The following is a 72,089-nucleotide window of genomic DNA, read 5'->3' as shown; positions in this document are numbered from 1 at the left end:
CCGAAGACATTACATCACAAAGCCTAATCTAGGAATTTTGTCTTTTCCATTCATTGAAGGCAGCTTGTCTTCTCATTGCCATTACAGATGCAGCTCTTTCCCTAAAGATATTGAGAATTTGGTAGTGAATGTGCTTTTCTGGAATCACCAAATCTCTTATATCCATCAAGTCTTCATTGTGCAAGTAGGTCAAATCTGCATCTTTCTTGATTATAGCCAGAACTTTTCAATCAGAATTTTTTAGTACATAGTGACCAACGTTTTCTTTTTATTCTATTTCAGCAATGATACCATTCCTTTGCACTGTGTAGTTGGGTCGTGTCATTCTTCTTTCAAGATTTATGCATGTGTTCATATTTGACAGTGGATTCCTATCTCTGACATTCATCACAAAATCTCTCTCAGCAATGTCCATTCTTTTCAATTTTTCTGTCCTCTTTGACTTGTGTAGCTGAATCAATTTCCAACTTCTCTTTTGACTTAGGAATAGGAATCCCTTCTTAGCTTCATCCAGTAAGAACTTTGACAGATTATTCATCTGTCTTCCAGCCATCCTACTTCTGTTTCGGTAATCATACAAGTTAAGTCTGGTCATTCTTTCTAGTTGTTCTTGAGTGTATTCATAGAAGACACTCCTCACAACTATGTCACTCAACGATCGGCTTTCCATAATTACTTTCAACGACTCAGTAACAGAATCAAAGTAGAGTTCTCTTGGAAGATCCACATTGGATTGTGGTCTTGTTGTCCTTTCTAGCATAGATCTACTAGATTCACCTCTTTCCCCTTGTTGATACCTTCTTGAAATTGGTGGCCTGAATGAAATGGACTTCTTTGGTTTGCTAGGCCCCAAATTAAAAGTTTTTATGTAGATTGAAGTTACCATCTCAGGTGGGAGGTTGGCCAATTCAACAATATCTTGTCCTGCCAGGTCTCTCAGAAGAAGCATCATCTTTTCTATATCAGGATTGTTAGACAATCCTGCAGGTATAAATCTTCCATCTATAAAGCTTCTGGGGTTTTCCCCTTCTCTTAGAGCCTTCATCCATTCTGCCTTCTAAATGTAGAAAAGTTCTTTTAAATCTTCCTTTTCCAAGACATTGAAGTCTGCTTCACTCATTCCCCTTTGATTTATCATAATGTTCCTCAAAACATTTATCATTTCTTCATTTTCCCAAGGAATTATTCTTTCATCTTCAGGTTCAGAATTTGGTTCCTTTGGAATGGATGTTTCAACAGTGGGCACTTCTTCTGATTTTTCCTTTTCAGCCTGTTTCTTTTGTTTTTCCCTTAAAGTTTGTATTCTTCTCTTCTTTGCTTGAGGCTCATCAGTTGGTTCAGCCTGTTTGGTAGAGCTCTCAGTTTGGACTCTCTTCAATATTTCTTTTCTTTTCAATTTGTTGTACTGGTCCAATACTGATTCTCTGGATAGGTTCTCAACAATCTCAGGCTTCATACCTCTCTCCAGCAAATATACCTCCAAACTTTTTCTTCAAAGATTAAATCTTTTCAAGTTTCTCATTTTCTTTAACACATTTTTCAATCACCTTGTCTCTCTCTCACTGTTATAAAGATTTTGAAGTTGGTCAAAGTTGAAGTGAGACAGATTTTTCTCTGAATAGTTGTGCCTTCTGAGATATTCCCTGAATTTTTGACTTTCCTTGTTTTTCTCTTCCATCTTTTTCTTCAAGGCATCTCTCTCTTTATCTAGTCTCTTTTGTAACTGATCATCATCAAGATCAGCCAAAGATTCAAAACTTATCCCATATCTTCTCAGCTTTACAACCAATGGATTATTCTTTTTGGCTTCTCTCATACTCAACTCAATGTTTTCCCTCTGTTCATCAGTCATTACAACTTGTGGGGACATAACATTAGTAGCTTTGACATTTTTCCCTTGATCATTCTCAGGATCATCATTATCATCATCAAAATCCTCAGACTCATCCTCTCCTTCAGTTAAATCATTCATAGCATCAATCTTTGGTTCATCAGAGGGTGGATGATCTGGTTCACTTCTTATTGGCACATCAGGAACACCCTGAACCTTCTCACCTGGTTGCAAGGTTTGTAGTGGGACAGCCCTTAGAGGACTAACATCATCTTCCAGAGTTTCAACAAAGTACTTGTTCTTGTCATCCCACTTTCCTCTCTTGGCAGATCTTTAACGCTCAGTCTGCTCGGATGCCCTCTTTCTTCTCATGTAAGTCTTAGCAAACCTATTGACTTTCTCTGCAAGTTCTTCATGAAATTTTGAAAGTCTTTCTATTTTCTGTTCAAGTGTTTCATGAGGTTCAGTCACATTCACCCTTTCTGACCAGCTGTCAGTTGGGTTCTTCTTCAAATCTTCTCTCACCTGTTCAGTCCATTTCTTGGTAACCATTGAAGCAATGGACTCACCAATTTCTTCTTCAATCATTACATCAATATTCAAGTTGGTAGGTTCAGCAGTTTCTGAGGACTTTCTTTCTTGTTGATTCTGGGATTGAAACATGCTAACCACCATAGCCAGGGAATTGTCAGCTTCCTCAGCTCTGTTCATCATAATCAATGTTTCAATTGCTTCTTGATCAGCCACATCATCCATAATTTCTTTTGCAAGTTTGGCTTGTTTAATCAAGATTTCCTGTTCTTCCATTTCTTCAGGAGTTAGGGATTGAGCCAGTATCTCCCTATCCCTTGTTTATCTCAAGATATTCTCTTGTTCTCTTAGGGCATCAGCAGCAATAGCATCATCATTAAATAGTACATCCTTTTCAGGATATGCCTTGACAGGCTCTTCTTCAGTGACTTTTGCTTTTCCCTTATCAATTCTTCTCCTCACATCCTCTTCATCTTCAGACTGTACATAGTCATCAATCTCCTTCTCAAGTGCTTCTAACTCAGGGTCATACTCTACCCTCTTGGAGCTTTCAGGTTGTTCAGTTTGAGTGACAGGCTCCTCAGTAGCAGTATTCCCGTCATTTATCACTTCAGTTTCTACTCTAGTTTGAGTGTCAGTTAAGACATCAGTAGCTATATCAGTAGCAGCTACATTCTCCTCAACATTTGTCTTTTCAATCCCCTCTTCTGTCTCAGCATTTTCTTCATCACTCCAAGTAACATTCATTACTTCATCATTATAATCATAATCTTGTTCTCCTATATCTGACTGGTCACCTCCATACTCATCATCTTCAATTCTCCTCTCATCGTTATCCTCCTCACCATCATCATATGCATTTAGAATCAATTTTAGTCCATCAACAGTTTCCACAACTGTTACAGTTTCTTCAACATTCACACCAGGGACAGTTGGCCTATACTCATTCTCCCCCTGTTTTGGGGCAGCTGAGGTCTTCTCAACCTCCTGCACCAGGGCTTGAATTCTCAAGTTTGCTTGTATCAACTTCTCTAACAGCATTACATTTTCATTAGTCACCTCCTCATTTCTTCTTCTCAACTCGGCATTTTCTATCATTAAGTCCAGATTTCTTTGAAATGTGTCTGTATGTGAGGTTGTAGGTGGTGATGTAGAAAAAGGTTCAAACTCAGGTTGTTCTGTGGTGTGAGTTTGGAAAATGGATGGTGGTGGTGATTGTGTATGAGGTGGGCTTGAAATGAATGGATCAGTATGAATTGGGCTTGTTGTTGGTGGTGTTTGTGGTGATGGAGATGTATGTGTTGATGATGGTATAATTGGTTGGTCAATGTGTGGTGGTGTTGTAATAGGTTGTTCTATTTGCTCAAATTGCTCCCCCTGATCAGGTGCAACAATATCCATAGCCACTCCAGCTCCTTCTTCATCTCCATCTACATCATCATCTCCATCATCAGAGTCTCCATCATCATCACTCTCAACATCATCTCCTCCTTCCTCCTCTGAGCTTAACTCAGGCACTGGCATCACCTCCAAGTTATGATCTAATAGCCATGGCAAAATTTCAAATGGAACTTCAGAATTGAATCTGTTAGCAGCACCTAGATTCTTAATTCTCTTATAAGTGTCTGGATTTTGTAGCAAGTGGGTTATGCCAATAGTGGGTAGATCTTGCAATTCTCTGTTGAAGATTATCTGTAAGAACCTTGGGTATTGCAAAAACCTATCCCTCTCAGCCTTTTTCAAGTTTGAAACTAATCCCTCAAAGATCATCTTTGAGAAATTAAATGGCAAATCATAAATGATTCCAACAGCGGCATTTGCTAGATCACGACTCATCAAAGTCCATGATCCTTTTCTTGGAGCAAATCCCTGTAGTACATGATGAATCAGGAATCTGTACAACATAGGGAACTTTCCCTTTTGAAATTTCCCATCATGAACTGTTCCCTGATATCCCATTGTCAGTTCAAAGATCCTCATCAGGTGATCAGTGTTGAAATTAATATGATTATGATCATCATCATTCAATCGTAAACATCTTCTGATCATCCTTTCTGTCACATGTATCTCATGGCCAGCAACAGATGCTTCAATTCTTTTCCCATTGATATCTTCAACAAGTTCCGCAGATCTCCAGAAATCCAGTGAATGATTTCTATAGATGACAGGATTTTCAGTGAAGGCAAAACTGACATTTGACCGAGCCATCCATGTAATCATTCTTTCCATCGGCTCATTTTCAGGTGTGACTTGTAAAAGTGCACACAAATTGTGATTTTTCTCGAAGAAGTATTTGGGTTGTTCTTCTTCTGCCATATCTGAACATCACAATCAAACATATTCAAAGTGAAATTAGTCATAAAGTTCAGTACTTTAAATAATTTCAAGGTATAAAAATGAAGACGAACGAGAGAAAAATCGTCAAGAACCTGTTCTTCGAAAAATTTATAACCTAAACACATAAACAGAGTATTAGTAATCAAATACATACTCAAAGCCCATTATAGTCTAATCGTGATCGGAAAACACATTATTATTGCTTACCGAGTCGGAATTAGAGGGCTGATTCAAGTTAGGGTTTGGATTAAAGTTGAATGCGATAAGTCGGTTTAGGTTACTTTGCGAGTAAGCAGTTGCAGTGGAAGGAGAGAGAGGGAAAAGTTATGTTGAAAATTTTGCCTAACTCCCTCTTATATACCTTTTGAAAGTGGGTTTTAAATGCTTTTTGTCATTTAGTGAATTATTAGCTGTCACACAGTAACATTATCCACTTGATATATTAAAATATTTCTTTATACTTTTAGCAAACCTTACTCGAAAAATTTTAATATATCCAAAGTCTACTCGGTATACTTCCACTTACACAAAGCTTACCCGATTAAAATAAAAACATCAAACCTTGCTTGGTCAAGCTAAGTAATTTAAAGTCAAGACATTATGAAGAAAGCTTACCCGAAACACTAGATTTCTTGAGAAATTAATAACAAGGCATATAATCAAGTATGAAATATCAAATAAGCATCCTTACTAGGAATCAATTAAGATCCCCATATAAATTTCTTGAATTCAAATTTAAAAGACTTGGTCTAGCATAAATCCTAATTAAATAAGAATCATAATCAATCAAACATACTAAAAACATATTCAATCAAGTATACTTGGAAGCATAGTGTGCTCGAGCAACCTTTCTGATGTATAGTGTGCCCGAACAATATTCTTATGCAAAGTATACCCGAATAACCTTCCTATAGTACAAAGTTTTCCCGGAAAAGGACTTCTAACAGACAGTGTACTCGGAATGTCAAGTTTTGAAATTACCAAGTATATTGAGGTAACAGAAGTGTACCCGAAATATAAAGTGTGCCCGGAAAGCAAAGTTTTCCCGAAAACACTTGTAATTTCAAAGAAAACATAAACACAAATATCTCAGAGCATGCTAGGAATGCACATATTCAATCATCAGGTATGCTTGAGAACTAAACTAAACATTTTAGCATACTCAAGAAACATCAACATATCAAACCATACCCGATCATGTAAAACTTAAATAATAATATCTAAGTGTGCCCGGAAAGATTAACTAACATTTCCTAACAACATATTCACACAAATCACATAGCTTACTCGGTGTACTAATCCTAAGTTCACAAAGTTTGCTTGAACTAACAATCAGCATATAAAATGCAAAGCTTGCCCGAAACAAGAAATCCTTGTTAAAAGCTAGCTACAACACATAATCATCTCAAGACTTCAAGCTTGCTTGGGAAATTAGTACAAGAGTGTCCTCTACCCGAAAAGTGTAAACACTTCAAAGCATGCCCGAAAATCATAAACCTAGTCAAAAATGACTAAGCTTGCTCGAAAAGGTCACAAATCATCAAACCTTACCCGAAATAACATATTCAAACATATTCAACTGTTTTGTGCCTGGAAAGGTTATAAAACACCAAACCTTACCCGAACTTACATATTCAAAAATATTCAACTGTTTTGTGCCCGGAAAGGTTATAAAACACCAAACCTTACCCGAACTTACATATTTAACCTATTAAAGGCAAAATGCAACACTTTTTGACTTAAACCATTTGTCAAAATATATTTTTCATTACACATCATAGTTTAAGAGCAAATGGTGCATTTAGAGATCAAATTTCAGTTGTATTTCTCTTCAAAACAGTTTGTTCCATTTTCTGAAAAGATCTCAAGAATGGGATCATATTGACTAAGTAGCTTTCTCAGTACTTCATTCTCAGCATTATTATGACAACATAGATAGGTTAACAGCAGGTATAAACTTAGCATGAAGTTCATCTCTTTGGTGATACTTTTAAGGTTCAATTAGAAGCATAATGCATTAATGGTCAACACTATACTATGATGCCTCATATCTCTTCTCAAAGCTTATTTGGCTTTCTCTAGATCACCTCTAAATAAAATAATCAGTTAGCACATAGAGGTACACAACCAGGCACACGTCCTTAATAAGATTTCATCAGAGTTGATCATTCCCAGGGCTTTCAAAAGAAAGTTGAACCTGGTTCTATCAAGTGGTTTGGTGAATAGGTCAACCAAATTGTCACTTGTATCAACTCATTGCATTTCAATCAAACCTTTTTCACTGTAATCCCTGATTAAGTGATGTCTGGTTTCAATGGGCTTAGTTTTAGAATGTTGAACTGGATTCTTAACAGTAAAATATGCAGCAGTATTATCAATAAGAATAGGGGTGTTCAGAAAATTCAAACCATAGTCCAGCATCTGATTTTGAATCCATAGAACTTGTGCACAGCAGGCATATGCAGCAACATATTCAGCTTCTGCAGTAGAAATTGAGACTGTAGTCTGCTTTTTGCATTGCCATGACACTAGCCTTTCACCCAAAAATTGACATCCTCCTGAGGTTGACTTTCTACTCATGTTACATCCATCATAATCACTATCTGTATATGCAATCAGATCAAAAGATTGGTTCTTTGGATACCAAATTCCTAAGTCTGGTCTTCCCTTTAAATATCTGAATATTCTCTTAACAGCATTCATGTGGGAGACTTTTGGAATCATGTTCATCAACAGGCTCCCCCTTTTCATCTGCAATCAGATACATCAGAGATCCAATTTTGGCTCTATATTCATGTTCATCAACAGGCTCCCCCTTTTCATCTGCAATCATCTTTTCTTTGGTGTCCATTGGAGTTGAAGCAGTCTTGTATTCATGACAGTTGAACTTGTTCAAGATGTCCTGCACATATTTGTTTTGGTGAATAAGATCCCTTCAGCTTTCTGTTGAACTTGCAATCCAAGAAAGAAGTTCATTTCTCCCATAGAACTCATGCTGTATTTGGACTTCATTACCCCTTCAAACTCCATGCACATTTGTTCATTTGTAGATCCAAAGATGATGTTATCCATATACACTTGTAACAGAAGTAAGTCTGATCCCTTTATTTTGTAGAAGAGTGTCTTGTCAATGGCTCCTCTTGTAAAACCATTTTCAAGAAGATGATTTGACAGCTCATCATACCATGCTCAAGGAGCCTAATGCAATCCATAAAGGGCTTTGTTTAGCTTATACACCCTGTTGGGATACATTGGATCCTCAAACCTGGAGGTTGAGCTACATACACCTCTTCATCAATCTTTCCATTTAGAAATGCAGACTTAACATCAAGCTGGAACACTTTAATGTTCTTTGAGGCAGCATATGCAAAAAAAATCCTGATAGCTTCAAGTCTTGCAACTGGTGCAAAAACTTCCTCAAAGTCTATTCCTTCTTCTTGAAGACATCCCAGTGCTACAAGTCTAGCTTTATTCTTAATCACTAAACCCCTTTCATCCCTTTTGTTTCTAAAAACCCATTTGGTTCCAATTGCATATCTGTCAAATGGCTTATCAACAAGATCCCACACATGCAGGTCTCTAAATTGTGCCAATTCCTCTTGCATTGCTTCCACCCAACTATTATCTTTTAATGTTTGTGCTATGTTCTTTGGTTCTATTTGGGATAGAAAACAAGAGTAAAGACAAATGTTTGCAATTTCAGAATGACTTCTTGTAACTCTTTCATGCAAATCACCAATGATGTTTTCAGAAGGATGATTCTTTTCCACATAAGGAGTTTGAACAATCATATCTGTAGACATAGTTGTGTCAAGATTTGACTCATTGAGTTCTAGTTCTTCAATGATCAAATCAGTCTCTGCATCATGAAATTCTGGTGGTTCATCATTATGTTGTCCTGAAGTAGATGCACCATTGTTTTCTAAGTTTAATCTTTGAAATAGATCTTGAAATCTTGCTGTAGATGCAGCTTCTTCTCCACTTGCTTGGTTCCTTGTGTCATCCTCATTCTGAACTTGATCATTTTGTGCATCTTGATTGTCTTGATTGTTCTCAGTATGATCATGTTCAGGACTGTGAATATTTTCTTGATCTTGTTCACCAATGTCACATGAGAAACTCTTCACAAAAGTATACTCCTTTTCTTTTCTAGCAACCTTCTTCCATAATTCTTCTAATTCCAGTGGTTTCTTCTTTTTCTCTTCAATTTCACTGGTCTTATAGAATGAGTCATCAAAATCTTCAGGATAAATCTTGAAGGACCTTATTAGCTTTTCATGATCAAACAGCCAAGCTGCACCATCAATTGTATTGAATTGATTCTCATTAAAGATGATGTCAGATGATTCTATGACACTCAAATGGTCTTTCACATAAACTCTGTAGGCTTTTGAGTTTGTAGAATATCCAACAAAGAAACAATCCAGGGATTTTGTTTGAAACTTGTTCAAATAGTCCCTTGTGTTCAGAAGAAAACATTTGCATCCAAAGGGCTTGAAAAACTTAATGTAAGGCTTTCTGTTGTGAAATATTTCATATGGAGTTTTGTTATGCCTTTTGTTGACAAGTACCCTGTTCTGAACATAGTAGGCTGTATTTATGGCTTCAGCCCAAAAGGTAACAGGCAGATTAGCATCTGCTAACATGGTTCTTGCAGCTTCAATTAAAGTTCTATTTCTTCTTTCTGCAACACCATTTTGTTCAGGAGTTCTAGGAGCTGAGAATTGTTGTTGTATTACTTTTACTTCACAAAATTCTTGCATAACTCCATTCTTGAACTCAGTGCCATTGTCACTTCTCATCATCTTGACTTTCTTATTCAATTTGTTCTCAACCATTGTTACACAACCTTTAATCAACTCAGCAGTCTCATCCTTGGTACTTAGGAAATAAACCCAAGTGTATCTTGAATAGTCATCTATGATCACAAGACAATATCTTTTCTTCCCTATACTTGGCACACTCACAGGACCAAAGAGATCCATGTGAAGTAATTCAAGTACTTGATCAATTGAGTTGATGAGCTTTGGCTTATGAGTAGATTTGTGTTGCTTTCCTTTTTGGCATGAACTACAATGATCTTCCAATTTGAACTCTCTTGTAGGTAAGCCTATGACATGCTCACCTTTGACAATTCTATTCATGTTCTTTAAGTTCACATGACAAAGTTTCCTATGCCACAATTTTGATTCATTTTCAGTGGCTTTGGAAACATAACATGCACCTTCTCTTGAGATAGCTTCTTTCATATTAAATTCATACAAGTTACCATTTCTTGGTGCATCATCATAATCATTTCAGGTGGAATCACAAACTCAGGCTTCAAGATGAAACAGTGGGAGTCATCAAAACTGACTATGTATCCCTTATCACACATTTGTGATATACTCAGTAGATTGTATTGAAGACCTTCAACTGAAATACATTATCAAATGAGACTTTCTCATTTGTTAAGATTCCTTTTCCAACAATCTTTCCACCATTTTCATCACTCTCAAAAGCTACAGGACCTTCATACTTTTCTTCATAATTGACAAGAGACCTCTTGTCACAAGTCATGTGCCTAGAACAACCACTATCCATGTACCATATGTCATTCAGAGGAGTGGACTGTTCCTGCACATACAAAGAAAGTTTGATTAGTTGAGTGATGAAGTGCAAGTCTTATCAACTTGCAGCTCATCAGATTCAGTTTCAGACACAGCTTGGGAAGTGAGTATTGTTGGTTCAGGATCTTCATGAGTGAGTTCTAGATTGTCTGAATTGTCTGTTTCATAACCACACTCTCTTGGGGTTTTAACTAGTGAGGTTGAGTTCTGATACTCAGCTGAGTCAGAGGCATACTCCTTTATCACATATTCCTTCTTTTCAGAGTAGTCTCTCACATCAGGAACTTGCTCAACCTTTGTTTCTGTTTTAGGTTTCCAAAGAAAACCTTGTGGTTCATATCCATGCTTCGTCAGAAACTTTTCATCACCAGTGAGTTCAGTTGGTTTCTTTCTAGGATATGCATCTTTTCTTCTTGTTTTCTCACTGCTTGATGATCCTTGAGAACTATCAGAATTGACAGATTGAGTATCCCTTTTTGGGATTATTCTCAAGGGTTAAGAGCCCTTTTTAAAATTTTTCACATGCTTCACTGGAGATTTATCCCTTTTAACAGGTTTGTCCACATGTTTCTTGGCTTTCATTGAATGCCTTTGGCTCTCATTTTCCCGAACTTTCTCTTCACAAACCTTTCCCATACCCAAGTATTTTTCATACTTCATTTTATAGGCCACAAAGTCTTGGCCATACTTTGTTCCATCTGGGACATGAAATGGTTGAAACTTCAATCTTTCATTGCAGGAGTCTGTATGATGACCATACTCATCATACTTCTTGCATCAAACCTTTCCTTTGAATATTTCATGTTCTTTTGGTTTCTTGAACCTTTCACTTGGTCTTGGTGAATGACTCCAATTGTCTTTTTAGATTTTAAACTGTCAAAATCAATTGAGAAGGGAACAAATTCAGCTATCCTAATGTCACTTCTTTCTACTTTCCCTTTAACAAAGACAATTTTCCTTAAACTCAAAGGTTCCTCCTCTATGTTTTCCCTTTGTCTTGATTTTCTCTTTTCATATTCCTCCATTGTTTCTACTTCTCCAATGTCAAAGTCTTCAATGCTTTAGAAAATAGGGTAAACTGGAATAAAGTTTTCAACATTCACATATTCTTTTACCCTTTTCTTGCCTTTTTGCTTTAACTTTTCCAATAATTCTTTGCTTGGAGGTCTCACTGCATTGTAATTTACCTTCTTCTTCTCACATATATCAAAGGACACATGTTCTCTCTTTGTTCTTTCATTCTGTTTCTTCATTCTTGATGTGACAGGTGGATATTTTGGAAGTTTGTCAATGGATTCTGGCTTCTTGTATCTTCTTCCTCTTTCAGCAGCTTTGAGTTCCTCTTCAGTAATTTGATCACTCAAATCACTCAAGTCATCTTGATTCAAATCAATTGACTCAAGGTCATCTTCAGAGACTTGAACTCCAATTGACTTTTCTTCTTTCAACTCTTTCTTCACAACAAACTCTCCTTCTTCACTCACCTTAACATTCTTGTACAAATTCACAAGTTCTTCTTTGTCTTGAAAGACATCTTTGAATTGTTGTAGATATGCATTTCTTTTCTCTTTATCAACTCTTGGCATAAAGTTGTTGTTGAAAAGTGGTGGTACTGCTTTGTACTTGTCTTCTTCTTTAACTTGGTTTAAAATTCCACAGATGTTTCCAGTGGAGACCAAGTTCTTAAAGAATTCATTGTCAGCTTACAGTTTTGTGTTTAGCACCTTCTCTTCTATAATCATTTTCTTCAACCCATCAATTTCAGTGGTGAGTCTTTTCTGAGCTCTGTAACTGTTTACACAGTCTTCTTCCAAACTTTTCATTCTTTCTTCACTCACTAGTTCACTCGCCTCATATGCATTGATGATACTTTGTTTCTTAAAACACTCACTTTCGAGCTTGCCTACTTTCATTTTCAGTTCAATGATAACTTCAGTTACATCAATAGTAGGAGCAGAATGTACCCGAGATGATGATCCAGTTTCTTTCTCAATTATGGCCATGAATGCTACATTTTCCCTCTTGATATCATCTACAATGTCTTCTTCATGATTGCTCCAATCAAAGTTACCCTCATGCTGTGTTGTTACAGCAACATTTCCTTGATGTCTGATCTGGTTCTGATTGGCTGGAACAATGTTGTTTGGAACATTTTGATGGTTTTGATTGTTATTTCTCTGAAAACCTTGATTCTGATGCATTCCTTGATCATGATTGTTTATTTGAGGTTGAAAGTTGTTGAAATTGGGATTATAGTTGTTGTTGGGATTGTTGTTAAAGTTGTTGTTGAAGTTGTTGAAGTTGTTGGTGTTGTGTCTCTGCTGATATTGAGTCTGTTGTTGATACTGAGGCTGCTGATTTCTTGGTTGGTATTAAAATTGGTTCACTTGGAAATTTCTTGGCATGTTACATTCTCTTGCGAAATGACTAGGCTGTTGGCAGTTGTAGCAGATGGCTTTTGACTTGTCAAAACCAATTCTTTCATTTGGTCCTGATAGGAGTGACCTACCTGTCCTGTTGTAAAGCCTCTTGCTTCTAAGAGCCAACATGGCTGCTTGCCACTTCAAATCCATGTCCTCCAAATCATCAGCATCTATCTGCTCAAGATCATCTTGTACTACACTTGTGTGAATTAGATTCTTTGCAACAAATGCATTATATGACTCAGTGAACATTGAAAGCAAGGCTTGAGTATCACTACCTTGACCATTTCCACCACTAGTGTGAGGAACATTCCCACTTGCCATAGAGGCAGAATCAGTGTCATCAATCAGCTGCACATTGAATCTTTGTTGGTTTCCTTGATTGATAACACCAACAAATGATTTTGGAGTATCAGAATTAAGTTCAACAGGTTCTTCAATGATAGGAATCTGCTGTTTATTCTTGGTAGTCAAATTACCCATAGGTGCAATCAATTCGTTTGAAACATTGAAGCAGGGTCTTTCCTCCTTAATCATTTCATTCTCAATCATCTCTATTTCTGCAGCTTGAAGAAAGTACACTACATCATCCACTTTTAGCTCATTGAAGTTGTGCTTTGTAAGGATGAACTTGCAGGCAGTATACCATTCCTTTGGCATAGAGTTGAGCAGCTTGGTATTGAGGTCAAAGTCAATCATGACATAATCTGTGGTTCTGAGATCATTCACAATTCCCAGAAACCTCTCCAGAATTGATTTCAACCTTTCTCCTTCTTTATACTTGAATCTTTCTAGCTGCTGCTTCAATCTCTGCTTCTTGATGTTTTTAAGTTCAACATTTCCCTCAAACATTTCAAGTATTGCATCATACATTTCCTTGGCATTGGGATGATGTGCAACCTTCGTAAGTATTTCCCAAGACAGACCTAGCTTCAACATAGCTAAAGCCTTGTCATCTACCTTTTTCATCCTTTCTCTCACAGCAGCAGTTGCTACCTGATTTGCACCTTCTGCAACTTCCCCTTGTGGATCATTCTTGATGGAGTTCCACATATCAACATCATTATAGAAAACGGCTGCTTCAAACAAGACCTTCCATTTAGTGAAATTTTCCTGTCCAGACAGTCTAGGAATCTTGTTAGTAGAGACTTCTTGTTCCTCGTAACCAGACATTTTGAGAAATAAAATATAGTTTCTTTGTAAAAACAGAGTTCAAAATAATCAGATCTGAAAACCAATTGTTCAGATCTGAGGTTTCTGATGCGATAAGAGCAAGATTTATATATAAAGATTAAAACTTTGATTAAAATAAGCAAGAGAAAACACCAAATGATTGTAGATCTAGAAGAAAAATGAAGAACAGAGCTGCTGACGTCACGTTTCAATGTAACAGTGGTCTGCTGACGTCATTCTTCTTCAAATCTTCAATCAGCAACAATCTTTCCAAAATAGCAGCAACAAGCTCAGATACCACTTGGTTTTAGCTGGATCTTACTTAATCATGTCATAACTCACACAAATAAATGTGTCGACAAAAGAGTTAATGACGGGTTGCTATATTTAGAAAGACGACCGTTTGTTAAAGGCGGAATCAATAACAAACATAAGGTTGCAAAATCAGTATTCAAAGGTAACCAACAAGAACAAGATTCACTCATAATATTTCCATTTATATATAATATCAATCATACAAAGTGGATAATCGATTTAGGGTTTCTTGAAGGTTTATCCGTACTAAGACAGCCGTCACACACACAATATTCTATTCTTAATAAATGTGTCTGTCTGCCTTGTCCGTCTTGTTCCCTCCCTTGGCGGCGTGCCCTAAAACATTCTATTTATAGGCCTACCACCCTAGGACAGCTGTCATTCCTTCTAGGAACCCCAAACGTACATACATATTCAAATTACATAATCAGAAAATAGTCTAAGTGTAAAACAAGTCTTCCGGGTAGGTTTTGCATCAAACTTCACATTCCGAGTACGCTGTGTACTCTGCCATCCTTTAGGAATTGGTAACATAGGAGTGTGCTCGGAATCAGTTTCCTGGTAGACTTTACTTGAAGAGTATTTTACCAAGTAAAATACTCACCGGGTAGACTTCAGTCTTCTTGACTTTGCCAGACTTTGCCCGACAAACCCTTACGAGCAACCTTGTTCTTCAATGGTCCATTTCAACTTTTTGCTATAAAAATAACTTATTAGCAAAGTGTACTCGGGAGCACTGTGCCTTGCTAGAGTTGAACCTTGCCCGATGTTACTTAGAGATATTCCTTTAGATTATCAAGCTTGTTCGGACCACTTATTATTAATGAATACCTTGCCCGGTCTTCCAATTACTTGGCTTCATGGACTTGGTTATCCAAAAGCTTACTCGGGAGAGAACCTTACTTGGCTATGAAGAACAGACTTGCTTGATAAAGTGAACCTTGCTCGGATTTACATAGATTAGTGAACCTTGCCCGGCAATGCACTAATTTTCAAACCTTGCTCAGATATCCACTAAAGAAGACTACTTGAAGATAACCTTGCCCGATAGACAAAATATCGTACCCGGCTAAGTAAAAGTTTGCTTGGATGTCTAAGGTGTGCCCGGATCCATACTTAGCGAATTCTGAGGAGGTTGAGAAGATTCCAATCTTCCATGTACTTCATCTTGGTCAAATCTTTGACTCAACAATCTCCCCCTTAGGTCAATTGTTTGACTCAACAAAGTGGAAAAATGATGACTATATATGTCATGGACATATATTGAATGGTATGTGTGATGCCCTCTTTGATGTGTATCAAAAATGTTGAGTCTGCCAAGGATTTGTGGGATTCTTTAGAAGCAAAATATATGGCAAAATATGCGTCTAGTAAAAAGTTTCTTGTAAGTAACTTCAACTCTTACAAGATATCAGATAATAGGACAATTATGGATCAATTTAATGAGTTGCAACAAATTCTTGGTCAATTTGAACAACAAAATATGCACATGGATGAGTCAATAGCAGTTTCTAGTATCATTGACAAATTGCATCCATTGTGGAAGGATTTTATGCATACCTTGAAACACCAAAAGGAGGAAATAAGTTTGGTTCAGTTAGGTAGCGATATTAGGATTGAAGAATCTCATAAGATTCAAGAATCTAGGAAATTAAAAGGGAAAATAGAAACGGGTCAAAATTCGGTTAACTTGGTTGAAAAGGATGATAATTTCAAGAAAGGGAATCAATTTATTGGAAAGAAAAGGAAGGCAAAAGGGGGCTATTAGAAACCAAATAAGAAGCGTGATGAAGGATGTTGGAGGTGTGGTAAGATGGGTCATAAGAAGAAGGATTTTCGTGTGAAACTACCTAGTGGAAACAAGGGTTCAAGTGGAGCCGGTCCAAGTGCCACCACCTCAACAAGGTATGTTATCTAAATCATCTTTAGGTTCAATAAATTTACTTGAATGTAACTTGAATAATCCAACTGAATCATACCATGGGTTAAAAATTAATAAAAATGAGTTTGCTCATGATTTAATTATTGGTACAAATGAAGTAAGTTTTTGGTCCATGGCAAATTGCCCCTATAGCAGCCCAATGAATAATTTATTTGGCAATAGACTGAGATTAGTGAAAGGAAATAAAAGTGAGTCACTTGTCTCGGACTTTGATTCAAATATATTAACGATGGACGTTAATAATTTGGAAAATTGCTCGGATATAAAGTCAAATAAAATTGAACACATTTCACTAATTGCTGAATCATTCTATGTGCAGGATGATTTGATAGCGTGGTGGGTAGAGTCGGGTGCTGCCAAGCATGTTTTCAAAGATTCTAGATGGTTCGTAGAACTGAAATTAATTGAAGATGGATCTGTGCTAAGGATGGGGAAGGTATCAACTGAGCCTATCGAAGGGATTGGAAAAGTCAAACTTTATTTACTTCTGGGAAACAATTACTGTTAGATAATGTGTTGTATGTACCGGGGATTTGAAAGAATCTTATATCCGGAATTATGTTAAATAGTCATGGATTTAAACAAGTAATAGAGTCGGATAAATATGTGTTTTCAAAACATGGTATGTTTGTTGGATTTGGTTATCTATCTAGTGGTACGTTTGAACTTAATATTCATGTACCATTTGATAGTGAATCTGTGTACATGGCATCTTCATCTAGTAATAAAGTAGATTCTATATCTAACTTGTGGCATGCTAGATTAGGAAATGTTAACTATTCTAGAATGCACGACGTGGCAAAAATGAGTTTAATACCAGGATTTGATATGAAAAATAATAAATGTTGTTGGATTTTTACAAGATTATCAAAGTCCATATAACCCATTATATGTAAAAACGCAACGGAAATAATTAATTTTAATCTTGTTTACCAATACATATAAAACTCGTTTAATATAAAACCCAATTCCAGGATCCATATACGATATACATACTATCAAGAACAACCATAGGGTGTTAGATTACATACCTTTAAATTTCCAGAAATTGAAACGAATGAATATATGAATGACGAGTCTCCAATGGAGGAAAACCTTAAGATAGTATACCCATACAAGCCTTCCAATAAACACAGAAAGTTGCTAGGATTTAACACTTGCTTGATCTCTCTTGTGTTCTTCTTCTTGTTAGGCAAAGAGGAAGAGAGAAGAGAGAGTTCTTGTGTGTGATAGAGAAAGTGTGTTTTGGTTCAACCAAGAGACCAACCAAATCACATGCATGGTCTTGGAAGTATAAAGGAGAGAGAGGAGGTAGGGGCCGACCTTGGTGGGGCTTTCCCACCCAAAATTCAAATCCCATTTTGTTTATTTTCTTTTCATACATATATGTTATTTATCCAAATAAATAACATCTCTCATAATATAAATTATCCACATAACTTATATATCACACAAGCCCAAAATATTTAGAAAACCATTTTCCAAATATCATAAGTGTTGATATTTATTAACTAGATCATATCTAATAATAAATATCGTGGTGTTTTTCTAGCTTGTTATTGGGTATGACCAGACTTGGATCATAACGTACTAGCCACATCAACTCAAATATGTGTCTTGGGCAGATCGATTCCAACAATCTCCCACTTGCACAAGATACATAGAAGATTTATTCAGGTATCAAATACCGCCTAACAACGGTTTACTACCCCTAATACGTATGACGAAGTGCCATTCAATAGCATCATCCCCTTCAAGTCCCTTACTTGAAAATGATTTAGGTGAAACTATCATTTACCCTTTTGCCACAAATGTCATGTTAAATCCAGAGACACGGAGTGATCATTCTCTGTTTATTTAACTTATCAGGCCTTGGACATTTAACTCTCAACGAATAAGAGGAACAAATCCCCTATTAACTACATACGTCTCTCACTATCACCTCGTACTACACTTGAGCTTAGCCTTATGTACTGACATATTTCAGAGCAGCGAAGAACTAAGTCAAAGTATAATAGTCGGTGAATATCAATACCCAATATGTATCTTAGGTCGAAGGATACCATGGTGTTCGCCTTTACTCAAATTTACTTTTGACCACAAATCACAAGGATTCCATGCAATAAACTTTGAGGGCGGGTTAGTCCAATATTTATCCCATAAATATCTATGAACTTTGGCAGCAAACCCTTGCTATATTCATACCTTATGAATATCTACCAGTCCAAGTTCATAATAGTCTTACCTTCACATTCGTTCCCACAAATGTGATCGACTATGGACATTTAGAATAATTAACTTATTCATGGATACATGCTAAAATGGAACATAACTCAAAAGCAAAATCATAACCTAAACCATATGATTGAGTCAAAATAATAATTGCTCCAATATCCAAATACAAAATTTTGATCAAATCCAATCACTAGAATATCGAAGTCCTAAGGCACAAGTATGGCCTTCATGCTTTGGCCTTTCTAGGAGCTTCGTGAGTGGATCCACAATGTTTTGATCAGTGTGAACTTTGCGAATACATATCTTTACTTTTTCAACTTTATCCCTTATGTAGTTGAATCTCCGCTCAATGTGCCTTGTCTTTTGATGTGCACGGGGTTCCTTGATTTGAGCAATCGCACCCTTGTTTTCACAAAAGATTTCTAGAGGGTCCTGAATGGTAGGGACTACCCCTAGGTCATCAATGAACATTTAATCCACGCAGCTTCTTGAGCTGCCAATGAGGAGGCGATGTATTCAGATGCATTGGTGGAAAACGCTACCACATCTTGTTTTGCGCTCTTCCAAGAGACAGCCCCACCATTTAGAATGAAGACAAATCCCGATTGTGATCGAGAATCATCTCGATCTGTTTTATAAACGTGCATCCGTGTAACCCTTTACAACGAGCTCCTCCTCACCAGTGTCATATATTAGAAACATATCCTGAGTCCTCTTAAGGTATTTCAATATGCTCTTAACCGCCATCCAATGGCTAGTTCCCGGATTTTGTTGGTATCTACTTGTTATGATCAAAACGCAAGACACATACGGTCTAGTAAATATCATGGCATACATGATGGGGCCTATAGCAGATGCATATGGGATTCCATTCATTTTGTCTTGCTCATACTTTGAGCTTGGACATTGAGATGCACTCAAGATTGTTCCTCTTTGAATAGGTACCAAACCTTTCTTAGAGTTGTCCATCTTGAACCTTTTCAAGATTTTGTCTATGTATGCACTTTGATTTAAACCTATCAACCGCCTTGATCTATCCCTATAGATCCTTATTCCCAGAATATAGGCGGCTTCACCAAGATCCTTGATGGAAAAACAACTTCCAAGCCAGGCTTTTACACCTTCCAAGGTTGGAATGTCATTTCCAAATAGTAGTCTGTCATCGACATATAATACTAGAAAGGTAATGATGCTCTCACTAGATTTCTTATACACACAAGCTTCATCAGCTTTTTTGATGAATCCAAATTTCTTAACTTCATCATCAAAATGGAGATTCCAACTTCTAGATGCTTGTTTTAATCCATAGATTGATTTCTTTAACTTGCATACTTTATTAGGATGTTGTGGATCGACAAAACCTTCAGGCTGAACCATATATCCATCTTCCTCAAGATACCCATTTAGATAAGCAGTTTTGACATCCATTTGCCATATCTCATAGTCATAATATGTGGCTATGGCAAACAATATCCTAATAGACTTTAGCATCGCAACAGGAGAAAAAGTTTCATCATAATCAACCCCTTGAGTTTGAGTGAAACCTTTTGTTACAAGTCTAGCTTTATAAGTATCCAAGTTTCCATGCATATCAGTTTTCTTCTTGAAAACCCACTTACTTCCAACCAGTTTGGAATTTAGAGGTAGTATAACCAAGTCCCATACTTGGTTGTCATGCATAGATTGCATCACAACGTTCATGGCTTCCAGCCATTTATCACAATCAGATTGTGACATTGCATCATGGTATGTGATGGGTTCATCCGAATCTACCAAACAGCATCCATCCACGAAAAATCCATATATTTCAGGTGGGGTGCTAATTATACCATATTTGCGAACGTTTTGTGTGTCATGATCAACCATTTGATCATTCTCAACAACCTCTTGTTGATTGCTAGTGTCAACCAAACGTGTATAGGCTTATGGTTATCGATCCTCCTCGAGTTCCATAATTCTGTTAGTTCCTTCCGTAAGGAACTTTCTTTCCAAGAACTCAGCCTTTCGAGCAATAAACATTTTATACTCGTTTGGATTGTAGAAATAATATCCCATAGAACCATTGGGATATCCTACAAAAATACACTTATTGGATCGGCTTTTAAGTTTGTTTTGGGTGTTGTTCTTGACATAAGCCTCACAACCCCATACCTTTAAATATGATAATGACGGAACCCTTTCATGCCATATTTCAAAAGGTGTTCTATCCACTTTCATGGTTGCTGCCATATTCAAAATACGGGCTGCGGAGATCAATGCGAAACCCAAAAATGATAGAGGTAATGTGCTTCTAGCCATCATAGTCGAACCATATCCAATAGAGTTCGATTCCTCCTTTCAAACACACCATTATGTTGCGGTGTTCCGGGTGGATTAAGTTGTGAGACAATCCCACAACTCCTAAGATGATCTAGAAACGCATCATTGAGGTATTCACCTTCTCTATCGAAACGAAGTACTTTGATTGTTTTATTGAGTTGATTTTGTACCTCAGTTTGGAAGACTTTTAAAATTTCAAAGGCCTCATCTTTGTGTCTTAACAAGAACATATACCCATAACGACTATAATCGTCGGTAAAGGTAATGAAGTATCTTTCACCCAACCTTTTCATTGTTTTAAAAGGACCACATACATCCAAATGTATGATTCTTAATAAGTCTTTTGCCCTTTCATTAGTTCCACTAAAGGGCCCCTTGGTAATCTTTCCCAATAAACAAGATTCACACTTATCAAATGAATCATCATTTGATTCCAAAAGACCATTCTTTTGAAGTGTATGTATGCGATCCTTGTATATGTGACCAAGGCGACAATGCCAAAGAAAAGTGTTACTCAAATCCAATTTGAGTCTTTTGGTGCTAGATTGGTACAACGAGATATCAATAATTGTGTTATCATGAACTAATTCATAAATGCCATTAGACGGCATTGCTTTAAAATAAAAGACATCGTTAATGAAAACATAAATACCATCATTTACAAACTTTAAATTATAACCAAATTGTCTTAATAAAGAAACAGAGATAATATTCCAAGTCAAACTAGGAGAATACAAAATGTTTATCAAAATGAATTCCAAACCATTTGGAAGCTTCAAAACATAATCTCCTCGGGCTTGGACGTCAACCTTTGCTCCATTGCCCATGAAGAGACTTACATCTCCTTTCTTGTAATCACTTCTTCTTTTGAACTCCTGCAATGAATTACATATATGAGTTCCACATCCGGTATCCAATACCCATGTGTTAGAAGAAATAATATTAAGATCAATATGGATCATGAAAGTCGTACCTGAGGTTTGCCCCACATCCCTCTTAGCTTTCAAATCCTTGAGATAGGTTGGATAATTTCCCATCCAATGTCCTATCTCTCCACAACCAAAGCATGGATCTTTAGAGCTAACCTTTAGCTTCTTTGGTTTTGATTCCGCCTTTGCCTTTCCCTTGAACTTCCCTTTGACTTTCCCCTTACCACTAGCAACCTTTGCCTTGGGTTATGGATGATGCATCTTCTTCAAGCCTCCTTCATTGATTTCAAGTATGGGTAAAACCTTTTTACCCATTTCGGCTTCGGCTGTTTTAAGCATTACGTGAAGCCCACCAATGCTATTGTCCCATCCATTCATGTTATAATTCATAACGAATGTCTCAAACCTTTAAGTTAAGCCATTAAGGATTATATCCGTGGCTAACTCTTTTGAGACAGGACAATTAAGTCGTTCAAGCTGATCAATGTGGCTTTTCATCTTAAGCACATAAGATGAGACAGATTGGGTTTTTTCCATACGACATGCATGAAACGCTCGAACCGTTTTGAAGCGTTCCACCCTAGCTTGAGTAAGGAATATTTCCTTAAGCTGGGTGATCATGTCATATGCTCCATGATTCTCGAAGTCCTTTTGGACCTCGGGAATCATTGTTCCCAACATGAGGCAAGAAACTTGCAAGGAATCCTTGGTGTATTTTAACCAATCATTGTAGGCATCCAAGTCATTAACATCAGGTTCATCGGGAATAGGATCGTCCAAAATATAGGATTTATTTTCTTGCTTGAGAACAATTCTCAAGTTTTGATACCAATCCATAAAATGGTTATAATTCAGACGATCCTTGTCCAGAATGGATCTCAATGATAAACTATGCACAGGTGGGATAATTGCGTTCAGTGGGTTGTTTGCGGCCATCTATAAATTTAACAAAGCTCATTTTAGTATTTTCGATATCATTAATAAACTTTTAATTGTTAATACCCTTTTATGTCTTCAAGACAATTAATGATTAAAATCTAGAACCCAATGTTTTATTCAAATAGTAGTTAGGTGACCTTTATCCTACTATTCAAATTAACAAGGTAGTCAACGTTTGACGATTGCAACCCTTTACAACTTCTAGTTTAATGGGATCGGTTAAACATCATATGTTTAGTTGGCATGTTTAATCCCATCAACACCTTTGTACGCCATGATTCGGTGACCCTATTCACATGGTTTCCAAATCAAGTCGTCCTTCTTACACGCACCTGTGAGTTTACACATACAAGTGGTTAGGTGCCTTTATCCCACAAGTATTTGCAAATCCACCTCGAACTCACAAGTTTCCTTAACGCGGTTAGGTGACCTTTATCCCACATCAAGTTCCCAAGTGATTCGAGTGTTGTATAAAAGGATGGTGTTTAACTTGTTTTAAAAGGGATTTAAGTTTTCTAAATTCTAGATTGGAAAACTATTTTTGTACTTTCCATTTGCATGCATTCAAATGTATGGTACCTTTTGAAAACCATTTTTTTTTTAAATTCCTTTTAATAAAACCCATTTTATTATAAAATCATTAATATTTAATAAAACCAATTTATTACTTAATAATTTCAAAGGAATCAATTTTATGCAAATTGTTGATTTTAATTATTAACATCCATATCCAAATATGATAGAACAAAACATAAATCAACCACACAAGCATAAATAACAATCACAAGCCATAACCATAGCCACCTAAAGTTGACAACACTTGTTGACCGAAACAAGTGTGTCATAAGGTCTCTCCTAAAGGACGAACATGACACAAGGTATGTGATGGTGAACTCCCACTTGACTTTGCATTCATATGCTTCAAGTGTCCACTTCTTGTTGTGATCCTTTATCTTTATTTGGGCTTCCATTTGGGCTCCAACTTTAGCTCCTTGCTTCCTTGGGCCTATTTTGGGCTTGGGCCATTGGGATTAAATCCCATAGTGAACTACTAGATCCATTAAGGCCCAAAACCAAAATGGTATTGTAGTTGCATCTTCTTTTATAAAATATATCCTAATACATTTTTCTAGTAAAAGAAATACAACTATTCTACTTATTATTACAAACCAATAAATAACTAGATTACAAACCCGAATAAAGAATATTACAATCAAATTGAATAAACACAACACATCACTTCAATATACACAAGATCATGGATAGTTTATGAACATCCAAACAATCAGGTCAACTCTTGACCAGAATGGTTCCCTTTTGACCCTCAGGTTCTCGGCCAGGAACAGAGAACTCAGATTTCTCGGCCAAGAGACCAAAGCTTCAGAGTTTTCGGCCCGAAGATTTCGATCAACCGAGAACCTGAAGTTCTCGGCCCAACCGAGAACATGTTTTCGGTCAACCGAGAACGGTCTCATGGTGTTTTCGGCCTCGGCCAGAGCTGAAAACACAGATTTTGTCCAAACAAAATTTTGTTAACCAAATGACTAATTTTTCCAGATTTCCACATGCATGTGTGGTACAATCTTGAAAAACCAAGGGGCAACCAATATGCCTAAATTTTTCGGCCAATATGGTAAGAAAAAACATAAAACCCGAACACTTTAGATCCCATTTTTGAAGAATGTAATCGTATAAGCGGCTCTTGATGCCATTGTTGGGTTTTTACAAGATTTTCAAAGTCCATATAACCTATCATTATATGTAAAAACTCAGCGGAAATAATTAGTTTTAAATCTTGTTTACCATACCAATACATATAAAACCCGTTTTATATAAAACCCAATTCCAGGATCCATATACGATATACATACTATCAAGAACAACCATAGGGTATTAGATTACATATCTTTAAATTTCCAGAAATTGAAAGGAATGAATATGTGAATGACAAGTCTCCAATGGAGGAAAACCTCAATCTAGTATACTCGTGCAAGCCTTTCAACAAACACCAAAAGTTGCTAGGATTTAATACTTGGTTGATCTCTCTTATGTTCTTCTTCTTGTTCGGCTGAGAGGAAGAGAGAAGAGAGAGTTCTTGTGTGTGAGAGAGAAAGTGTGTTTTGGTTCAACCAAGAGACCAACCAAATCACATGCATAGTCTTGGAAATATAAAGGGAGAGAGAGGAGGGAGGGGCCGGCCTTAGTGGGGCTTTCCCACCCAAAATTCAAAATCCCATTTTGTTTATTTTCTTTTCATACATATATGTTATTTATCCAAATAAATAACATCTCTCAGAATACAAATTATCCACATAATTTATATCACACAAGCCCAAAATATTTAGAAAACCATTTTCCAAATATCATAAGTGTTGATATTTATTAACTAGATCATATCTAATAATAAATATCGTGGTGTTTGTCTAGCTTGTTATTGGGTATGACCCGACTTGGATCATAACGTACTGGCCACATCAACTCAAATATGTGTCTTGGGCAGATCGATTCTAACAAATGTCAGTAACTAAAATAACTAGAGAACCTTTTAAAAGTGTAATAAGGGACTCTCGATTACTAGAACTCGTTCATTCTGATTTATGTGATTACCATAACGCACCATCACTGGGAAATAACAAATATGTAATCACATTTATCGATGGTGCAACTAGATATTGTTATGTTTATTTATTACATGCAAAAGATGAGCTCTTGATAAATTTAAAATTTATAAACAAGAGGTTGAACGATTTCATAATGATATGATTAAAACCCTTAGAACAGATCGAGGAGGGGAGTATTATGATATGGTATATTTTCAGTCCACCGGTATAACACATCAGACCACAGCACGGTATACACCACCACAAAATGGTGTTCCGGAAAGGAAAAATAGAACCCTAAAGGAAATGGTTAATTCCTTATTATCCTACTCAGGTTTGAGTGACGGGTTCTGGGGAGATGCTATGCTAAATGCATATTATTTATTAAATAGAACTCCCAATAAGAGTAATGAAATAACTCCGTATGAGCTGTGGAAGAAAAGAACTCCAAATCTGCATTATCTCAGATTTTGGGGATGTAGGGCAGTTGTACGCCTTACTGATCCTAAAATAAAGAATCTAGGTGAGAAAGGCATAGATTGCATCTTTATTGGATATGCCAAGAACTCTAAAGCATATAGGTTTTATGTAATGCTTCAGTGTCCATAAACATTGTCATTGAGTCAAGAGATGCTATCTTTGATGAGGAAAGATTTACCTCAATACCTCGTCCTACTTATATGGTTCACCACTCATGAAGTAAGACTAGTGATTCTGCTGATAATATAGTTGTTCCTATGGAGCCTAGAAAAAGTACTAGAGCTAGAAAGGCAAAGTCTTTTGGAGATGACCTTCAACTATACTTAGTAGAGGGTTCAAAAGATGAAATTAAATGTCAATATCAATATTGCTTCAATGTTGAGGAAGATCCAAAGACTTTCAGTGAAGTTATGGCTTCAAGAGAAGAAAATTTCTTGAAAGAAGTTGTGCAAGATGAGATTGATTCCATCATTCATAATAAAACTTGGAAACTTGCTGATTTACCTCCTGGTTGTAAACCTTTAGGGTGTAAATGGATTTTCAAGAGGAAAATGAAGGTAGATGGGAGTATAGACAAGTATAAAGCGCGATTGGTTATACAAGGCTTCAGACAAAAAGAATGGATAGACTTCTTTGACACTTATGCTCCAGTCGCAAGAATTTCTACCATAAGATTATTATTAGCTCTAGCAGCTATACATAATCTGGTAATTCATCAATGGATGTCAAAACTGCTTTCTTAAACGCTGAATTAGATGAAGAAATATATATGAGACAACCCGAAGGATTTGTAATGCTTGGACAAGAGCATAAAGCTTGTAAGCTAATTAAGTCGCTTTATGGCTTACAACAAGCTCCTAAACAATGGCATCAAAAATTTGATGAAGTTGTGTTGTCGGATGGTTTTATCCTAAACCAAGCTGACAAGTGTGTTTATAGCAAATTTGATTCTTCTGGAAAAGGAGTCATAATTTGCTTGTATGTTGATGACATGTTGATCTTTGGAACAGATCAAGGACAAATTGATAAAACTAAAGAGTTTTTGTCATCAAAATTTGCCATGAAAGATATAGGGGAGGCTGAAGTAATTCTTGGAATAAGAATTACCCGAGGGAACAATGGAATTGCTATCATTAAATGTCATTACATTGAGAAAATATTAAATAAATTCAATTGTTTGAATTTCTCTCCGGTTGGAACTCTAATAGATCCAACTGTTAAGCTTATGCCAAATCAAAGAAGTCCTATTGCTCAATTAGATTATGCTAAGGCTGTTTGATGTATGCTATGGTTGGTACAAGACCAGATATAGCATATGCAGTGGGAAGGTTGAGCAGGTATACAAGTAATCCAAGCTCACATCACTGGCAAGCAGTGAATAGATTGTTTAAGTACCTGAAAGGAACCATGAACTATGGTTTGGGTTATTCAAGTTCGCCTTCTATTTTACAAGGATTTTCGGATGCAAGTTGGATTACTAATTTAGAAGATCATTCATCTACTAGTGGATAGGTATTCCTACTAGGTGGAGGTGCAATTGCTTGGGCTTCTAAAAAGCAAACTTGCATTACAAACTCTACAATGGAGTCTGAGTTTGTAGCATTAGCTTCAGCAGGAAAAGAAGCTGAATGGTTAAGAGATTTATTATATGAGATTCCATTATGTCCTAAAGTTGTACCACCTATTTCAATAAGGTGTGACAGTGCTGCTACACTAGCTAAGGCATATAGTCAAGTGTATAATGAAAAATCTAGACACTTAGGTGTCAGACATAGCATGGTTAGGGAATTAATCATGGATGGAATAATATCTGTTGAGTTTATTAGATCTCAACAAAACATGGCTGATCATTTAACCAAAGGGGTTAGGAAGAGATCTTGTAAATAAATCAGCCATAGGGATGGGTTTGAAGTCCATTTCTTAGTATCACATGTCAAGATACCCAATTCCCATTTAATACAACGTTAAATGTTGAATTCAATGTGGAAGGCTTGGCATGAATAAATTGGAACAAACCATAATCATCCCAAGGTATGTGTTCAGACTGTAAGATAAAGTAGGTTGAAACATGGTTTCTTAATAGTTCTTTGGTAAATTGCATTTGCAGGTCGAAGATGAGAATTACCTATAAGAGTATGAAGTTTAGCTGCTTCAAGAAGCTTGGACTTGGCTTTGAAGGATGGGACATAAGCTAGTAAAACTTTGTGTCAAGTTAGAACTACAGAATTGTGAACTTATGTGTGTATTACCTTCAAGTATTCAAATGAATAGAACAGGTTCAATCATTGTGACACCTTGATATTCGAATATTTGGATCGCGTAAAATACTAATGTGAAATTCAATCCGTAGGACATTTCATTTATGCATAAGTTTGATTATGGTGAAGTTTGTTTTTGTTGATCATGAATATTACTAAAATGGGGGAGGAATGTTGGAATTTTAGTAATATGGCTTATACATATTCTTGTTAATATATTGTAGATAAAACCTATTAGTTAAGATTTAGGCTAATAATTAAACATGGAATAAACTCAATGGGTGTAAAGTGAATACGATATTATGATCGACGGCTTTTGGGATATATATGCAATTTATATTGCAACCAATATATACAGAAAACACTCGGACGTACAAAGGATTTTGTGAATCACTGATTTCTTCATCAATTCAATTCAGGTTCTTGTTTTCATCTTTTTGATCTTATCAAATTAAATCAATTGTAAGTGCACAAATGGTTTAATCTGAAAGAGTAATCGATTTCAAGAACATCCTAGTTATGTAATTTCAATTTCAAGTTCTTTATCAAATTAGGGTTTGATGACTTTAGTATAATTTTCCCTTTAGTTTGAACATAGAAAACTTAAATATGGTTGACCGATTACGTGTTCGGCTGGAGTTAGGTAATAAAACACAGTTTTGGATTGACTATTGGGCAAGTAATGCAAAAAGATATTTTGGTCATCAGTTGCTACTGTCGGGGGAATAATGAACCAAATAATAGAGCTCTTAAAGAGGAGGTTTTAAAATGTACTGAAGTGGTCTCGGAAGCCCACCTCAGATTGGTGGCTGTGAAAAGATTTTAAAGGAAAAAATATCTAGATTGCTTCCTTGTCAAAAAATTAAGCTGGGATATGATATAGATAATGCTAAGCATCAGTTGGTTGTATTTGGTTCTGATCAAGGCCAACTGCTTCATTTGAAGATTATTACTTGTTATTGGTTAGAGGTATAAACGTTGTGACCATTATTGTGCATTATGTGGCCTATTTGCGGAGTCATCGAATGATACATTGTAGAGTCGCCAAATGGATTTGGTCTATCATCCACAATTGGGTAAAATTGTCAGTCTTTTCAAACTTTGAATCGGTTAAAGATGTGCTACAATATCCGATCAAGCTAAGGAGGATGAAGGAGGAATGTTTAATAATTCAAGCTATTTTAGTTGTAACATGTTGGTTGTCCTGGATAACAAAAAACGACAAGATTTAAAGGTAAACCAGTTTTGGTAGACAGTGGTGATTGGCATCAAGGCAACATTGTACTTATAGGTAATGAACAGGGGTTAGAGATCAAACGTTTATCGGGAAGATTGGTGCAAGTTCAACATTCTTAACTTTTCTTTATAATTATATTATTTAGTTCAGGCCCGGCTCCGAGAATGCGAAAAAAAATTTGGGCCAAAGGCGAAAAATGTTTTGGGCTTTAAGTAAAAGGAACATTTTGTTGAGTTTAAACAAATTTATTTTAAATGGGCTTACATGGTTATAATTTGAGTAGTGTAAAAGACTTTTGTATAAAAATAAACTTAAAAATGTCTCAAGACTAGAACTCACAACCTCTTGGTTAAATGTCATACTTCTTTGCTACTAGACCAAGCTAGTGGATATGTAATTGTGTTGAAAAATTGATTATACATATTTGTTTTTCATAAAAATACATAAATTTAAAAAAAAAATCCGGGCCTAACGGGGTGTCGAGCCTGTGGCCGTCGACCACCCTGCCTCCCCCTTAGGTCGGCCCTGATTTAGTTTGCTTCCTTGGTTGTATGGGTCTCTTGTAACTGTCAAGTTGCCCTCTTTGAGTTTTCTTGTATAATATCGGTCTTTAAAATAAACCCGACAGGTTCCGATTACAAAACCATACGAGCACGAACATAATAAATAATTTATTATTAACTACCGATGAGGTCATATATACCTTGGTTAATGATTAACTGTTTGAGACACTGAGAGTAGGGTTGTGCAACGGTTTAGAACCGTGAGAACCGAATCGGAACCGAAAATGACTAAAAAATAGAACCGGGACCTATCATGTAAACTGGTTCGGTTCCAGAACCAGTAAAGTTGGTTCTCGTTAATCGGTTCTGGCCAAAACCGGTTCGGTCGTTTATTTATCAAATGGGTTGTGCAAACTTTGCAAATTGCAAAACAGGTTTATATAATTGTATGCTTCTTTCACAGTAACATTAATTTAAATTACAACATAAACATCCGTTGTATTTTTTATTAAAACGTAATTGTTGAAGTTAAATAAATCATTAGCGCCGACAGATTAAAGGAAGGTCATATCATTTTTATATTAATTACCTTGAAAGCTTAAATCAAAATTGATCAGAGTAGCTAGATATTGAACGCAAAGAAAAAAGATTTGAATTAAAAAATGACTGAATGGATGCCGGTTAATAAGTTACCCTATAAGAAATGAGGATTGGTAAATTTAGTCAAAACGTTTTTAATATACCGCTTCTTCGGTTCCACGTCTAGAACCATCGGTTTTACCCAGAACCGAACCGTGAACAATTTAATGCAAATTTGAGAACCGAGAACCGTAAGGTAACACACGTTAACGGTTCTAAGGCACAAGTTAGGTTCCGGTTCCTCGGTTCTAGCGGTTCCAAACCGTTTTTCGCTCACTCCTAACCGAGAGTTTGTGAGCGGCGCTAGGTGACGAAACGAATGCTATCATGCGGTGCTCCTAGATAGCAGCGATTGGGCAGGGGTGCAGCAGCAAGGCAACAACAGCGCTGGTCGGTGGCCATGTGGTAGCCGAAAATAAAGATGTAGATAAACTTCCTCATTTTTCTTGGAGTAGTTTACGTAATTGAAAAAATTCCCTAAAGGGACCAATGTAAGAGAAAAAAAATGGCTCACAAATTTTCAAATTTCTCAAAATGTCTTAAGAAATATGTATGAGGCGACACTTTGCTATTCGATTTGATGAGATCTATCAATTAACTAAAAGCTTACACGTGGATAAAACTGACATGGCCAGCCAAATTTTGAAAATCTTGTGGATGCCGTCCAAATTATTTCATTAAATCTTTTGTTAAAAAACAGTCTCCCCAGACGGTTTTTTTATATTTCCTACTTGGTCTGTACAGATTCTAAACTTTTGGAAAAAATTGTCTTTAAAATTTTGTCTGCCAAGAAACATTTGAGAATAATTTGTTCCAATGAGACGAGATCCATATTTTTTGTTCTTATAACTTTTTGAAGTTGAAATGACGTCCTAACCGACCGGATTTATTTATATTCCGTCCAGACCGACATAATTCAAAAAGATTTCGTCCACACCGACCAAATTCTCCAACATCGTTTCAGGTGGACCCCGTTTCAGGTGACGTCCTAACCGACCGGGATCTTCTTCTTGTTTTATGTTTGTTCATTTGTTTTTCCATGTTAGAGCCGTCAAAGAATCCAACCTTATAAACCTTATAAATCATGAATTACACAAGGGAACAATGGAAGAAGAAGCATCCAACCTTATAAACCTATAAACTTGAAAAGTTATTGGAGAAAGTGGGGTCCACCTGAAAAGTTATTGGAGAATTTTGTCGGTGTGGAATCTTTTTAAATTCTGTCAGTTTGGATGGAATATAAATAAATCTGGTCAGTTTGGACAGGATTTCAACTTCTAAAAGTTATAAGAAAAAATATATGGATCTCGTCTCCTTGAAACAAATTCTTCTCAAATGCGTCTTGGTAGACAAATTTAAAAGACACTTTTTTTCAAAAAGTTTAAAATTTGTACGAATCATGTAGAAAACATTAAAAAAACCGTCTGGGAATACTGCTTTTTAGCAAAAGATTTAATGAAATAATTTGGACAACACCCTCAAGATTTCAAACATTTGGCCGGCCATGTCAATTTTATCCATGTGTCAGCTTTTAATTGGTTGATAGATCTCGTCGGATTGAATAACAAAGTGTCGCCCCATTACATATTTCTTGTGACATTTTGGGAAACCTGAATATTTGAGGGCTATTTTTTGAGAAAATGGAAAATAGCCTAATATTCTTCAATATTCCTAAAATGAACCAAAAATTTGGACTAGGACGACGCTTTGGGTAACGTTCCGGCATGATTCAAAAAGATTTGAATTCCGTCTACTCTGTCCAAATTTAAGTGAATATAGTCTTTCCCAACCAAATTTAAAGTAAATCCTGTCTTTCCCGTCCAAAATTTAAGTGAATTTCTTTTCTCCTATCCAAATTTTGAGAAAAAAAATTCGCCCTCTTCTCTAACACTCTCTCTCCTTTTCTTTTTTTCTCATCATCATCATCATCATCATTTTAACCGGAGCAAATTTGGACTGAAAACATGGTGCGCTATTATTGGATGTTTTGTTGCAAAATATGGTTGGACCACCTATGACAACTGGTAAACTGGTGGAGGTGGGTAACGCTCCTAGTATTTCGGTTCGAATGAAATGATGATGAAAAAGATGGAGATGAAGAAAAAAAAAAGAAAAGATAGGTTAAAGGAGAGGGAAAGAAATCTCAAAATTTGAACAGGAAAAACGGAACTCACTTTAAATTTGAATAGAAAAGACGATATTCACTTTAAATTTGGACGGATCAAACGAGATTCAAATCTTTTTGAATCCCATCAGATCATTACCCAAAGCGTCGATCCAGTCCAAATTTTTGGTCTATTTTGAAATATCGAAGAATAGTGGGTATTTTCCATTTTCTCTCTAGAAAAAGGCTCTAGGGCTCTTTTAGGAATTTTCTCTTATTATTATGATAAATGATAAATAAGTATTGTTTTCATACTATAATCTAGGGATGAGTAAAATCGGTACTGGTACCGGTACCAAACCGGTACCGTCGGTACCGAATCGGTACCAAAGTTTTAAGTTTCGGTACTGGTGCGGGACCGGGATCGGTACGGGACCGGTATTTCCTGAATTTTTACCTTCAATCCTGGTACCGTCCCGGTCATGTACCGGTATCGAACCAAATATTTCAGTACCGGTACCGGTACCAAAAATTCGTAATTTTCGGGACCGGGATTTTCGGGACCAGAACCGGTCGGTACCGATCTCATCTCTTGCCCATAAAATTCAAGCACGGTGAACTCTCTTAAAGCCCATAACGTTTATTTATCTAATAAGATAAATTTTTAATAATACAATATATTACTACTTATGTTTAGTAACATAATAATACCGTTAGTTATTCGTCAATACCGATAAGTAATTTAAATTCGTCAATACCGATAAGTAATTTAAACAGATTTTTCGTTCGTTACTTAAGGTATAACTCATATGAATCATAGCTCAGTCGGCCATGTTAACTTAGTCGAACCGGTCCATTATTTCCAACAATAACTTCACGAAACCATCATAAATACAAAAACAAAGAAAAAGGCACTAGAGCCATAACAAAAGCCACAATCAAATGATACATGTCTAAAGCAAACATCCAAACAATCTTAAGATGCATTCAAACCAATTTCAAGCAAAACAATCCAATCCCAGAATAAAAGTAGCAAAACACACCACAGGTCATCCAAATCCAGTCACAAATATCAAATATCACAATTTCAGTAATAGAACATAACACGCTTGACGTTCTCCCTGAGAGCAGGGAGAGGCCTAACAGCAGCATTGGCACCTGAAAAACATGTGCTCCTACCACCACCAGTTCCACGACCAGCAGCACCACTGATCATCGAACCACTGTCAGAGGTATCCGGCTCCATGTAAAACCTTGCCCGAAAAGCAGCCAAATGAGCATAGTAAGCCGGTGGTACTGCATGTCATACAATAAACACATTTCAAAAACCGACTCATAAAGCTTATGTCAGTACTAGACAGATAAATTACTATCCACTTTCAACAACTATCATCTAGACCATGGTGTGGTTTTTCTTTTGCCAAATCACACGTCGATAAGTGTTCCTATTTATAGACTTTTCTTCTGTTTTTTTTTGTAGATTTTAATAAGATGATTTGGCTACGTTTTAATGTAGATTTTGTTTGAAATAGTTTTGTTGAAGCTGTATACGTACCCGAAACGCAATGGGTGGATTCATGTAAAGGTTTTGATTTTGTTTTATATAGTTTGGTTACGTTATTTAAAAATGAAAACTCACCGATGGATACAGAACGTGTGCACCTTGCATAACTGTCAAAACAATGTGAACCATAAGTACATAAAAAATACAATAACAATATTAACATAACAGAGAAGAATGAGATAAATTAACATACGTGTAACATAAATTATTAGTGAGCGATTGAAGGTCATCCGCTGAAAATCGGCTCTCATCCCACAGTACATGGTAATGAGCAGGACGACTTGTACCCTGCTTCGTCAAAAATACAAGTTATACATTATTATTCAAGTTTTACAAATTAAAGAAACTAAAAAAAATACTTAATAATACATCCAAACTCACCTGGATTCCAGCATGACTGCACAGATAGAAATCAAATTCTGTAGGATGACAGATCTTCGAATCAACAACTGTGCCTTTACATTACGAATAATTAGATACAGTAGTAATCAAATACAAGAAAATACAAATAATGAATACGATGATGATGATTATGATGATAACAACAATAATAATATTAATAATAATAATAATACTAACAACAACAATAATAATAACAATAATCATAATAACAAATATTATTAGCATACCAGGCAGTATATTGCCACTCCTGTCAACAGATCTACGGTCATCGTGATTGTTTGCAAAAAGTCTAGTGTGATGACGTTTTTGAACCACGACAAATGTCACCGGAGGCTGATAATCTGGCTCCAATAAAGCACAAGCCTGTTTTTAAAAAATAAATAACATTAAAAGATATAGTCTAATGAAAAACTATTTACATACAGCATTGTATTTACCTTACGGATTGCATCAAGCTCATAAAGTAAAACTTGGTAGAACTGTCCTTCACTCACACCATCCCTTCACAATAAAATTTACATCCACAGTAAAGCAAGGGCATATTTGTAAAGACTAGTAGTGTGCCCCGCACGATCATAAATTGTTAACCATAGACAATTTACAAAAGTTTTTAAAGTATACGTGAACTCAAGGAAAAAACTAAAGTCAAATATAATATCACAATGAAACAATGTTAAAGAATGGTAATAACATCATTTTACAAAAAAATAATAGTAATAAAAATAATAAAGTGAACATTGACACAGTTTTGATGATGAGTATGTATATGCTTTGATCACCCATATATTATTATCAACAACTCTATTTTGAACAAAGTTTAAATCAATACGTAGATAACTATAAGCACGCCCCAACGACATAGTCAAAAATCTAAATAGAAGTAAAAAAAACTTTAGTGTCTAAAAGGTATGTTTTTAGAGGGGACCTTTGTAACTTTAAAAAACTAATTCACACACAATCAAAGTTGCCTTTTAATATACATAGATAACACCCCCCCCCCCCCCCCAACACACACACATAATGTCAAAATGAAAAAAACAATTAAAGCAAAAGGATTGTATACCTGTAAAAGATGATACTCTTTGGTTTTTCCCCAGTTGCTCTACGAAACGACTTCAAAAGTTCCCTATATGTGCATAAACAAATCTAGTTCAAAAAACATATTCGAGTATGAAGTGGAAAAATCAAAACATACATAATCATGCCACCCGACACTTTGCCTCTCTTGGGGTCCTCCCATTCCTTGTACAAATCTTGAATAAGTTCTTGACGGTGTGCTTGTGCACAAACCAATCCCGCATACTTAGTAATTTCAGGCCAGTCTTGTGAAGCCACAACCTACATAAAGGGTATATAAATTTGAAGTAAAAATGATATTAAACTAAAAACGAAAAACTTGTACAAATGGTCCCTGCAGTTTGACCGTACTGCAAGTTTGATCCCTAAATGTTTAGATTAGATTTGTAATTTATATATTCTAACAATCAAACTTGCAATATGGTCAAACCAAGAAGACCGATCTAAAAAGATGGAAACTTACAGCTGCAATTGATGGGCTAGAATCTTCACCAGGGTGAGGATGAGTGACATCAGCACCAAAAATAATTGTCGGGATATCACTAACATTAGGGATTCTCCTTGTGATTGCATCAGCAAGAACCGTGTTTCTTCCGCCAACTTTAACGTTAATTTTTAAGGCAACATTTGCTAAATACTGCTTATTCATCTTAAAGACGTGCTTTGTTAAACAACACTGAGAAACAATCCCGAGATCAGTCTCACAGATTCTTTTCAAGTCACCTGCAAAAACAAACAGCTGATAACAGAAAAATACAATTGGGCCAACTCTGACCAAATTCTGGTCGATCAATAGTTAATACCATAAAGAGAACCGTTGTTGTCGGGCAAAATGACAACAAGCAAATCGAGTTCTTTTCGGTTGGTGGACTGAAGTTTAGTCATGGCTTCATGAAATCGAGCTTTCAACACTCGTTCAACCTGATCAGGTCGACCACTAAATGGAGGAAGCACGGGCACGGTGCCAAAGTTCTGCAAAAGCAAACAAAATTGGAAGAATAAACATAGGTCAACAGTCAACAACTATTTGACTTTAAAGTGTTGTTGACAATACCATGCCAGAAATAGTGCACATTTTTGCAAGATCTGTACAGAAGCTACGAGCGAGATCATCTTGAACGTTCCTTGCAAAGTTGATGCAAATCCAGTTGTTGACCGTTGACCATTTTCTGTCACAAATTCAAACAATAAAAGCATTACATGTCTGATAATAAATTAAAATCATGAATGCATACATGTACATACAATAACAAAAAAAAATTACCTTGTTCATCATGTTCCATTGACCAACTTGAGGCAGACAGTCCCTTTCACGGCCAGTGTCATGATATTTAAGCTAAATATGCAGTTAATATATTTAGCAAATAGTAAAAGTGAAAAGAATGAAAAAAATATAGGAAAAGATGACTAATTTACCCTTGGAGGAGGTAAAATTCGGGCTTCAACAGATGCCAGTTGTGTGCTAATTTTGATCCCAAATTCTTTAGCATAAGGATCTTGTCCATAAGCATTGTGTCTAACAGTCTGCAAAAAGTCATGATTAAAATGGTTAAACGTTTCAATTACAAAAATAACCACATAAAATTCAAAAAAAAAAAAAACTAACTAACCTTGAGAATATCACCCTCTCTTTCTTGAGGGCGCTGACATGTCACCTTAAGAAGGGCGGTAATCTGGCGTTCGTTTAACCTCTTTGAGTACCTCTGACCCTCAACAATTTTGCAGACCTGAAAATAAACAAAACATTAAAATATCTTTAATGTGAAAATAATATGTATTTGAATATAAAGAAGTAATGTGAACCTCCATAGGTAGATAGTTTGTTCTCTGGGAATTGCCAACTTGCAGGCATGGCATTTGAACGTGTTGAATGGAAAATCCATAAGTCTCTCTGAAGTATTCAACGACGGACTTCAGTGTACCTCTTTCATCAACTGGAAAACTGACACATAACAAAAGAAATGGTCAACCACACGTCATGCTTTAGTCAACACAAAAGATCGAAACTGAAAAATAGAATAAAGTTCTCACTTAAGTTCCCGTGTCGCTTGTGATGTTAAGCCAGATATGTGATACTTCCTACGCATGTTTCCACGGTGAGTGACTTCAACTTTGACTCCTCTCAGTGCCTTTTTGATCTGGTCAATGTGTTTGATAAGTTTTAAGCAAAAACATTATTTTGCAGTTTTAAATATATTAAATTAGTAAAAAAAAAAAGGTTACCTTCACACGGTCTGAGTCAGATAAAGGTCTGGCAGAGACATCCCTATTCAGAAGCTGTGTGACAAAGTCAATCACAGGCAGCGGCTCAATAAATGCAGTCGAAGACGTATCTGAAAATCAATATGCACAATTACATCAGATAAACAAACTTCAAGAAAAACCGTTAAAGCTAAATATAAATCAAAGGACAATTTAACATACTAACCAATATTCAATGATAACCCCATTTGTGTAGGCCTTATGCTCTGATAAAAGCCACGCCAGCTTTCAAGCCCATCGCCAAGTGGTTGTCTACGACCAAGATCAGGATAATAGAATGAGCGTCCCACAGACGAGAACCTACAAAACGTTACAACAACTAATAATAAGTATGCCATTACATGCATACACTTGGAAATATCAACCAAAAGTAAGTGTAACTAACTACATACCGATTAGTAGGTAACTCACGTAGCAATGAGGATGAATCGAAGACATACCTTCTTAAGAAATATAAATTGATTCAGAAGAGATTAAAATCAAATCTGAGCAAACGAAACGATAGGAAGTTGAAAACCCTATAAATAATAATAATAATAATAATAATAATAATAATGCGAAGAAGAAGAAGAATAAGAGAGAAAGCGTGAGATTCTTTATTTTTTCTTCTTATACCTCATACAGTAGCTTATTTTTTTCTACTTATATCTTATAATTTCTATAATTTATGGGTTAGTGTTTGAGAAAGTTATGTTTTATAAGCGTATAATGTATAAGTTACAACTTTATAACTTATAATTTATGTCTTAAATAAGTTATAAGAAGGTAAAATAAGAAATCCCAAACACCCCTTGGTTACTTTAAAATATTCGAAGTTCGTTTCATTTCCTTTACTTTTTTACTCTGGGATCCTACCTATTATTTCAATGGGTCAGGCGAACCTACCTGCTCTAATCATATGTTATTTTGGACATGCAATTTCTCTTATTTTATTTTATAATTTTTTTATAATATTAAATAAAAAACTATAATGTTATTATTTTTGTTCTACAGGTTTTTTATATAATTTTTTAATTGATTTTATTATTTTAACTTTTTAAAATCTTATTAAAAGTTTATTTACTTTTTACATATGTATTAAAAAGTTTTGTATGTTTTCTCTAGCTAGTTTTTTTTATTTTATAAAATGTATTTAAAACAATTTGATTTTTTTTTGTTAAGTTTGGATAAATGAGATTAATGTTACCTAAGAAAATAGCCAAATTTGTTTATCAAGTTGTATGTTATATAACCCTTTTATTTATAAAAAATAATATGATTTTTTATAAAAGAATGTAAACTATCTCTTCATATAAAAAAACGCTAACCAAGAAGATTAAAACAAGTATAGAAAAAAATATTATTTTTATAACAAGAAAAACAACGTTGTTTATGTTACACGTCAACATAAGGCAGAAATGACGAAGCGCGAACTAATTGTTCACAGTTCTAAGGTATTATCATGCAGTATTTAAAAGTGACATATATATATATATATATATATATATATATATATATATATATATATATATATATATATATATAGGGGAGGGTTATACTAAAAATAAGTAGTTTTATAAGAAGACTAAAAATAAATCATAGCCATTAGATCATGTTAATCAATGGCTGAGATTTAAAATTATTAAAAACCAACATAGTTTTCTATAATTACTCTTTCACCACTTTAACCGACATAGTTTCTTATAATTGTTCTTTCACCATATATTGTAATGTCACTTGTCAAAAATATATTGGTTCTTACCATTCTTAGGAAACTCTTTCTTTTTATTTGAACCCTTATATATATATATATATATATATATATATATATATATATATATACATATATATATACAGGCAACCTTTCATCTGCCCCTCATTCTCTCTCATGAGGGTCTCTTTATCGTTGTGTTCCCGAGTCTCATTTAAAGAGGGGATGGGAAGGAAGTGAGAAGAAAATGGGAATGATTCATATTCCAGAGATTTTTTAAGGAAGGGAGGGGAGGGAAGAGAAAATGCTAGAAAACTTAAGTCAATACTCATCCTTCCAAATTAGAGAGATTAGGAAAGAAAATGTTTATGTATAACATTAACTACCTATTAACTCCTACATTTTTTTTCATTTTCTTATATTTTTCATTGGAGAGAAAATGTTTATGTATAACATGAAATGAAAATATTATTTTCCTCCCCCTCTCTTTCAATTCTCCTCCCTTTCTTTTCTCTCCTTGAATGAAACTCGGGAACACTTTGTATGTCTCCGGAAAGTATCCCGACGTGATTGATTATCTCCGGCGCATTCAAGGCATCCTTCCGTTACAAGTATTAACAATCAGGCATCATCAACATTAACCATCATTATTAACAGGTAACGTTATATCCTAGGTTCAATTAAATCACAGCCATCCACATTCCACTTGTAGGGTTTTAAATGTCGATCTACACCCCCTGTGGCATCTCCCCACTTTCGCATCACAAAAACCAGTTACGTATTATCTTCTCCAGTTTCCCTTACGTATTCGGTTAAATTGATTCTAGGATTATGTTTAATTGCTGGTTATGCTTTCAATGCAATCCGATTTGGGGTTTTTTATGCATCGAAAATTAGTATACGATTGGATTTAACATGATTGGATATTGTTATATCACTGTAGAATCAAGTTTAGGTATAACAATGTGAACCCAATTTGACCTAATTTTATTATGACATACATTTGCAGTTGAAGCTTCATATGTAGAAGATGATAAGAATCGACCATATCCTTTCTTAGTCGGGTTCATTTTCTTTGATTTGCTGGTGAGTTCTTTGCTTTCAAATTGTGTTAAAGGGGGTACTTTTGATGTGCCATTGTAGTGTAAAAACTTGTGTTTATCCATAATGCTACTGTGTGTATTTTTTATAATTGAGTTTTGGTAAATTTTTGGAAGATAAAGTTCATTTTTCATTTATGGTTCAATGGATTAGTACCAAAACATGGCCCCTGGTATTTCTTTTCAAATCAGCTCCATTTGTTCAACCAAAACACTATCATCTTTATCCCTTTAACCCTCACGATCATCGTCGTTGCCACATGATCCTCAAGGACCTCAAGTACCCAAATGAGTTTCCATGTCTTACTTTCTTGTTTACGTGTGTTGTCAGCGCATGGTTTAAATGTTCTGGCATTTTTGTTTGTTTTTGTATAAGTTGTTTTTATAGATTTAATATTGTTGATCTTTCGTGTTACTTAACGTAGGTTTAAGATTGACTGTTAATATTTAAACATGGTCTGACTAGAATTAGGTTGGCTGATTTGACCAACTAAATCTCTTGAAAAGTAACAAGTGAATGTGATTATGACTTATAAGATTCAGATCAATATAGTATTTATATATCATTTTGAATTTTTATAATTTAGTGGTTACTTATTTTCTTTTTTCACACGGAATTTACTTCATTCGACATCGGTGTATAACCTAATATGCCCTACTTCAAGGTTAAATAAACCCCAAGATTTCCTAAATTCACTTACCTACTACCTTATTGAGTGCGGCAAATTTTCGTTACGCTTTTTATCATTATTTTCCATATCTAATCTTTGTTATATAAATAGTTACATTATTTAAGAACAAATAGGGAAATGGTGCGTTGACTTTATTGACTATATTCCTCTTCAGATTGGAATCGTTTGACTGCCTCCACCGGGTACGCTTTTTATTTGTTGAATTTTCTACCGCTTCATAACCACTCCCAAATGACAGTTTTAAGTAAGCTTCTGTTTTGTGCCATGCATATCAAAGCATATGATTGGGTGGATGATGGTGCTTCAGTCTCTACCCCCGAATCTGAGCCTTCAAAGGGCGAGTTCTTAACTAAAGATATAATACTTTCGATATTAATTACGCAAGAATGTCGTAACTTTAAGTAGAAAAATTAACTTATAATTAGCTAGATGGCCTGCTGAGTTACGAGCTCATGTCAACATACGTACCTTTTTACTGGTCAAAACGGATTCGGTTGACTTTAGTAACGGGTTTAGATTAAAAAAAAATTACTGTTCAAAACGGGCCTGGTTGAATTTAGCTACGGGTTCACGTCAAAACACGTACTTTTTAACTGGTCAAAACGTTGGTCAAAACGTATCGGTTGACTTTAGATTTATGGAACGTAACCCATACCCGTGTTTCATCAGGTGAAGTTGGACCCGCTGGTGTGTGCTTGGCACATGTTAAGTTCTTAACTATAGGTATATTACTTTTCCATATTAATCACACTAGGTTATAACCCGTGCACTGCACGGAACTGGGTACCAAACATTTTGAATTAAAGCCTTATTTTATGTATATTTTCTATTAAATTATAATAAGTTCTAGTGGAAAGCTTATATGAGCAGATATAGAATTCAGTGATTAAATGATTTTGATAGCAATGTCACAAACTCACAATTCATTAATTTTTAAGGGTAAAAGTCATTAAAGGATATGAAATGAAATTTACCAAGATGCACAAGAAACCTCACACTCACATAAACTGTAAATCATGCCATGAGAGAGCATATTCTTATTTTTTTTTAAGTTTGTTTTAGTGATAAGATGAAGGAATAATTTATAAAGAGACCGCATTCAAGTTCCTTCATTAAGACCATCAAAGTATGTATCAGTTTCAGATTATACCAAATATTGTATGATGCTTAAGACTTGGTTACATTTTATGCTCTGAAAAGTAAAAGCTTATCCAACGACAAAATATCAAAGAAACATTCGCCATTAACCATTTCTTGGGTCAAATATAGCATAAACAAAACATAATACATACTTGGGTGATCAATAATGAAAAAAACTTGCAATAGTTGGATGATCATCCATAAAAAACACTATATGTGTGCCCCACTATGAAAAAGGAAAGAAAAAAAATATTATTTGGGATTCAAAATTTTCATCACATACTGCGTGACATCTGCCTATATATTTTACTTCTTATTAGGCTTGATTTATGAGATTTGATGTTTGCAAGCAGTCTCAACAACATACTAACTTCTTAGTACCCGAAATTCAACAAAGATATATCAATTGTTTGACAGTATCCAAATCTATGCCAAAGGAAAGCAAACTTACCCAGCAAGAAAACCAGAGCAAGCACCCAAAATATAATATCATTTGAGTAGCTCGATTATATTGCACGTAATACTGTGATCATTGAAGCTGTCTTTGTATAGCACCCTACCACCCATAAAGTTGCTTCTTGTAACAACCACCATCACTCTCAAGTCTCAAGATAACTCTTATTCCTTTCATAACAACCCTTTTAATAGAAACAAATCATTATCAGTATTAACATAACATTTTAAATCGAGAAATAACACAACCGCATTTCTTATTTGAATTAAAGACTTACTCAGCTCACAGGTTGAGTCTTGGGCAATTTGTGATCTATCATCTATCACCTTCAATTTCCTGCACCGTTCTTTGACCACTGTACACTCAACCTACTTTCAATCATGAACTAAATATACAAAGTTGTAAACAAAAATATTGAACTAAATCTCATATCATGTAAAACCAAACCATAATGTTGTTAATTTATTATCTATATAACTTTTTATACATATGATTTAACAATTAAAGAAGAAACCCAATAGGTAAGCAATTCTAACATTTTAAACATTAAAAGTTACAATTTATAATGTACAAAATCATATGTTAAAAGAGTTGACTAAATTGGTCAATAATTAATAACAGAAAAGTCAAACTTACTGCAACATATAAGCTTAAACATGAACTATCAAGACCCTCTCTGTACCAAGTGATCCCCTACATTAGATTGGAATTAAATAAAGAATTTTGTTTATTAATTGTACTAAATAGAGTTAACTACACAATGGTCCCAAAATCACAACATAAACATTTATTTAGAAACCAAAATCATTATAGTAAAAAGGAATAAACCCTTTAAAACCTTTAACCCGTTTGAGATGCGTGCCTAACTTAATAGAAATCATTGCCACATATCTTTCATCAACTTACTCAAATAACCACAATATGTCAGTAATGCCTGTATCAATAATTTTAAAGTGCCCGACAAAATTACCAAATTGCCCCTGCCCTTAAATCTGCGAAACTGACTGAGAATGGACCTTTGACTAATGCTGATATGACAGTAAGATAAACAACTGAACTAATTATAACTTCAACATGTTTGTCCATTTTACAATTTCTCTTTATTTACACTACATTCTTCCATTATTACTGGTTAAAATAATCTGACCAACTCTCTAGTTTCCCTCAATTGTGAGTCATTTTGCCACCTTACACATTAAATGATCTTCGTTAACAACAATCTTTTGGATATTCTACAAGGCTAGTCCATTGGGTAACAATAGTAAAATCATTTTATGATCAAATGCTTAATTTACAATGACAAAGAACCTATAACTTTGTTTTCAGTTTGATCCTTTTGTTCAGTTTTAATTAGCAAGATTATTTACAACCTAAGAAATTTATATTTCTACATTAGTGTCTGATTCAATTTCACATCAAAATCAAAACAAAAATGATTTTACAATTATAAATACATAATATTAATTTTCGTGTTTGAAAAGGGACCTCAATCATTTTGTACACTTAAATAGTCCAAAATTGAAAATGTTGAGATGAATAAAACAAACCTTGCTGAGCACTTACAAAAGTGAATTGGATGATCTTCATGCCATAGAGAATAGTGCCCTGATTAAAATTTAACAAATTATTACCAATATTGAATGAAATCCTTTTGAATCTTGACTCTAACAGGACATTAATATTGAATTGCTTCAGTTGTTTTTTTAATGATTCATAAACATTGGGAAAGATTAGTGCTATAGCTCACCTTGGTCAAAGCTTGGAATTGAAGATTATTTGTTGAACATCGGTTTCCACTAAAGCAATGCACCAAATGCAACTTTAATTCACTCTCTAAATTCAGTTCAATTTTCACTGTTTTCGTTAATTAGACAATTAGGTTGCGTGCGTTTGATTAACTTTAGTTTTAACAGGCAATCAACCAAATTGTGAAAACAAAACAATTAATCAAATTAGTTCCTTATCAGAGGCCATAGGGTTCAATCTGAAGTAGGGCTGTACCTTTGAAAATAAATAGCGGAAGAAGGAATGCCGCCGGAGTAAGGTCGGAAAATCACTGAAAGTCGTTGAACGACGATGGTAAAATGGAATGACCGGACATCATATTAGGGCTTAGGAAAGGAATAAAAGAAATTTGTTTGTTTGAAAACCAACTGCTCAGTTGGAGGAAACAGGTTAGGAGAATTGTAGAGTACACCCTGAGGAAGCACGTGTCAGAATGAAGACAACAGTGAAAATAAGATAGATGACAGGTGTATAAAAACCCTGTTTTATTATAATAGTAGATATGAATGCCGTGATAATGATTATTAAGTAGAATCATCCTGATGAGTAACTGGTTTAGGTCAAAACATGTACTTTTAACTTGTTGGTTAATGTTGTCATATATATATATATATCAAACCAAACTAATAGCCACATAATGGTGAATGTTATTGTAATAGTGTTGTGAAAAACCATGTCCAATGACAAACAAATATTACCATCAAATCTATATCTATACTATCTTGTAATACATATAAGAAGGACAAAATAGTCATTTTACCAAAACTTAAAGGTAAGAGTTTTACAATTTTTTGTTGCATAAAGTACAACTTGTAAACTCATTAAAAAACGGTTCGTTAAAAATTAGAATTTAGCCGAGCTTAAATGAGCCCAAACTTGAGCTTTTATTCAGGCCCATTTAAAAGACAATCTCGAGACCGAGCTTCACTTATTAAGCCCGAGCCATCTTGCAAGCCTAAACTAGGGTTTTGTTTATATAATTTTAATTAATATATGTCATGTGTATACTAACTATTACTATTATTATAATTAACTAAGTTATGTAGCTTTTAAATCATACAATTTTTGTTTCCTATTTGCTATAGAAAGTGTTCTTGGAGAGTGTCTCCGTATGTACAACAATCATTATGCAATTTAGGGATTGCATTGTTAAGTAAGTTTAGGGAATTCCTTTTCTTTTATTTAAATTTGTATTGTGGTCCAATGTATCTTGGACTCAACTTCCCCCTATTTCTAAAACGAATGATTCCTTTCCATAACGAGACCTTGAGCATCACGTTGTCACCAACGTTAAACTCAATCAGTCGCCGCCGCTTGTCGGCATACGACTTTTGGCGATCTTGAGCCGCTTTCATTCTCGCCTTAATCTGATCGAACTTTGAAGACGTTTCTTGAACAACTTCTAGGCTTCCCATTTCTTTCTGACTAATCTCTCCCCAATATACCGGGGTTTTACATCGCCTACCGTAAAGCATCTCAAACGGTGGCATACCAATACTTGAATGGTAGCTGTTGTTATAGGAGAACTCTGCTAGATGCAGATGATCATCCCAGCTTCCTTCAAAGTTTAAGACACAAGCACGTAGCATATCCTTAAGGGTTTGGATCGTCCTTTCAGACTGTCCATCGGGTTGAGGATGATACACCGTACTGATGTTCAATCTCATTCCCATAGCTTCATGGAACTTCTTCCAGAACCTCGAAGTAAATCAAGTATCTCTATCGGACATGATCGGTAACGGTACTCCATGCTTATATACAACCTCTTTTATGTACAGGCTTGCTAACGTTTCTAACGAGATAGCTTCTCGTATAGGCAGAAAGTGAGCACTCTTGGTCAAACGATCCACAATCACCCAGATGGTATCATGATGCTTAGCCATACGAGGTAGCTTACTTATGAAATCCATGGTGATGTGTTCCCATTTCCACTCAGGTATCTCAAGCGGTTGCATTTTTCCACAAGGCTTCTGATGTTCGGCTTTGACTTGTAAACAAGTTAAGCACGTACTAACATAATCCACCACCTCATTTTTCATTCTTGGCCATCAGTAATCTCTTTTCAAATCTTGGTACATCTTTGTAGCTCCTGGATGAATTGAGTATCTTCACTTATGAGCTTCATCTAAGATCCGACCTCTAAGATCACCATGGCGTGGGATCCACATACGGTCGAACCTAGTCTTAGCACCATGAGTGTTTTTCATCAAATCATCTTGTTGGCCGTAAATTTTTTCTTATACGAGAGTACTTATCCGACGCATGATTTAGAACTAGCAGTTGTAGTGCATGCTCTCAAGATTGGTTGTCTAGACGCACGATAGGAACATCTCTCATTTCTTTTGTCTCAGCCGTAGCGTTGACAACATATGCCAGGTAGGCACCACATCCTCGCCTTAACAAACCCTCGGCTTTTATCATCAAAATGACATTAAGCCCATAACTTTCCTTATCACCATAAACCGTCACCGCACTACCATTCAAGGACTTTAACCTTATTATCATACTCTCACATACTATCTGAGCCTCATACTCAGACAACCAATCCATTCCCACAGCCACATCGAACCCTCCTAAGGTCATAGCATACAAGGAAACAGGGAACTCATGTCCCTCTAACTTTATCTTACAATCCTTAACCATCCTCATTATTTTAACCGAGGTATCACTAGCGGTTTCTACTATAAATGTCTCAAACACTCGGCAACATTTCATTTTAGCTAATTTACTAAATGGTATAGCTACAAAACTTTTGTTCGCACCTGAATCAAATAATACTGAAGCGGAAATACCGTTTACTAGAAACGTACCTGTCACGACACCCGGGATTTTTTTGGCTTGCTCTTGAGTCAGCATGTAGGCTCTAGTTCTTGGTCTAGCCTGATCAGCATCCTTCTTTTCAACTCCTCCAGTTTCACTGCCCGTGCAAGCCCTCGCTAAGTGGCCAGTCTGACCGCACCTATAACATGCGAGCTTTGCATGGCAATCTTGAGCAAAATGCCCCACCTTCCCACACTTGTAACATGCATTCGACCCTAACCCTGCATTCCCCACCATGGGATTTCCCACACTTATGGCACACATCAAAACCAGTGCCCTACTTGCACTCGTTACTGTGCATCTTACCGCAAGTCTTGAACGACTTCTTTTCCCACACCTTATGTTTCTTGTCTTTGGAGTTCCATAACTGAGTACCGGGTCGCTTAGCATGATTGACCCACTTCTTATCTTTCTTCTCTTCTTCTACCACCACATCATCCACAGCTAGGTCTTCATAAACCATCTCTGCGAGTTCGACAGTAGAGTCAAAAGTAGCATGTCTATTCGCCCTGACTAACGTACGGACCTTCTGTGGCAGTCACCTCACATAGAACTTGATCTATTTAGTTTCAGTGTTAACCATATCGGGTACCAACCTAGACATTCGGTTGAACTCTGTGGTGTACTCACGATGCGTCATCCTTCCAGCTTTCAAGTTCAGGAACTTCATCTCCACCCTCTCAACTTCTGCGTCAGCACAGATGCTCTTCATTACCAATTCTTTCAGATCCTCCCACTTCATTGCCTTGATCTCCTCTGGACTCTTCCTCTGCTCAATCGATTCCCACTAGTATATCGCCTCATCACCAAACGATTGGGTGGCATAACCGACAGCTTGGTCAGGACGGCACTCGCTAATTCGGATAATTTTATCCATGGCGGTTATCCATTGAAGAGTAGCGATCGCGTCTCCCAACCCAGTCAGCTTCGGCGGGTCACACCCCTTGAAGGACTTATAGTTGCACCCACCTCGGCCCCTCTTCCTGCATCAACCTTCATAGACCTTACCACACTCGAAGCCTCCCTCTCTCCTTCATCATATTTCCTACCATCTCCACCAGCCCCTTCAGGAGTCAAATTCTTCATAGCAGTAGCTACAGCTTGAACAATAGCTGCTTGGATCAAGGGATCTAGTTGAACCCCTTCATTGTTGTTTGGGTCTCTCCCAGCTGCGCTTCCCTCATCCCCGATGTTGGAAGCCGTTTCGACTGAAGGTTGTTGGACACGACGAGGCCTGCCGCGACGTCCGGTGCGCCCTCCAGCCCTCACCATTCCTCCAGCTCCCACGTTTTCTCCCGTTCCAGCCATCGTATTCTAAAAGAGTAAAACACAAACGTCACCACTTAAGAAACTGTTCAGTATAAGGATAGTAAGGCTAACAGGTAATAACAGTGGCCAACTGTGATTAGCTGATCACGTTACTTTCCGTGCCCTATACACTTCCCCTCATGAATCTATTTGTGATGGTTCTACTTTAAACAGTTAGTCAATCAAAGCAATCAATTAATCCTATGCCTATCATTCACATATCCTTCCTTATCATTTCACATACGTCTTTTAACCATACACTTTACCTTTACTAAGCTTGCTTGAGTGACACATGACATTCTTGAACTGGTATCTTCTTTCTTTTCTTACTTTAATCCCATTCTCAGTTCGAGTCTAAGCAAGTAGGATGCTTAAATCTCTCGAACGTTGCTCTGATACCAACTTGTAAGGCCCCGTTAACGGTGCCCTACATTTGATGTTGGATTTACTCATAAACGCAGTTCTAAATATCAGAGTTAATTAAAACTTTCGCGGAATATAAAACTTCAACCATAATATATATTACACAACCTTCAAATCTCGTCTTTAACAAACATTTCATTATTTAGACATAAAACATAGTCTTTTAAAAAAATCATAACATTTCCTTGAGATGCCAGTATCTTCAATTCCATGCCATGTGTCCTCATCAAGCGAGCTGCCTCATTCTACTTACCTGCATGCATACTAAAAGTCAACTATGATGAATGAGTTCTAGTTAATCAGATAACATACAATACGTCCATACACATTCATATATAAGCACCCGAAGGTACATATACATACATAGTTCTTTACCTTCCTTCGTACGTTCATACTATCATACCTTCCTTCTTTCCTTTTATACATACACATATACATATACCTCGCCCTAAAACATTCGCAGATATTATTAGGGTCTGTTCCCTACATTCGCGGATATTATTAGGGTCCGTTCCCTACATTCGCAGATATTATTAGGGTCCGTCCCCTACTTTCGCGGATATTATTAGGGCCTGTTCCCTTCATTCGCGGATATTATTAGGGTCCGTCCCCTGCTTTCGCGGATATTATTAAGGTCCGTTCCCTTCATTCGCGGATATTATTAAGCTCCGTTCCCTTTCTAACCATACCTTCCATACATTTCTCTACATTCATAATTATAACTTTTATATGTACCTACATCATTTGTATATCATATATATATATCATATCATTAAACTATCCCTTGAAGATACATGCAATATCCGAAGATCGTTCATGCATCATCAAGCATTCATTCATACATAAATCATATAAGACATACACTTACCACTTAAGGTAAGTGTATTAACAAATCACATCGAGTATACACACAGCCCCGAAAACATAACAAGGAAGTGGAGCTAGAAACTCACCTGGTGTCACACCCCAACCTACGGCGGAAATGCCGGGACGAACGGATTGCTCATAGCTTTTCAAAGGTTACTATCAAACAACATTATAAGTTTTAATATCTATTTAATAATTTCAAACAAATATTTATGTACATTAAAGTTATAAATAAACAATTACATTAAACATCCAAAATTAAGTTCTTGTATCTTTTCTCTAACATGCATCCTAAGTTGCTTCAAACAATCTTGATAATCACGTCAGACGATAACCTGCATATGCATTGAAAATAATATAGTTTGTCAACGCAAGGTTGAGTGAGTATAACACCAGATTTGAGACACTATATAATAATAAGTAAAAGTGCAAACTGTTCCTATGAGATATACAAATAAGCCATAGCACATAACAGTCAAACAATTATAAAGAAAGCAAACCATAAAGAAAGGGCTCAACCAATCCATATAAATGGACATTGGTTACCAATCAAGGACTAAACCGTTGCCATAAAAAATGGACATGGGTTACCGAAGTAAGCAAATAGTGTTCAAATAAAGCAAGTAAGCAAATAGCAAGTTAGGCAAACTAATAAACACACAAGGATAAATAGTTGCGGTTGAGTAGTATATAATATAAAAATATCTATGAACGTATATGTCCCCAAAACGGTTAAAATAAGTAAAAGAGGGGAGTGAAATACTCACCTTAGAGATTAAGTAAGAGATACTGAAAAAGTAAGAAAGCGGTAAACGATGCTCTTCAGAAATTACCGATGTGAAATCCTAAGTGACAATAATAGAGAAAATAAATGTCTAAGAATTCAACAATAAATCTAAAGTTGTCCAAACGTTTCGAGACTCAATGATTGGGTATAATCTAACGAAAGTTTAATATTACAAAGATTTATTATTATTTTATTAGTTTAAATAATATACTTTAGTTAATAAAATTCTTAAATAAATTATTTATAAACTCTTAGATAGCTTATATAATAAGGATTGTTTATTTAAAATCCAAAAACACGTTTAAGGTATTTATACATATATATATATATATATATATATATATATATATATGTATATATATATATATATGTATATATATATATATATATATATATATATATATATATATATTTATTTATTAATAAGGATTTCTTTTAAATACTTAAATTAAATAATAAATCATAATATTATAAAATATAAATCTCTTTTATAAAATACTTAAACTATATTAATACATATATAAAATTAATACTCCTTTTTAGATAAATTAAAACATTTAATAAATTCTAATCACTAAAGTATATATATATATATATATATTGTCACACCCCGACCAAAAGCGGAACATGCCGGGGCGTAACGTATTGACTGGACAATAGCTCAGAAGACACTAATTAATGCGTTAATTATTATTTAACTTCATTAACATTTAACAAGTACACAAATATAATAATCAAAACAATTACATCATATTTATTGTTTGAATATATATCCTAAGGTAAAAACTAATATCTTCAATCTTGATCAATGTAAATTACTTGTGCTTGTAGCATGTAATAAAATAGAGTTTGTCAACACGAATGTTGGTGACAATACATAAGTTTTAGTTGAGATACATATATCGATAAAAACCACAATTCATATGTAAATGATGAGTATTACAATTCTTATAAAAATATAAACAACTAAATAGATGTGGACCCGTTCTTATTGATAGGAAATCAAAATACTTGGGTAAATGTATAATCATACTAGATGAGGATAGATGAGGATAAGATACCAACCACCAAACATAAAATAAACAATTATGCACATAAAGCATTAATCTGCCACACCCCGACCAAAGGCGGAACATGCCGGGGTGTAACGTATTGATTGGACAGTAGCTCAGTAGACACTAATTAAAGCGTTAATAATTATTTAACTTCATTAAAATTAAACAAGTACACAAATATAATAATCAAAACAATTACATCATATTTATTGTTTGAATATATATCCTAAGGTAAAAACTAATATCTTCAATCTTGATCAATGTAAATTACTTGTACCTGTAGCATGTATAAAATTAGAGTTTGTCAATACGAATGTTGGTGAGAATACATAAGTTTTAGTTGAGATACATATATAGATAAAAACCACAATTCATATGTAAATGATGAGTATTACAATTCTTATGAAAATATAAACAACTAAATAGATGTGGACCCGTTCTTATTGATAGGAAATCAAAGTACTCGGGTAAATGTATGATCATACTAGATGATGATAGATGAGGATGAGATACCAACCACCAAACATAAAATAAACAATTAAGCACATAAAGAATTATCATAGAGCATGCAATATCACACATAAACATATATTGAATTGTGTTTTGAATTGATATGGGAATAAAACATAAGTAAACTTGAATATGGTATACATACTACCCCTAAAATATAAAAGATGGAAAAGGGGTATGTAAACTCACCTTAACGAGTGGATTAACGAATATGAGATGGCGATAAAAATTTAGGTAGAAATGGTCGAGCTCCTTGGGATACGTCAACAAGAGCTCCTTGTATGATAAAGGATTGAGGGAGAACGGCTAATTAGGTTTAGCGGCTCAAACTGGGTCGATTCTTGGTCATAACGAAAATGTATGATGCGATTAGGTTAGGGGCTTAGGTTCGCGCTGGTGAGAGGATGATGTGGTATCATTTAATTGCGTTTTGATGGTGTTTATATAGTGCTTTAGGAGTTTGTTATTAACGAGTCATAGTTGTCCTAGTTAATCAATTACCATGTATAGACTGTCGGCAGACGGGTTTTAGGTCGTTAGGTTATTTGGTAAGATCAATTTGCTTGATATAGTCCTAAAATTATGGTTCAAGAAATAGGGGGGGTGGGTGGGTGGATTCGGCTGGTGACGACGGGAAAGAGAGAAGGGAGGGAAATGGGTTTGGATATTTTGCAATATGGTCCATAATCTTTAGTCATGGATTCAAAGTGGTATTAAGTTAGTTAGGGTGGTGGGGGGGGGGGGGCGGTATTATTGCATAGAAATCATAGTTATTATCAATAAATAAATAAATAAATAAACAAAATATATATAAACTTAAATGAAGGCGGGAATTAGTAACGAACGTTCGAATAATAAATGAGGCAAAAGAAAAGAAAAAAATAAAACAAAGGGGTCGGGTTTCGGATTTGAAAAGTAACGAATGTTACATGCACACACACAGATATATATATATACACACACAAATATGCACTCATATATATGAATTTTAACATGGATTAAAAAAACGCGTAGTTTAAATGTCGGGTTTGTAAGAACATTGATTTATTATTATATTTGTAATATTAATAACATAATTACTTTGATTTAAAACATAAACTAAAAAAAATAAACCAAAAACCGGGATGGAGAGGGTCGAACCCGTGACACCAGCCGGTTCCCGTAGTCATAACAAAAACACCAGCCACCTGGGCTGGTGTGATGTTTGCGAAACGAGCACATTGATAAAAGATAAATATATATACCCAGATTCATCGCTAATCCTAAAACCCTAGAATAGCAATCGCCTTAACCAGCGATTGTTAACATATAGGAGTTAGGGCTATTGTTACTAGATACCAGACGACCAAAATTCAACAATCAATTACCTCGTATCACGTAATACAGTGGGGTAAATGAACGAAACAAGAGCCGGCTATGAGATATCAGAAAACAGATAGTTGCAGGTGCCTATGATCAAATTAACGAAGGGGGTGTTGTTGTCGCTGGTATAAGGATCGTTTCTGCAGGTTTAATTGAATTACAATGATCAAATATGTGTTTATTAAATAACGGATTATGTCGGCCAAACGAATTAAGCAATACGAATCAAAATTGATCTACATGAGATAATTAGAACGTCAGTATGGCCGCAAAAGGTATGTGCAATATGATTTTGATTCCAATTCCATAACAATAGCAAGAATTTTGGTCCAAGAAACCTTGATTATACACGGGTTCACGCAAAAATGGGTTTAGGTTAACGGGTTATTCAGTTGTTAAAGGGCTTAAAATCAAATATTTCGTTTTAGACCGTGGAGTATAGAGGTGGGAACAAAAGGAGGTAAAAGTTTGAGTTTGGGTCATTGTTGCCAAAACATGAACGTTTTGAATACATATATATAATAAATAAGGAATTAAATATAATATTATAATATATTAACACGATAAAAAAATTTCCCAAACATTGAAATGGGTCGGGTATTTAACGAAAATATTGATCTCGAAAAGTCCGAGTTGTTATAGTCTCCCCTACTTTAGGGAATTTCGTCCCGAAATTAAAGTATACCATGACAACATCATTAAACTTTTACGAAAAATATAAGAAAATCTTAAATATGATTTAAATTATAATACAGAAATTTGAATAGTTGACGCAACGCTCCAAATGGAGATCCGATATGGGCACTTATATATATGATGTACCAGCGGCGTATCCACCATGTCCTTATCATCTTTACATTTTCACCGTTGACTCAACTGCTTACGCTTCTATATTATGTCACACAATTATCCGGATTATGATTTCCATGCGAGGACTTTGGTAATTATGTGTCGACCCATAATTACTTAGATCGTCGGATGGTCCACATAACTCGTCCCATTGTGTGGGTTGCAAAACTTTTGAATAAAACATAATTTTTAAGAAATAATGGTTTTAAGGAGTTTTAATTATAACACTAGGAAATCACCAAATGTATAAAACAATTTCAAAAGTTGTAGTGGGTAAAGAAATTTCTAAAAAAAAAATTTTAAACGTAAAACTATAAGTATTTAAAGTTGGGAGTTTATTATTTGTTGAGGCTAGTGAGATGAGGATAGACAACTAAGATAAATCATATTTTAATAAACAATCTATTTAAATAAAAGAAACTTTATTCACGGGTAAATGATGTAAAAGATAAATAGTTCAAATGAGAAAAAAATCCAAGGCTATAAAGAGGCGTATAATACGAAATTAAGAAAATGACAAAATAAAGTAAGATAGATAAAGAAAACAGCAAAAGTCTTCGCGGTCTTTGAGTAGCTTAATTGATGTGACTTGGAGCACCATGATGAGTTGCATTTATAGAATTTTGAGCAGTTGCGGTAGATTGAGTCGGAATAGCTTGAATGGGTTGAACTTGCATAGCAGGGGCTTGGGTAGAGTAGGCTTGGTACACTTGAGCTTGCGGGTGCGGATTTTGATAGTGTTGGGTTAAGTAAGGTTGACTTGGATTAGTAAGGGGAGCTGGGAGGACATGAGATGGATGGGTTTGAATTTGGAGAGAAAGGGTAAAATAGTGGGGTGTAGTCATAGTTTGGGCTTGATAGGCATGGATAAGTTGAGGGCACGTGTTACGGAGGTGGTTTGGGTCTCCACACTGGTAGCAAGTACGGGTATAAGGGACACCTGGTTGAGTAGGTGAGACGACTGGTGCATTAGGCGGGACACAACAAGTGTTAGCAAGGTGGCCAAAGCGATTGCATTTAGTGCATAGGCGGCAAGAGGATTGAGCAGAGCGGTGATGGTTACACTTGACACATAGGGGATAAGGTCCTGCATATGCCTTCTTGTTCGGGGTATTTTGGTTTTGGTTAGGAGGAGGTTGCTTATTGGGTTGGTTAACGACATAGGCTTTACGTTTGTTGCTATTGTTATGGTGGTTGCGATGATTGTTGTTGGAAGCTGGCTTGGGTTCGGCTTTAGCATCAACGGATGAGTCGGTTTCGATCTTGCTGGGATTAGGCTTGGAATCCTTGCGAGACAAGGTTCCATCCCTAACATGACTGTTGGTGAGAAAGGCAGCTAGGTCCATCGCCTCACCAATGGTTAATGTATCACGACTCACCACAACATCACGGAAAATGTTTGGTAAACCGCGAATGTATTTCTTAATGCCACGGTTCTCGGGGGTTACAAGATGGGGTACGATTCGGCTAAGTTCACGGAAGCGGTTCGAGTAAGTAGAGTTATCCCCACCATCTTGCTTGAGTTCCCAAAATTCGGCTTCAAGTCTCTGCAGCTCATGTTCCGGGCAAAACTCTTTCTTCATTGCTTCCTTCAATTCCTCCCAAGGCATGGATACGACCAAGTCAGACCCTTGGTCATTCCTAAGTGAATTCCACCAGATGACAGCTGACCCTCGAACTTGCTCGAGGCGAACATAGTCCGTTTGACGTCCGGACATTCACAGTGGATAAAAATATTTTCCATCTCCTCAAACCATTGCAGAAATTTGGTGGCGTTTTCCTCACCAAGAAAGGATGGGGGTTTAGTGCTCAGGAAGTTGCGGAAATCAGAATTGTTCGATGCGACTGAAGGAGCAGATCCATTGGAGTTGAGGCTTTGGGTTTTAGTGATGATTCTGGGCATAGCAGCAGTAAACTCCTTCGTGATTCTAGCAGCCAAGCGGCGATCGCGTGAACCAGATGAACGTTGATGACGACGATGGTTTCTTAGTGAAGACATTCTATAAGGACCAAAAGTAAAGGATTTATGAGGCGAAGGGTACGTTGAAGAAAATCATTAATAGAGGATTAGTTGTTTTATGATAACTTTGCCTTTAAAAATATGTGATATCATGAGGAACAAAAGTAAAAGATTGTAAAGTAAGGGGGTACATTGCGTAGATATTAATGAATTGATGTAGTAAAAGTCTAATGCGTTATAATTAGAGGAGGTCGGTTTAAAAGTTAAAATTTATTTAATTGAGTTAACTTAAACAAACAATTAACGAAACAAAGTTTGTGTGTTGGCTTCACATGAGCTTTCCATGGCAATTTTAATGGCCCAACGAACTAACGAAAAACAACTGAGTTGGACAGCCCATGAGCGTTACATGACAATTTGATTGTCCCAACTAATTAACGAATTAACAATGCAATGAAGTTTGTTGGCCCAATGAGCGTTACACGGCGTTTTAACCGACCAAACTAAATAACGAACTATCGAAATAAATATGGGTAGTCGGAGTACCTTGTGAATCACCACGTTGATTACTCCAACAAAAATACGAAAACAAGTCAAGAAATGGATAGTTGGGATTACCGACTAACCACTTAAAATATTATAAAACCATAATCGGAAGGTTACCGAATTTAAGCCACGAACCACTGTGAATTCGGTTTAAAAAAATTATGAGGAATGCAACCACAAACGTGGTTACGGTTGACAACTTAGGGTATCGGTCATATGGCATTTATGGGTCTCGCTCGGGTCCATATGGTCGAGTACTGTGGTCAGGTTATCACCCAAGTAAGGAATAGCGTCTTACCTTTGGTTCTTGGAACCATTTTGCCAGTACCCAACTCACAGTTTCTCTCCCCTTTTCATTTGTGATAGGGACATGCCACATAACCTAGCCCTAAGGTGAACGAGCGAAAACAACAGGTGGGAATCATTAAGGAATTTCCCGCAAATAAAAGCAATCTATATTTTTAAAAGTTTTATTTAAATGTTGAGGCATAGCCTCGGAGTTTGTGTGTGTGTGTGTATAATAACATAATAGATAATAAATAAATAATTTTCTAAGAAAGCTATAAACAATTTAATTTGAACACATAAAGGTAAATAGATAAGCACGTATAGGGCTCCTAAACATGTGTCTAAGGCAATTTCTAACGACCTATCTTAAACCTTCGGCTCTGATACCAATATGTCACACCCAACCTACGTCAGAAATGCCGGGGCGAACAGATTGCTCACAGCTTTTCAAAGGTTACTATCAAGCAACATTATAAGTTTTAATATCTATTTAATAATTTCAAACAAATATTTATGTATATCAAAGTTATAAATAAACAATTACATTAAACATCCAAAATTAAGTTCTTGTATCTTTTCTCTAACATGCATCCTAAGTTGCTTCAAACAATCTTGATAATCACATCAGACGATAACCTGCATATGCGTTGAAAATAATATAGTTTGTCAACACAAGGTTGAGTGAGTATAACACCAGATTTGAGACACTATATAATAATAAGTGAAAGTGCAAACTGTTCCTATGAGATATACAGATAAGCCATAGCACATAACAGTCAAACAATTATAAAGAAAGCAAACCATAAAGAAAGGGCTCAACCAATCCATATAAATGGACATTGGTTACCAAGCAAGGACTAAACCGTTGCCATAAAAATGGACATCGATTGCCGAAGTAAGCAAATAGTGTTCAAATAAAGCAAGTAAGCAAATAGCAAGTTAGGAAAATTGATAAACACACAAGGATAAACAGTTGCGGTTTAGTAGTATATAATATAAAAATATCTATGAACGCATATGTACCCAAAACGGTTAAAATAAGTAAAAGAGGGGAGTGAAATACTCACCTTAGAGATTAAGTAAGAGATACTGAAAAAGTAAGAAAGTGGTAAACGATGCTCTTCGGAAATTACCGATGTGAAATCCTAAGTGACAATAATAGAGAAAATAAATGTCTAAGACTTCAACAATAAATCTAAAGTTGTCCAAACGTTTCGAGACTCGATGATTGGGTATACTCTAACGAAAGTTTAATATTACAAAGTTTTATTAGTATTTTATTAGTTTAAATAATATACTTTAGTTAATAAAATTCTTAAATAAATTATTTCTAAACTCTTAGATAGCTTATATAATAAGGATTGTTCACTTAAAATCCAAAAACACGTTTAAGGTATTTATATATATATATATTAATAAGGATTTCTTTTAAATACTTAAATTTAATAATAAATCATAATATTATAAAATATAAATCTCTTTTATAAAATACTTAAACTATATTAATACATATATAAAATTAAACTCCTTTTTAGATAAATTAAAACATTTAAGAAATTTTAATCACTAAAGTATATATATATATATATATACACACACACACACAAAAATATGCACTCATATATATGAATTTTAACATGGATTACAACGACGTGTAGTTTAAATGTCGGGTTTGTAAGAACATTGATTTATTATTATATTTGTAATATTAATAAAATAATTACTTTGATTTAAAACATAAACTAAAAAAATAAAACAAAAACCGGGCTGGAGAGGGTCGAACCCGCGACACCAGCTGGTTCCAGTAGTCATAACAACAACACCAGCCACCTGGGCTGGTGTGATGTTTGCGAAATGAGCAGATTGATAAAATATAAATATATATACCCAGATTCATCCCTAACCCTAAAACCCTAGAATAACAATCGCCTTAACCAGCGATTGTTAACATAATAGGAGTTAGGACTATTGTTACTAGATACCAGACGACCAAAATTCAACAATCAATTACCTCGTATCACGTAATACAGTGGGGTAAATAAACGAAACAAGTGCCGGCTACGAGAGATCAGAAAACGGATAGTTGCAGGTGTCTATGATCAAATTAACGAAGGGGGTATTGTTGTCACTGGTATAAGGATCATTTCTGCAGGTTTAATTGAATTACAATGATCAAATACGTTTTTATTAAATAACAGATTATGTCGGCCAAACCAATTAAGCAATACGAATCAAAATTGATCTACATGACATAATTAGAACGTCGGTGGCCGCAAAAGGTATGTGCATTATGATTTTGATTCCAATTCCATAACAATAGCGAGAATTTTGGTCCAAGAAACCTTGATAATACACAGGTTCACGCAAAAACGGGTTTAGGTTAACGGGTTATCCAGTTGTTAAAGGGGCTAAAATCAAATATTTCGTTTTAGACCCTGGAGTATAGAGGTGGGAACAAAAGGAGGTAAAAGTTTGAGTTTGGGTCATTGTTGCCAAAACATGAAAGTTTTGAATACATATATATAATAAATAGGCAATTAAATATAATATTATAATATATTAACGCGATAAAAAAATTTCCCGAACATTGAAATGGGTCGGGTATTTAACAAAAATATTGATCTCGAAAAGTCCGAGTTGTTACACCTGTATCCTGTTGCGTTCACCGTTAATTGTTATCCCCTTCTTTAATTGTGCACGACTAACTGTTAAATATGCATCTGTTAATTAACCGTATATTTATCTAAGTTGGTATTAATTAACCAATACTTTTCTAAGTTGGGCTTGTTTAGTTAGATGGGTTATGGTCTTAAAGCTTGCGGGGTTAGTTAGGTCAGGCACATCTGTCCACTAAGGCACTTAGGCCCAACTAGGGTCAGGCCCAAACAGAAACTGGGTCAGCCGAGAACTCTTTGCAGAGATCCCCTGTTTGACAGAGAACCCATGTTGACCAAAAAACTCATACTTGACCGAAAACCATATATGACCGAGAACTCTCATTTTGACCGAGAACCTCGTTTTGGCCGAGAACCTGGTCACCGAGAACCCTGGTCACCGAGAATTCTATTTGACCGAGAACTCTCGTTGACCGAGAACTGGTATTGACCGAGTTCTTGCGTTGACCGAGAACCCTAGACAGAGGCTCAGGTCATCGAGACCCTTGGTCTGATGCTTTCAGCTCGGTTCATACCTTTAAACCCATTCTATAACGGCTAACGGTCCATGATTATACTTTTAACCATCTATTACCCATTCTCCTTAACCGTTTTTCATTTGTTATCAACCCATTAGCCTCGGCTTCAAGATCTAACCCATTCTAGTTATAGTGTTTAAACCTTTATAGTGTTAAAATTTCTATCTAGATCTAGGGTTTCCTTTATGAACCGTATATAGCCATGAGTTCATTAAGTCCATTCCAATCATCAAGTTTGCATTTTTATGAAACATCTAGACCCGATCTACTCTAGGTTTGAGTTTCATGATTATTCGTTCATAAAAACGTAACCTTTAAGATCAAGAACATACCTTTATGATGTTCCTAGGTTACGGCTTGACTTGTTTGCAAATCTTTTTCTTGTATTAAGCTTGGGAAATTAATAACCATTGGTATTCGGCTTGGATTTGGTCTTGGATCTCTTTCTCTCTCACGGCCGCAAATGGGTAAGTGATGTGTGTGTGTGTTTTAAGGTGTAGGCAAAGGTGTAGAATGGATGGAAATGGAAAGGATTAGGGTTTAAGGGGTTATTTATACTCCCTTAAGCCCATGGACCTAAGGCCCATCTTTCCTTTTTAGTTCAAGATTAATCCATCTAATTAGCCTACTTATCTTTCCCTCTTTATTGTTATTTTATTTACTAACTCGAGTAAGCTTTTTCATTATAAGAATTAATATATAAAATATTATTATTTGAAATTTGGGATGTTACACTTGTTACATGTTAAAAGTGTTACATGTCATAAAGTTTGAAATAGTTCAAACATGCAACTAAATAATGTGTTAAAAGAAAGAGAAGGAAAAAAAATATAATAAAGGGGGGGGGGGGCATGTACTTGGAGGCCTCTCACCTCCTTTAACCACTCATATTCTCTATTTTCTCCTTGGAACACACAAGTCATAACTATTCTTTCAAAGTGCATGCATTTTGAATTCTCCTCTCCGCTCTCTCTCTTGAATTTTGGTTAAAAGAAGAAGGAAACAAGGGGGTATACAAGCTTGTTGGTGGCTTGTGGGTATACAAGCTTGTGGCTCTTCTCTGTTTGAAGAATAGCTATTCAAATCATCATCTCCTTCATTTTCTTGGATCCTAGAAGGTTTATTACATAAACACCATGTGGTTGTTTATATTGGTAAGAATGTAAATTCGTATATGGATCTGGGGCTTGAGTTTTGCATATAAAATCGGTTTTACATTCTTATAATTAACAAGATTTAAAACTTGTTTATCCGCTGCATTTTTCATTTAAATGAGGTTATATGACTTTGATAATCTTGTTAAAATCTAATAGTATAACGCGAAGATTAAGGTTCAAGACATAAAAATGGGCATGGGTTACAGGTTGGATCATGGGTTTACGGGTTTGGTATAATAATTTGGCAGATTTGCACTTTAGTCCCTGGACTATAGATGTGGGTACATATAGAGATAAAACTTAAAGTTAGGGTAAAAAGTATATAGTTTGCAAAGTTATTATTGAATATTAATTCAATATAATAAACATTAATAATTAAATAATAATACTCGATAAGTGCAACGTTTTATTGATAAAATTACCCGAACATAAAAATGGGTCGGGTAACGGATACAAAATGATAAATGGAAAATCCGAATTGTTACATTTTAGATAAGAAAAAGAAACGTTTTTCTAAGTTAGAAAAAATATGTTTTTTAAAGACTTTTAAATATACATAAAAAGATAAATAGAAAAAAAATGTCAAATAAAAATAGAAAAAAATGCTTTTATAAAATTACTAATTATAATAAAAGAAAACAAAATGACAAAAGAAACAACAAAAAGGTCAAAATCGTATTAATGTAAAACTTGATAGAGGGGATATGTTTAGTAAAAATGAATGGGAGGGGGGGGGGGGGGGAGGTACATTAGCAGCACCATATTTCAATATTTCTATTCTTAAAATAAAAGTATAAGTTAGAAGATCCAACAACCTTAAAATTCAGTGAGCGTAGTATTATTAGATCTTCAAATCTCAAAGAGTAAGTTATTAAAAAAGATATTTACGCTTGTTTGACGGGTTGGTTTAAAACTGGATGTAAAACTATTCCTACTTATTTATTTAAAGATAACACAAAAATTGATTAAATGTAAATATATAAAATTAATCAAAAGTAAGAAAATTAAAAACAAAAGGTTAGAAAAGTAGAACATTTAAAAAACAATGTCAATTACTTATCTTATCAATGTAGTTAGTTACAATTATCATATCAAATGTTTTAGCATAAAGTTGTTTAAATTCATATCAAATTAAATGTTAAATGTTTAATTTTAGGGTTGTTAAAAACTCAAATTAAAAAAAATTATCCATGCAACAAATTTTTATATATTAAAACAATAATGGGTTGATATAAAAAATTTATTTATATATTAAAATAATAATCAATTCATCCATGCAACAAATATTCTGTAATATCTCCATTCTAAAAATATGGAGAATTGAAACCATCTTCCTTCACTAAAACTAGCTAGGTGCCCGCACAATGCGGCGGGGTATGCGCGCAACTCGACATTGGACGCATAGTCCGTGGGTTACATAAGTCACCTGACGACAGTGCGCACGTACCCTCGAAACTGGGCACATAACTCGTGCAAAGCCAGTTCGTGTAATCGAATATTTAACACTTGTAATTGGATGGAATGCACGTTACCGGCATTAAAACATGCTTAACTGTAACACCCCGGCTTTAGCGGAATACGCCCGGGTGTGCGTACAGATTGCCCAAAACACATGTGAAACTATTAAGTGATGATAATATCATTAATTCATTCAAAACCCAAGTACACAAGTTGTTCAATAAAACATATACAAATGAAAGAAATGAAACACACGACTTCTTTGTTTATTATTGAAACAACCTAACTTCTAGTGACTTCATCCGTTTCATCCTCTAATAATGGTACCTGTAACATATATATAAAATAATGTCAACTAACTTAATAGTTGGTGAGTTCACACAGTTTAAATACTACATAAAAACCATACAATTCCATGAAAACTTGTGAAAAGCACATAAAGGTTCTTTACACTAGAAACAAAGGTCCTGAGTGTAAAGAATAAATGAAAGACTTTTCCAGTTGGGATTGTGCACCAACGTACTCAGATCGGAGTCCCTTTTTCCACTAGAAATAATGGTCCATGAGTGCAAAGGGGGGCGCATGATCATACTTATCGAAGAAATCCATGCACGTAATAATTGAGCAAGTAACAAGTAAACACACAAGTCCATGATGCGAATTGTAGTTTGTAAATAATAAATAAAATAAATTGCTTTTTTTGATAGGATATATATGCTACCCCCAAAATAGTTAAAAAGGGTAAAAAGGGGGTGTGAGAAACTCACCTTGAAGTTTAAGACAAACTTGCAATAAAATTGAAAGTGCGTAAATGAAACTGAAGCAATTGAACGTCATGAACTAGAATTAAAAGTACAAAATTAATTATTACTAACGACTAAAAAGTAAATAGATTGGGTTGTCGGGAATTAGAAGTGTTGAATGTATATTTTATTACGGAGTTGGATATTATAATATGTTTTTATACATTAACGAATTTTAACGAATTTATGATAAATTTTTAATTTAATATTAGTTTACATTACGAGATTAATATCAAGTTTGAATATTATAACGTATATGGAGTTTTGATGTTAACTGTATATTATGTTTTGAACAAAAAATACATTAATGAATTTTAAAGAAAATATATATATATATATATATATATATATATATATATAAATTAAAATTTTTTAAAACTAACTTGACGGGTTTGAGATTTATAATGTTTATGAATTATGGATCTTGACGGAATTTTAGTTTGAAAATTAATTACGTTAGCATGTTATAAAGTTTAATGAAATAATAATTATTTATATAGTATTAATCGGGTTTCTATTGAAAACTTAACGGATGCAAAAGTCGGTTTTAGTTGGGAAAAGGTAAATATAATTTATAACTATTTTTATTAAATTTAAAATGTTATTATTTAATTTATATAGATTTTTAAATAATTTATTTGATTAAAATATGGAAAAGAAAAGTGTTTAAAAAAATAAAGAAAACAAAACGTTCTGACCCGGGTTCAAATTCGGGTCCTTTGGCTGGAATAAACATTTTTAACCACTGGACCAAATCTGCAAGTTAATTATAAGATCAGAAACAATATTTATATTTAATAAGCTTCATGTTCATCTTCTTCATATAAACCCTAGAGTTCAAATCTGCTACTTGACTCCATGTTTGCTAAAACTGATTTAGGGGTTTTGTTAATCGGCTAAAAATTATAACAATTGATATAACAATTACCTTGTATTGTAACGATTTGACGGAGAACCATGGTTGGCCAGAGTCGGAATAAAACGAACCAGTTATAGGTTACAGAGAGTATATTAGATGAAGATGAAGGTGTGAGCGAGTATAGATGAACGAGTAAGTTCTATTTATAGTGTCAATTGGGTCATTTAAAGTTAAATGATCGTTAATGATTTCTTGATTTTTTTTTCCGACCGTTAATGACTCTAACTCGCGTGTAATTACATGCTATTACGATTTATTATTGTTTACCGTTTTAGTCTAACGCATTTACAAGCCTTCAAATGTGTTTCAAAACGAGTTTGATCACGTTTTGGGTGTTGCCGGAGCCGATTCCGGTCGCCGGAGATCTGTCGCCGGAAAAGCGACGGGGTTGAGGGCTAAGGTTGGGTAAATATATATATTTTATTATATTTTAATTCTAAATGTTACACATTTAGTCACTGTCAAACAATTTTAAAACAGAAAATAAATGCATAATTCCCATTTGAACCTTGAACTTTTGAAATGCTATTTTGAAATGCTAAATTAACCATATTTTGTATCGACTCCTTCAAACCCTAATCCACTCCTACAAATAACCCGAGCTCGCCCGACTCAACCTATTACTAGTTCTAAACAACAATCGTGTAACATGTTAACTTTTTTAAAACCAAAAATTATAGCAATATCTTACTCAAATTAAAGAGAATAAAATTCTCGTTTTCATGATATTATTATTTTGAAAAAATTACTAACGTGCGAAAAAGTTATAGCCGCTAAAAAGTCTTAGGGTAGTTGGTTTTGAATTAGGGGGCATATATGTAACTAGTATTTAAATTTACAAAAAAGGTAGTGAAGTTGAGGGACCAAAGTGTGTCAACCAGCAAAAATTCAAATCAATATGTGTACATTTGTAAAAGATCGGGTTTTTCATATTTTATTTTGTAACCATTACCCGACCCACTTATAGGTTCGGGCTATCCTATCAATAAAAATACCACATTTATCGAGTTAATTAATTGTTATAATATTATTGTTTAATTATTTATTTATTATATATTTATAACTTCCAAGTTATGGCAAATTTAACCCTAAACTAAGTTTTTACCCAAATATGTTTCCATCTTTATATTCCAGGGGTTAAAGTGCAAATTTTGTTATTATAATCCAATTACCCGTTTACCCTGATCCAAACCCAGACCCGATACCCGTTTATCCTAATCGTATACCCAATTTGATGCTTGGACCTTAATTCTTGTAACCAATATGGCAATTGAATCAAAACGCGTGTTATACATTCCATCTTCAACCACACCGACGTTCCAATTAAGTTATATCGATCAAATTGATTCGTTTTATCTAATTTACCTAGCCGACACTAATCCCTTCATCTTATACAAGATAATGAGTATTATAATCTTATTAAACCTCTAGTTATAATCTCCTAACCCTCGTCGTCATAACCCCTTAAACCAATTGAATTAACATCACAGTATAATTAGTGTTCTTCAGTTCATTTGACTAGACCCATATTCGTCTTAATTAACCTATCTTAAATCATATTTTGAGGTAATTGTTTACTATTTCATGTTCGTTTATAATCAACTAGAGATGTAACCGGCGTATTGCGCTGGCACGCTATATCAGTTGAAATCCGTTTATGGTGACTTTGCATCAAATATAAGCACAAATGCATAAGATAGTTGCAGTTTCATATAAATTACTAAAGATAAAGTGTCATAAGTCATAAGTTGGAGCATTTTATTATGTTTAGGATAGGGTTTTACATTATTTCTGCCCGACATAGATACTGTAACGTTACTTATGTCGGCAATTGGGCAGTTCTTCAAAATGGTGTTTCAGCGGGCGATTTTTTTCTAGCTGTGTTTGTCTACCTTGTGATGTGGTTGACAAAAGATTTTGCATGAGAAAATTGTAGTCATCTTTCGGGCCGGCCATCATAACTGGTTTATGCTCTCTAGCACTTATGATTATCAGTCAACCTGCAACATGTATTGTTGTAAGTTTTTAGGCAAACATGTAGATGAAGAAAGCGACATTCTCATTACAACATCAATGTTATAACATAAACAAATCCTAAACAGTACCAGTACAAATTGCCACACCATTAAAAATACAACTCCCATTCACCAATAGTCATAGGAGCAAACAATCACATGGCTGACATCGGCTCATACCAGAACTTAACATGTAAAAACCTGGGTTCAAAGCGGTCCAACCCGACCGTTTAACCTTTTGGTAGCAGCAATTATAACCTGAATGGTTAGAAGCCGAATTTTCGACTTCGATCGATTAAACCTGATCCTTTGGCTTTTGACTCATGAGCTGAGCTCGAGCTTTAGGATAAAAGCACAAATAAAATCAAGGTCAAACTTAAGAAAACACCACAAATGTTAGTACACGGTTTTGCGTCTCGAGTCTTTGTAATTATCGTTAATGTATTTGTCGTTTATTTATGTAATTAATTATTAAAGTTTTATGTTAGTTCGCTAAAGTTATAGTCTAGTTCACTAAAGATGTTTAGCGAACTAGATCTAAGTTAATCATCCTCCTGATTCGTTAAGGATGTTTAACGAATCAGGGGGTGATTCGTTAAGTGTTAGTTCATTTAAAGTATGTCACGAAGTGGACTCTAGTTCGTTAGGGGATGTTAACGAACTAGGTCCATCTTCTATTTATAGTGAACACTGTTGACAGTTTAATATAAGTTTTTGAGTTTAGTTAACGAATCTCTGCCGAATTCTCTCTCAAGCTTCATCTTCATACTAATATTATACATACAACTAATATATAGATATTTTATATACATGTTTGAACCTTAGAATCAATATTTAACACTAAACAGATCTCAGATCTGATATATACGATTAACTCTAAACTTGGATCTAGCTCATTATCACGATTGATTGTATGTTATGTATGTGTATATATTATCAGTAGTGTGTATAATGTAAATATTATTAGTATGAAGATTGAAAGAGAGTTTGGGCAGAGTTTTGTTAATTAAATCTCAAAACTTTTATTAATGTGTGAACAGTGTTCACTATAAATAGACGATGGAGTTAGTTCGTTAACATCCCCTAACGAACTATCATCCAATTCGTTACATACATTAAATAGACAATAACTTAACGAAACACCCCCTGATTCATTAAACATCCTTAACGAATCAGGAGGGAATTAACTTAGATCTAGTTCGCTAAACATCCTTAGCGAACTAGACTATTACATTAACGAACTACAAGATAAACTTAATTGTTTATTAAATCAACTAAAATGACAAATACGTTAATGATAAATACAAAGACTCGAGACGCAAAACCGTGCACTAACAGACACCCCCTCGTCTTGAGCTCTTTGTCTTTGATCTTCACTTGAAACGCTTGGACTGCCAATCTCTGCAACTATGAATCCCGTTCTCATAACATTAACACATAACGCGTTGGAATTGCATAACCAGATCATAGTCTTCATTGCGTTCAATCAAAATCTTGTTCTTGTGCAGCACGTCATTATCGGTCTCGGTTAAATTAACCAACCACATCGGGTTAATAATCTTAATCAGCTCAGTCTTCAAACCCTTTCCCAAGACAATGACGGCCTCGCCAGTTCGATAATCGTAATACCAGCGGTTGAAAGAACTGGCCATGTGTTGATTCAACGTCTTTACTGGCACACACTTTAAGGTTTTTGGTGGCTTTACCTTAAGTACAAGCTTCCTCCAGCCCGTCCTTGGATCAATTTCATCAATACATTTACGTGTAGGGACCTGGGGCTTTAGAAACTTGAATCCAGAATTGACCTCGAATAGCAGTTGTTGATGAAACCAATCTGCTACCCGATCACCACATCGATTGATAAACGGACGACACGCGAGTAATGTAAAAACGTCCATAATCTTCTCGTAGTACTGAATTCCCTTCTCTCATTTCACAATACATACCTTAAGTTCAGAATCGAAAATCCAAGAAACAATATCACCTTTAACCTTTGACACGGTTTTGAATGATGTCACTTGATTAGCTTTGGCTCTAGCGGTAGCTTCTTCCTGCTGTTCCTGATCAACATATCGATATGCCTTGATAATCTTACTCACCTTCTTATAGCTGAACCACTTAGCAATATCAACATCAGTTGGGTTCTCAATCGAGTTGAAACGAGTGTCCATAACCTTCTTACCCTTGGACGTCTTTTCCAAATCATCCTCAGCTACTTTAAACATCTGCTCATTAGATACGGGAGCCCCTTGATCAACGTTTGTGTGTTGAGACAAGTCAGGATACTCCTCAGCAGTGACGTCTTCAAATTCAACTTCCTCATCTTCATAAATAAAATCCGTATTCATTTGAATAGACGGATCATTTATTATGTCTTCCTCATTCACTACCTCAACATCAGGCTCTGTCTCTAACACGGTCAACTGTTCATCATTCAACCATAGCAGTATGAAAATCTGCTCTCGTGTTAGAGACCTTTCAACGAACTCACCAACCTCAATCTCATCCCTGCTCACCACACTCTTGACCATCCCCGATCCATCAAAAATATGACGATATTGGTTTCAATCATTTCGATCGGTTTAACAGTAGTTGAGTCATGATAAACAACAACCTGCTTACCCGAGTCATCACCACCACTTGTACCTGCACCGGAAGATGAGCCGTGCGTTTGTTTAGGCTCACCTCCTGCACCAGACTCATTAGGATCTTGGTCATCATTCTTGGGTTTCTTCAATGCATCATCTTTGCATGTTAACTGCAAAATCAGATCCTCCTGTTCTTCGAGTTTCACCCCCTGAGACTCAACAATCGCACACAGATCCTTAGTCTCTTTTTGACAAAATGAAACATAACTCATCAAGTTTCGTTGGTTCTCAAGGAGACGTTCTTGATTTTGACGCTCAACAGACATTTGGTTTTCATACAAATGAAGGAGGTTCAATAGCATGTCTGTCTGACGGTTCTGTGGCATATTGTACAAGGATGGATGGACAGGATGGATTGGTCCCTGAGGCCTTGTAATTCTCATAAATGAGACATCACTAGGTGGAGGAGGCCTAATGGACGGTGTTGGAGGAACAATGGAAGGTGTAGCAGAAGGCATTGGTATTTCGGCTAACGCCATTTGTGGAATCATACCAAGCCTCTCATGAGAAACCATTGTCGTTGTCAAGGTGAGCGCCGGAGTGCTAGTAGTAAGCGGCACTACCGGGCGTTGAGACATGGTTGTACGAGGTGGTGGAACACCAATGATTACACCAGATCCAGCTGATACACGTCTCTTGGCTGGAACTTCAGAAGCTGGTGCTTTATCCTTTCTTTTCCGTTCACATTTAGCTGCAATTGTGGCAGCTAACGCGGCATCAACTGCAGCTTGTTGTTCTTGAAGAGCTGCATCACCAGCACCACCATGATCACCATCTCCACCATCATCACCATCATCATCTCCATCGTTCCCACCTTCTCCTCCCCACGCTCGGAATCCGAGTAATCATGGATCCAACAATCCTCGGGAGGACATTCATAATTAGTGTTAATAATGTGACCAATCATCCTTTTGTCCCGTGGCCTCTCCTTATGATAGATTGTCATTCTACATACAGTTTCGGCCTTCATGTGTTCTAAGTCAAGAACATCATCCACTAATGTTTGATCAATCACCAAGTTTGGAATCAAGTCTTGAATTATCAATTGCAGGAATCGGGGATACATTAAGAATTTCTTCTTCTGGGCCGTTTGCTGAACTTGTTCTTTCAAATGATCGAAAACCATTTCTGAGTAGTTGAATGTTTTATTGAGAATAAGGGCCACAAATGCCATTGCAAACTGATACGACATTAATCAAATCCACCCTGACGGCCACCCAAACAGTGAATCAGTAAGTGTAAAAGATACTTGTAAGGTGGGCACAGTCCATTCTTTTTAAACATGGAATCTTCAATATCCCTACCATAACATACACATGTAAACAAGCCCTTCATTAACTTCTTATCAAACTCACTTGGGTTATCATCATTGTCTCCAAACCGAAGCACCATTCTAATCACTTCAACATCCACAGTTATAGGAGTTTGATTGATTGTGGCTCGAATGTGATTCTCGACATCAACAAACTCAGCAGTATTACAGAACTGCCAAATAATGCTTAGATAAACAATAGGTCGAACAGTTATCGCATAGTGTATCACCGAACGTTGTAAAAATGCCAATACATCCCCAAACATTGCTACGTCAGAAAAATCTGAATCAACATAAGCACATATGTTGTGCTTCTTATCATATGGTAGCAACTGTACTTCAGCTTGTTCTTGAGGTTGTTCTTGTTCTTGGGGAGCAACGGGTGGGTCTTGATCCATTTGATCGGCCATTATACTGAATAGATATAGGCAAATATAAGTAATGTGAAAAGTTAATATACATTAAGCACTTATATATATATATATATCAATAGACGGTGTAGTTAATTTTAAATGTCGTGTGTAATCGATGTATAGACGCGTTTAGACCTTTGGAATAATTTATTAATTACAATACTTAGTTACATTAATTAAATAAATTAATATTGAAATGTCATTCGTTAAAACATCAATCTGAATCGTTAAAGAAATATAACGAATCAATTGATTCGCTATCAAGTAAATAATTTAACGAAGAAGAAAAAGCAAATTAACTATGAAAGATAACGAACTAACTTATAGTTCGTGTCAAATTGACAAATCCAAATCTGATTCGTTAAATAAGTGATTCGCTGAACTAATTCGTCTGAATCCTTAACGAATTGGACACGAAGAAGTTCTAATTCGCTAAGGGTAACGAAAGGTTAAACTTAGACTTAATCTTTGACTCTCCTGGTCAAAGTCAAAATTAAATAAGAACACTGAAAGTCAACATGCTGAATCCAGGTTCGATTATTCCATAATCATCATTGAATAACCGAATCGGCATTCATAACGATCTCGGAAACACAATACGAAGCAAATGGTGTTGATTTGAGGTTCAACAACATGAAATAAGTTAGGTTATTAGGGGTTTTAACAGAGCAGAAACACTCGAAACAACGAACAATCAATTGACCCGGCAATCTAGAATCAAACTCTAATTAAAGACTACCAAGTATGACTCTGATTATGCAGAGTTTCAAAAGCCGTAAAACCCTTATATCAAAATCACATAATTAGCCTATTAAAGCTGTAACAG

General features: G+C 35.4%; 1 pseudogene across 1 annotated transcript; it reads right to left on the bottom strand.

Moving 5' to 3' along the window:
• Positions 1–33,358: 33,358 nt before the first annotated feature.
• LOC143594784 (protein argonaute 1B-like) lies at positions 33,359–69,864 on the bottom strand (annotated as a pseudogene). Its single transcript, XR_013146403.1, has 26 exons — positions 69,576–69,864; positions 69,065–69,138; positions 68,837–68,950; positions 48,531–48,704; positions 48,360–48,470; positions 44,333–44,390; positions 43,756–43,813; positions 42,892–42,969; positions 37,876–38,009; positions 37,671–37,780; positions 37,479–37,585; positions 37,251–37,389; positions 37,058–37,174; positions 36,864–36,971; positions 36,712–36,783; positions 36,502–36,616; positions 36,251–36,419; positions 35,911–36,170; positions 35,566–35,708; positions 35,434–35,496; positions 34,808–34,871; positions 34,598–34,733; positions 34,350–34,423; positions 34,162–34,256; positions 34,044–34,075; positions 33,359–33,700 (listed from the first exon to the last, which is right to left on the bottom strand). The product of XR_013146403.1 is annotated as a protein argonaute 1B-like (transcript).
• Between the last annotated feature and the right edge of the window lie 2,225 nt (positions 69,865–72,089).

Source organism: Bidens hawaiensis, unplaced genomic scaffold, assembly GCF_021521415.1.
Source record: "Bidens hawaiensis isolate Kalapana, Puna unplaced genomic scaffold, B.hawaiensis_p1.1 tig00001717_1, whole genome shotgun sequence".
NCBI lineage: Eukaryota > Viridiplantae > Streptophyta > Magnoliopsida > Asterales > Asteraceae > Bidens > Bidens hawaiensis.
The sequence above is the reverse complement of the archived record's forward strand: the minus strand, read 5'-3'. Positions and strand labels throughout refer to the sequence as shown.